Raw genomic sequence first — 51,200 nt, forward strand, 5'->3', positions numbered from 1 at the left:
ATTCTCTAAATGTTTATAATAATCCAATCTGGGTACTCATTGGCAAAACAAAGGAAAAACAGTGCGTCAGGATCGTGTGATCCTGACCGGTGTCGTCTTGTTCTCCGAACTAGTCTCTCAACTGTATCGTCACTCACCACCACCCTTAAAGGGCCATTACAAAATCTTGTTTAAAAATAAATCTGCCTATCGATGATGTCACTGTTGGACTGGTTTCTGAACTGCCCACAGCCCTCCTATGAGACACAGACTGGTTTCTGAACTGCCCACAGCCCTCCTATGAGACACAGACTGGTTTCTGAACTGCCCACAGACACAGACTGGTTTCTGAACTGTCCACAGCCCTCCTATGAGACACAGACAGGTTTCTGAACTGCCCACAGCCCTCCTATGAGACACAGACTGGTTTCTGAACTGCCCACAGCCCTCCTATGAGACACAGACTGGTTTCTGAACTGCCCACAGCCCTCCTATGAGACACAGACTGGTTTCTGAACTGCCCACAGCCCTCCTATGAGACACAGACTGGTTTCTGAACTGCCCACAGCCCTCCTATGAGACACAGACTGAGTAGAAAAAAAATACACATCGAGGGTCTACCAAGTCCACAATACTGTGGTGATATAGAAACCTGCAGTTATGTATTTAATAGAAAACCACAAAATATTTACCATAACTTCTTTTGTTTAAGTCTTCAAATGCTTTGTGCTGGTAAGAAACTGAAAATCCACTCAGTGATGGAAGTCACTTTGAGATTAACAAAGCAGTCTAAACTACCTGACAGGTGTGTGTGTGTGTGTGTGTGTGTGCGTGCGTGTGTGCGTGCATGTCTATTTCAAGGGTAACTGTAGTGTGTGTGTGTGTGTGTGTGTGTGTGTGTGTGTGTGTGTGTGTGTGCGGCGTGCACGCATGTGCGTGTGCGTGTGCGTGCATGCATCTCATAGAGGGTCTTCTCACAATTGTCAGCCAGCGGAGGCAAGAAGGCAGGCAGGCTGGCTAGCAGCTGTGGTTGTAAGTCACACACACACACACACACACACACACACACACACACACACACACACACACACACACACACACACACACACACAAGCTGTTGTTGCTTAACGACTGGGTCGCTCCAGAGCACATCTGCACTCTGCATTATCATTAGCTCCTCTCCCGCATCCCCAGGATCGCTGACAAAGTGAACAATACCGACAATAACCCCCATCAGCTGTGGCCATATGGGCGCCATCCATAGACCACAGCCCCCCCCCCCCCCCTTCCCCCCACACCCCTGGGTGGTGGGGGGTGGTGTGGGTATAGGTGGGTGGGTGGTTGGGGGGGGGGGGGGGGGGGGGGGGGAGCTGTCCGCGGCGGCAATTCTACCAGCATCTGTTTGGCACTCGCACGCTCGCGCCATTTTTCAAGATGAAGCTGCTGCTCACTCTGCCCGCCGATGAAAAAAGTTTCCTTTTGTGTATTACCCTCTTCATCATCATCATCATCATCGTCATCGTAGTTGCTGTCATCTCCTCCCTTGGCTTTGTTACTTTTGCCTTTTTTCCCTTTTCAATAATCTCCCTGCGCTCCCCATTTCCCCACGCTGTATACTTTACACCCCCCCCCCCCCCTCTCTCTCTCCCCCCTCTCTCTTGATATCCCTCCCTGTCCCTCCATCCTTGGACAGTTAAATGTATTGCCAGGTACACTCCTGTCGGCTGCGCCTTGTAATTGCCACCACCTTAATCCTCCATCCTAATGGGCTGGGAGGAGGTGTGTGTGTGTGTGTGTGTGTGTGTGTGTGTGTGTGTGTGTGTGTGTGTGTGTGTGTGTGTGTGTGTGTGTGTGTGTGTGTGTGTGTGTGTGTGTGTGTGTGTGTGTGTGTGTGTGTGTGTGTGTGTACGTGTGTACGTGTGTATGTGTGTGTGTGTGTGTGTGTGTGCGTGTGCGGGGGGTGTAGGGGGGGTGTTCGGCCCAGATGGCACAACAAGGTGCGTTGTGCTCCTCTCGTCTATTGCCTCCACCAAATCATACTCACTTCCTCTGGCCCTCTATCCTATGTTCTCTCTCTCTCTTTCTCTCTCTCTCTCTGTCCCTCTTTTTCTCTCCTTTCTTCCTTTCCCTCCTGGTCTTTGAACCCAGCTGGCGGAGGTGTTTTTTCGGGGATCAGCAGCAGAATTCCTCACTGCTGTTCTAATTATCTTTCAACTCCAAAGCCCAACTGTATATCATTCTTTTATAGCCACACACACACACATACACACTCTCTCTCTGCATCCCCAGCTCCCTCCCTCCCTCGCTCTGTCGTTCTCTCTGATGGATCACAGGCAGAGCCTCAGTCACTCCTCAGAGCTTTCAGAGAAACAAGGAAGTTGAGCGTGTTGTGTCACCTTGAGACTTGTCTGTATGGGTGCGTGTGTCTGTTTATGTTGTGTGCAGTGTGTGTGTGTGTGTGTGTGTGTGTGTGCGTGTGCGTGCGGTTGTCTATTGTTGTTGCTGCAGGTACAACACAAAGTATGAAAACGTTAGCGACAGATGTAACCATTATTCAAGATCCACTTTTAAGATGTTTGCCTATGTGGTTCATTTAGACTATAAAACTATATGGTTAAATATGGAAATACACGCATGATTGCAAAATTAAGGTAAATGCTCATGACAAGTTATCTGAACTCAAACATATTGAAATTGCTTAATGTGTTTTAATGAGCAGTCAAAAACGTACCTTTTCATTTTGCAATATAAAACAAAGAGTTGTAAATGATACATATACAGAAATATTGGTTGAATAATTGTTTCACCCACACAGTAACATCAGCGTTAATTTGTCTATTTGTAAGTCTGTCTGAGAGTGCACAGAGACGTCCATTTGTACTCTCTCAGAGTTAAATGAACAGTGAGGAGTTGGCTGTTTATCTATCAGCAGATAAAAGCAGACAATGAAACGTATACAGTATTATAGGCAGCATGGCAGGATGGCGTAGGAGGCGCTTCAGTCTCAATCCATTTATCCTGTTGAAGCAACGATGAGCCAGACTAAATCTACTGCTCACTCAGAGTCATTATAAATGGTTCGAAATGAGGACGTCAGCGAAATCCCTGAAATATGAATGTGTTACTTTATGAAGCTGATGAATGACAACAGGAACTGGGCCACCTCATTGAAAACATGTTCTGTCCCATCTGAAGTGAAAGTGACTGTAACTGACCCCCACCCCCCTCCCTTCCCCCCTTTTCCATGCAGGCATGCAAATCAATTATCTCTGCTTTGCCCCTTTCTTAAAAACACAAGCCTTTAGTGAGCCTATAAACTAATTGCTGTAATCAGTAAAGTATGTTCTCATCATTTATACTTTGTTAATACAAAAAGACCCTAATTTATTTGTAGGCCTATCAATTAATTAAATAATTGTTTATTCATTCATTTTACTTTTGCATTTTCTTTCTTTTTTCCCCTCGTGATTTCCGGTTCTACTGGTGAAGAGGGTGTGATGATTTATACTTAGTTGCACGCCTGTGTCTCATACGGACAATAGCAGATCTACAACCTCACAACGCATTGCAGTGCGTCCGTGTTGTGTGCTTGTAGATCTTCTGCTATCTTCTGCACACCAGCAGAAGCAGCAGCAGCAGAAGCACGCACCAGTAAATCAGTCTCCCAGTTGTCATTGTCTCCATCAGAGGCCATATGTGTGTCCCCTTGCAGGGTGTCTGCTGTGATTCTTACATTCCCATGATGAGGCTATGCATACCAAGCCCTAAACTGCAGCCCAAACAGGTGTGTGTGTGTGTGTGTGTGTGTGTGTGTGTGTGTGTGTGTGTGTGTGTGTGTGTGTGTGTGTGTGTGTGTGTGTGTGTGTGTGTGTGTGTGTGTGTGTGTGTGTGTGTGTGTGTGTGTGTGTGTGTGTGTGTGTGTGTGTGTGTGTGTGTGTGTGTGTGTGTGTGTGTGTGTGTGTGTGTGTGTGTGTGTGCGTGCGTGCGTGCGTGCGTGCGTGCGTGCGTGCGTGCGTGCGTGCGTGCGTGCGTGCGTGCGTGCGTGCGTGCGTGCGTGCGTGCGTGCGTGCGTGCGTGCGTGCGTGCGTGCGTGCGTGCGTGCGTGCGTGCGTGCGTGCGTGCGTGCGTGCGTGCGTGCGTGCGCGTGCACGGGTGGGTGGGTGCGTGCGTGCGTGCGTGCCGTAATGTATGACTATGGGAACACACACAGTAAAATCAACAATCAATCAATCAAGTCTTCCCATTAAAGGGTTACATTACGTTCACATTTTTGGACATAAAGCTGTAGGAAATAGTTGCCATTAATATAGTCAATGCAATGTCAATGTCAATTGATTGCCTGAGTCCCGTGGTGGGAGTTCTGGTCTGGGTTTGGTAAATATTAAGTAGTCTTTTGCTGAGGGGCACTGGGGGCCACACATTAATGGCAAGTATTTCCTACAGCTTTAAATCCAAAAATCTGAAATAACCCTTTAATGCTGCGAGCGAGTGTACAAATGGATACATTAACATTACATGAATGTGTGCTCATGTTTCTGTATGTGTTGTTTGTGTCAAATCGCTGTAGTCTAAAGGTAGATATAGAGATAGAATAAATAGATGGACAAACAGTATGGTTTGTCAATGATTCTTAAAGTGGGGTCCGGTGACCCCCAAGGAATCTCCAACGAAATGACTTAATAATATAGCATCAAAATGAGTTTAACCACTTTAACCCTAAATGGAGAACGAGCTGGAATCTTTTTGGAAAAAACTGTAATGCAAATTTTCTCCTTTCAAATGGGCGTCGAAATACGTACGTATGTATTTGGGTGTCCTTGACATGAAAATGTTTGAAGACCACTGCCGTATGTGCGTGTGGGTGTATAGGTGTGAGTGCATGGGTGTGGGTGTGTGTGTGCGCGTGACCGCGGCGTGTGAGTGACATTACAAGCCACCAAACCATTCTTCAACCCCACCCTTGCCCAAACAGAGCGAGGAGCGCCTCCTGGGCAAATATTTAAAGTCAAAACAGTCCAGGCCCATAAAGAGCTGGGTGGTGGTGTTGGTGGTGGTGGTGGTGGTGGAGGGGAGGGGTGGCGGTGGTGTGGCTACATCTGTCAGGGGGAGAGGAGGAGGGGGGCGAGAGATGAGAGAAGAGGAATGGGAGGGGAGAGGCAGCAGCTGCCGAAACGAGTCTGGACACTGTTGACGCCAACACCTGTCTGTACTGGAGACACACACACAGCAAATGTCCAGCCAGCCAGCCGCAGTACACACACACACACACACACACACACACACACACACACACACACACACACGCACACGCACACACACACAGATATACGCTCATAGATACTACTTAGGTTATATTTGTACATTCAAGAGTTGAAATGGATAAAGGAACTTTATTGTGTACATGCATATATTTTGGTTTGGCTTGTACCACATACAGTAGTGTAAAATATGGTCCCTGACCCTGACTGACAGATAGCTGTGTGTGTGTGTGTGTGTGTGTGTGTGTGTGTGTGTGTGTGTGTGTGTGTGTGTGTGTGTGTGTGTGTGTGTGTGTGTGTGTGTCTGTGTGTCTGTGTGTGTGTGTGTGTGTCTAAATATCATGCTATTATCAATTTTATGTAGCAATAGAATTCATTATTCACACACATAAAAGACACGCAGACACAAAGGCAGAAACGTGTGCACGCGTGTGCGCGCACACACACACACACACACACACACACACACACACACACACACACACACACACACACACACACACACACACACACACACACACACACACACACACACCTAGCCCAGTGTAGTCTACCACACCCCTCTCCTCTGGCTGACCCCCATCTGCTGCCTCCCTGGGGAGTGTGTGTGTGTGTGTGTGTGTGTGTGTGTGTGTGTGTGTGTGTGTGTGTGTGTGTGTGTGTGTGTGTGTGTGTGTGTGTGTGTGTGTGTGTGTGTGTGTGTGTGTGTGTGTGTGTGTGTGTGTGTGTGTGTGTGTGTGATGGTGGGAGGTCAGGGGAGGGGGCAAGCAGGCGTTGGCTCAGGCCGGCCCTCGGTCAACAGCTGCTAGGCTTCTCATGCTGTGGTCCTGGCCGCGGCAGGGCAGAGGGGTATAGAGGCCAGCAGCTGGGCTGGGAACAAGGCAAAAGGCTAAGGGCCAGAGAGGATAGGACCCGTTGGAGGAGGATGGGGGATCCAAGTTCTGGCCAAGCTCGGGACTGAGTCAACGGGGTAGAATTTGGGGCTTGAGCCGGAATAAAGGCCAGACATACACTTGTCTGTCTGGCTTTGGAGGATGAGAGAGAGGAAAGGGTAGCAGCAGGTGACAGGGTGACGATGGGGCCGGAGATCAGAGTTGGTACGGGTTAGAGCCAGACTGATGCCAGGACTCATTAGAGTCCTATAGCCCAACAATTACAGATGTTTTGACCAGCATTTGGTCCAAAAATGCCTAATCAATTTGAAAAACGTATAATCAATTTGAAAAACGTATAATAAATTCTATGGATGTCCCGATATACTTTTTTCGCTTCCGATCCGATCCGATACCTCAATTTGTGTGTTAGCCGATACCGAATACCGATACCAGTGTCGTGATCTCATGTTGTGTTTATAGCTATCTAGCTATATATCTCGTGTTGTGTTTATAGCTATCTAGCTATATATCTCGTGTTGTGTTTATAGCTATCTAGCTATATATCCCGTGTTGTGTTTATAGCAGACTCCTCACTCAAATGTGCACTTGCAGTTTGGGCAACTCCAAAGCAAACTCCACATGCCCCAACATTTTATTTACCTGCCATAGTGTCAACCCCTTACCCCTGTGTCGGATCGGTGGTTAGACTGGCATATTCGCCGATACCGATATGACCCAATATGACAAATAAGGGCCGATCCGACTTTTCCCGATACAGTATCGGGACATCTCTAATAAATTCTAAAATACCTAAATACAAGCTCACAATGTGCCGCAAAGCGAACCATTGTGAGCTTATTGGTCTATAGATGTATTTATAATAGATATACTATCTATATATACTATACCCAAAATAGGGACGCCTGGTTGACCGTTGTTAAAAATCAGAACATGTCAACTGCATAATTGCTAATACAGATGTCGTCAAGTCAAATAACGACCATTATAGTCCTGGGCTAGGCTTGGCCCATAGTCTGGCTTCTAGCACAGGATTACAATAGGGATGTATTTTCAACTTCTTTTCTGTGTTTGTTTATGCATTTTCATGATAAAGTTGCTCAGGATGCAGATTGTGGCCCCTGGAAACTCAAATGACAGCATTTTGAATCACGGAGAACTGCATTGGTTATGTTTGGCCATTGACAGTTCCCTTGCTGACTTCTGGAGATGAGATGACACATGTATAGTATACTAGAATTTCGCTGGCCTTCGGCCCGCTCATCCTAGCGCCATGCGATACGCAATTGGGAAGAAGGCAATGGCAACCCATGATGTTTTCATTTATGCATTTGCTTGGAAAGTGCAAAGTTGCCAAGCTGGCTGAGTGGCCTTGTTTGGTTTTGTGTATTTGCGTATGAAAGCGAGCATGGCAAGGCGCAGGAACAGTATACTGTACTGTGCTGTACTGTAAGTCTTTGTACTGTACTGTACTCATGTGTACTGTACTGTTCTCTGTACTGTTGTTATTAGTGTTGTGTTCTTATTTTTTATTATTATTATTACATGGAGTAATATTCTGATGTACTGTACTCTGTACTGTTGATATTATAGTTGTTATTAGTGTTGTGTTCTTATTTTTTATTATTATTATTATTACATGGATTAATATTCTGATGTGAGCTTTCTTTCTGTACTGTACTCATGTCTCATGTGTACTGTACTGTTCTCTGTACTGTTGATGTTTGTTGTTATTAGTGTAGTGTTCTTATTTTGTATTATTATTAGCGTTGTGTGGCGTGTGTGTGTGTGTGTGTGCCATTTGAGCTGCATCGCAAGGCGATCCAAACCCCCCCCGCACGCACGCACACACACGTGTCTGCAGTGATACTGCGTTGTACGTAGCTGTTTTGTGTTGCAGCGCGTTGTTGCAGCGCGCGCGTGTGCGTGTAGTGTTGGTGTTCTTATCCATATATGCGCCTCGGTTCGTCCCGTTTGTTCCACGCCAGGTGTCGTTCGCGCAATTTTTGTGTTTGCATTATTTTAACTGTGTATGTAATCGCGGCGCTCTCCATCCAAGTTAAAATCAGTGTGTGTGGTGTGTTGTTGTTGTTCTTCTTCTTCTACTTTTGTTTTCCGGCAGGCTGTACAGTGTGTGTGTGTGTGTGGCTGGCAAGCGTGTGTGTGTGTGTGTGTGTGTGTGTGTGTGTGTGTGTGTGTGTGGCTGTTTGTGTGTGGCTGGCAAGCGTTCGTCTTGTTGTTATCCTAATGTGTGTGTGTGTAGTGTGTAACGTCCGGTGGTGCATCCGGATGTGAGATACGTATCATCAGCGTATCATAAAAACTCGTGGGTCACGTGGTGGGCTTTGAGCAAATGGGAGAGGGAATATAGTGTTGCCAGGTCCGCGTATTGTAAGCGAGTGGTAGTGTGTGTAAGTAGCGTGTTGAATGGCATTTTTTCTGTGCTTGTTTTCATAGACGTGGCAACAAATTAGCAACAGTAGCCAATGGGAAAAAAGGATGCAGTGTTGCCAGGTCCGCGAGTTTTAAGCGTGTTGTAGCGTGTTGTAGTGTGTGTGAGACTGTGAGTAGCGTGTTGTATGGCATTTTTTCTGGGCTTGTTTGCATAGACCTGGCAACAGTGTTCCGTGGCCCGTGTGTGAGTGTGTGCGCGCGGGGGTGTCGGTGCTTGTGGCGTTTTTGTGTTTATTATTGATATTGATATTATTTGTGAGTGTGGAAGGCTGCCGGCTTTAGTGGCAGTGCAATGACAGTTGTTCCGGGGGTGGTGTTGAGTGTCAGTGTGCTGCGCGACATGAGGAGATAGCCGTGGATCGACGCGGAGGGTAAGTCTGTGACGTCACTGTCGTGTGAGTGTAGCGTGTTGCAGTGTGTCAGTGACGTGTCGCAGTGTGTGACTTTGGGTCCCTTTTCCTGGGTTGGGTACACCTTTTCGTTACACCTTTTCAATTGTATAATAGATACCACTAGTTCTCAAAGTGGGGTCCGGGGATCCCCAGGGGTCCTTCAGTCGAGTCTTGGTGGTCCCCAGAGTACCACTCTTGAAAGTAAACACAGGACAAACAGGCATATATACACAGGGAACAATTAGACACAGGTGAAACGGAAAGACAATCAACACAGGAATTGGCTGGGGCAAACGGGACACAGGTAATTCAAATTAACAAATTTATAAAAACAGGAAACACAAGGGATATTAATTCAAAATAAAAGGAATGCAGCAGCAAAGTACACCACAGGAAAAAAGGAACAATACAATTCTACTACAAAATACAACAGGGAGATCAGATCCTTACACACTAGGCCTATTTTATTTTTTGGCTGTTCAAATACATAATTTGGGGGTCCTTGACATGTCATGGAAATGACATGAAAATGCTTGCAAACCACTGGTTTATTACATGTGAGGTAGGTAGTGCGGGTAATCTGTGGGGAGGCTGTAGGCTAGTGTGTGTGTGTGTGTGCGTGTGCGGGGGGTGGGGGGTTGGGGGTCTGACATGTGAGGAGGGTTGTAGGGTGAGACAGCTGTTAACAGCCTCAGCAGTCACACAACAACAGCAGCAGCATTCACACATCTGCTGCACCCAGCCCTGTTTTACTGGCTGCCAGGCCACCGCTTCAGGGCGGGGGGTGAGGGGGAAGGAAATAGGAGGAGGGAAGAGCTGTGTATGCGTGTGTGTGTGTGTGTGTGTGTGTGTGTGTGTGTGTGTGTGTGTGTGTGTGTGTGTGTGTGTGTCAGAGAGAGAGTGAATAGAGGTTGGGGTGGGTGAGCAAGTGAGCAAAATCAACTTTATTGTCTGTCACAGAGAGAGACACATGACACCTGTGACTCATGCATTCCCTGGGGGAAGTTGGAGTGAAGGGTCAACTGGAACACACCAGGAAGGTGTCACCTTGCTCAAGAACACTTTGGCAGCTCTGTGGCGGGGAGTATATTATGAACTGTTGGTTATCCAGCATTCACTAAGACCTATTTGTCAACAGCTAAAGTTTAAAATAACGGTAAAAGTGATTAAAAGCCATACAGGTGTTGCAGGTCTTAATGGCTTCAGGACGGGAACCCCTTTTGGGGTTCTTGTTGCCATCTACAATATAAGCAAAAATGGGCCTCAGTCCTAAATGGGTTAACCACTTGAGTCCCATTTCATAATATCTAACTATAAATACGCAGATTCTCTGCGTGAACCGGGCCTTGTGATTTCGGTACTATGACCTCACATTGATGGCAAGGGACAGAGACACAGAGATCTCCATCCATATATGGGCGTTAAAGGGACACAGACAATGGGTACAACAGGTGAGGTACAACGGGTATTGCATAACCGGAGGGGCATGTGTTCCCAACGGCCATCGGCCTAGTTCACAAATTTCACAAATCACAAAAATAATTTAGTTAAACAAGGTCATATTGTGCATCATAAATGTAAAGATAATTATATATATTTTTTGTATAGTTGTTGCGGCCGCAGGTCGCAGTTAACTATGGAATCTAGCATTTCCCGTCGGTGTGTGTGTGTGTGTGTTGGTTGGTTGGTCACCCCAGGCAAGCCCCCATAGGCCTATATGGTGCCCAGGCCATCGTGACATCACGTGACGTGAGCCCACATATGGTGCCCAGGCCATCGTGACATCACGTGACGTGAGCCCACATATGGTGCCCAGGTCATCGTGACATCAGGGATGGATATCCCTAATGTCATAGTAAATGCGACCTGTTGTCTCAGTTAAGCCCATATATGTAGATCCCTGCATGATGTCATTAATATTGGCCAGCAACTCTACATCTGACCTCAAACCTTAAACCCTTAGATCTCCATATATGGATATATGTCAGAACTTCTTCTGACATTCCATATGTTGATCCTTCCCCATCCATCCTTCCTCTTCGATGTCTCCCTTTTGACTGATACCTGTCCATTCAAACTCTAGACGGGCCAAAGTTATTAGTGCAGCCGCACCCGGCAGCCGGCGAAAACTAGAGTTCTCAACAGGCCCGGAAATTAAGACCCGGCCCTACCTGGGCCCTCATCAAACCCTGTACACTCAAGAGAATGTCCCCGCTACCAGATCTCCATATACTGTATGGAGCTGACCGGTTCTGCCATTCCATATGTTGATCTGACCTCATCAAACCCTGTACACTCAAGACATGCTCCTTATGGCCAGTACAGAATTCATTCCATGTTGGTCTGACCCCCCCCCCCAATGCCAAAGCGCCAGCGCTCGCCCAGCAGTCTGCCGTCAACGAGGCGGATGCGTGCACGCACCCTCGCCCCTTTAGGGCAAGGTCGCTTCTCGCCCTCAGGCGTCTTACGGGTTTATATTGCAATAATAATGTGGTTACATCTTAAGTGCACAAAGTGAAAGTGCACAGTGATTTTAACCAGCCTATATAAATGCCAACATCGATAACTGGATGTTTGGGGATGTGACTGCTGGCACATTATTTATTTATTTTATGAGGAAACCCTCTCCTCTGACACACTCTAGTCTAAACCCAAGTCACCCCGTGACTAACCAAACACGAAGAAAGAAAGAGAGACATTTTGCACAGTGAAGATAGAAAGCCTACAAAGTGGGATGCCAACAACACACAGCAAGCAGGCCTGTATGCGTCTTAACCCCTTTATGCCTGACGTCGAAATAAAAACAAGTCTTCTGAAAGAATATATATATTCAAAGATTTCCACGAAAGCATTTTCACGATTTTTCAAAAATAGCAGACCTGTGGCACGCTACGAGCTTGTAGGTCTGCTATTTTTCAATAGCTAAAGTATAACATAATGCTTAGTTAAAACACCAAAAGGGGTTCCCGACTCACGCCACAGAGAAATAAACAAGCTCTACTATGCAACTACATCTATTACATTGTAAAATCCTGAGTAACTCTGAGTGTACAAAGTGGAACCAAATACAATTTGGTTCCACTTGTACACACTCAGAGTTAGGCGCAAACCACACCAACGATGTATAGTTGCATGCAACCATTATCCCCAATGGCAATTGCAAGGAGTTGCATTGGTGTGGTTTGGGCCGCCTTAAATAGACACACAGGACAGTTTAATACACTGCAGCGAACAAGCATGCAACAGCTACAGTACAGTAGCATGGATGATGTCTACAGGTTTTCTACAGCGTGCACTGTAACCATATCATGTAATCACGCTAAAGCAGTTTCTGAATACAAAAGATGGGAAGCAAGGACATTGAGAGATGAATGTACAGTACATGTTGGAGTGTTGGACTAATGCAGTCACACAACATGTACTCTAAATTGTCCAATTGGTTAGATCTGTAGAATTACAAATACTGAGAGGATTTGACTGTGTGGCTTATGTTCTATTGTCATGTCATGGCCTTTGTGTCCGAGGTGTCTGCTGTCCTGGGCACACAAAAGGAACACTGCTTTGTATAAGAATAGACATAGAGAAGTCATGCAGAAAAGAGACAGTTTGTGGGGCATCTCTGTGCATGTGGGTGCCAGCATGCGTCTACCAGGGCTGGGCGATATGGACCAAATCCACTATATCTTTGAGCAAATATTGATAATACAAAAGAAATCTCTGAAATGTTTAAGAATAAAACAAAGCTTAATTGATTTAAACCAGGAAAAGACAACACCTCTACCATATCGTATCATGATATTATGAATCCCAGACCATCTAGTCTACTCCAAATCACCATATCGATATAACCACTTAAACCCTAGCATCCGTAGGCTATTCTGTGGGATACTTTCGCAGAAAATAGCAGATCTCATTTTCAAGATATTTATTGTAGAGCAAAAACAGAAGAGACACCAGTATACACTCAACAACATATATCTATATATTGTATTGCCCAACCCTATGGTCTCCTCTGTCGACTGCAGTCGGCTTAAGGGTAATCGGAATGCCTGCAACAAAGTGGTTCTTGTATTCTTTTATTTGTGGTATTTGAAGTTAAGGTTAGGAATAAGTTTAAGGTTAGGCATAGTTTTACTGAGGTTAGGTTTTGGAATAAGGTTCAAGGTTATTTTATTTTGCTCCCAGGGGAGAAATTTGTCTTGGACACAAAGACCCGCAGCATACATAAATACAATACATTACAATACAAATACAAAACAATAAGGTACACAGTGACTCGTAAGGCATATAAATAATAAATAAAACACCCAAGCCGTGAAGGGTAAGTTTAGGCATAGCTTTTCTGAGGTGACTTAGGAAGAAGGTTAGGGTTAGGCATAGTTTTATTGAGCTTACGTTTAGTAATGACCCAGCTAGGGCGAGCATACTTTGGGGCGAGCGATCTTGTATTCGGCTGAAGGATGAATGTCATTTGGTTGCCCATTAACTCTGTTTCCTCCGCCAGAACAATGCCGAGGCAGGACAAAGAGCCTTCACTGTGCGATTCAAATGTGACAGGGGGGAGCGGGGGCAGGTAGAGGTGAATCGGAGAGGCGAGTTCTTGTTGAAGGGACATCACGTGAGTTGGATGATGAGGGGTGAGGCCTGTGTGTTACAATGCCGCCGCGACTCGACCCAAATCGCCAGGCCCCCCGACCACAGGGCAGGGCAGCGGTGCCCACAGGCCTGCTGAGGCGGGCACTAACCACTCATCAGCATAGTCACACAGTTCTGAGGAAGTCTAGGCCCGGTGCCAGCTGCCACTGTGTGTGTGTATGTGTGTGTGTTGCATCGACAGTGTTGAATGGTTTACACCGACCTGGGGCACATGCCCGTGTGTGTGTGTGTGTGTGTGTGTGTGTATTTGTGTGTGTCTGTGTTTCAAGGTGAAACAATCTATTCAACAGGATGACCTTAATTCTGGATTGGCGTGAAGTTCGGCCAAGGGGTTTGTACACAGGGCCCCCACCCCGCCCCCCGAAGGTCCGGTTTCACAGCCGTCATTCTTTATTTCAGCCCTATCGTTGTTTTCCACCCTCTTTTCACGTCCTATAGGGCCTCTAGAATAGCTGTGCGTGTGTGTGTGCTTATGTGCGTGCGTGCGTGCGCGTGTTTGAGAGAGAGAGAGAGAGAGAGTGAGTGAGATGTCTTTAGATGTTGTGGGTGCATTCAGATGTAGGCAAATGTGAGAGGAAGCTGAGGCATGGAAATGAGCTCCAGGTGAGGCTGCGGTTTAGGTCTACTACATGTGGTCATGGAGAATATTAATAGAACACACTAAAACACACAAGGTCAAGGACACTCAACAGGTGTGTGTGTGTGTGTGTGTGTGTGTGTGTGTGTGGCGGGGGGGGGGGGGGGGGGCAAAAGTTCTGTTCCAGTCTTTCTAGAGCTAGTAGGTAACCGGAACGCTCGCCCCCATTTTCTTTCTTTCTTCGCAGACCACCCTATGGCTCGCCACCCAGTGGCTTTTGTATTCTTGTTTGTTTTACTGAGGTTACGTTCAGGAATACTGGGTGAGGCGACCGTTCCGAGGTGTATTTATATAGAATACTGTAATTTACATACATATTATAGGCCTACATATATTTATCAAATAATGATTTATTTATATTATATGCAGGCAATATACATTTTATTTGATTAGACTCACAATAATGTTGCACTATTCTAGCCATATAAATTCTGTATTACTGTATGTTGTTCTCACTTGCCATGGCTAAATAGTATTTTTTTCTATAGGTTTCATTTTAAATAGAGTAATTTGTAGGCTACTGTCTGATAGACACGTGAACCATGACAAATGGTTGGTGAGAAAAATATCTTGCTTTATTATTTCCTAAATGTATTCTCCTTCTCAGATTCCATTCCTGTGGACAGACCGAATCTGCTACTTTGTGTTATCTGGCCAGTCACAGAGACTGACTTTCAACGCTCATTCACAGCTAAATGACTCCCTCTAGTGCTTGTGTAAGGAACTACGTAAGCCGGTACTAGTACAGGCAAAGGAAAAGATGCCAGAGCAAACTAAGAGTAAAAGCTTCCCTCGGTTTATTTTGATTGATTTGAAATCATGGTTCAGGTGTGAATATTGCCCGTTGATTGGTAGTAGAATTACTCCTGTAATTGCAAAAGGTAGGCCTACTGACTGTACAAACATGTTGAATAATCATGAACACGCACAGACACACGCCAATGCACAATATATTATGCACATTCTCACACGCACATGTACGTATACACTCATAATGTCAAAGCATACGGAAGTGCACACCATATTTGTTTACTAAGGGCTACAATAACAGCAGTAATAACTAATAAGGTACCACAGTACATCTATTTACATGTACAGACCAAAACACGTACAGTGCAGAACTTAGTACACAAAACCCAGAGGAAGAGAGACATATTTGTGCAAATATGCTGTTGTTACCATGATCGGCACTAATAGCTACAATCAGTTGGATGGATGGAAGTTGGGAGAGGTTTAGTCATGTGGGTTGGAGTCTGGTTATTGGATCTGTGTGAACAGCACCCTGTTGATAACATTGATCCTCTGGTTTGTTTGAATGGCCCGGCATACAAATATGTATGAAATCTCATATTGGCCCTCACAAAATAATAATAATCCTAACTGCACAATAACATGTTTCTTCATGCAAAACATTCTTGTATTACTGACCATATGGTATCCCCGAGGTACACATTTAATATGGTAATTCAGGACACGTTAAATCACAATAATATCTTGACACCACACATTTGGAAATTAGCTTTTCTAACTCTTGCAGGCCACAGCTTTTCAGCTAGAGCCGTCATTTTCAGAGTTCAATGTCAGCAGAATTAACCATTTTCCTAAAATTATCATGGCCACAAATATTAATATTATATCATCATGAAGTGATAAATATGAAACTGTATTCACACTGTATGTTACAGGTTTTATGACCTTTCAGACACGGTCTATGAGTCAGTCTGTTCAAGCAACTCAGTCTGTGTTAAAAGCCATACAATTTGAATCAATAAAGACAATATGCAGTTGAAAGCCCAGTGTCAATCTTTGTTAACCATCCCCAAAATAATTGTCGTGCCAACAACATGGCTGACAAACAAGATAAGCTATTTCAACTAACTAACTAAGTAGAGTGTCTTATCACTCTCCTTCCAACTTCACCCAAACAAATTTCATACACAATTCTTTAACACACCTAAAACCTCCTTAACATGCAAATGCACCTGAATTTGGCTTCGTTTTTGTGTAGTCTTGTAAAGGGATCGCATACTGGCAATATTTTAAAAGGTGCCATTAATTAATGAGATTACACAGAAGCCACACAACATAAAACCACCCTACACACATCTCTCACGTTTAATTAAGTGTGTGTGTGTGTGTGTGTGTGTGTCTCTTTACTTGCACATTGGCCCAATCTGCTATGTTTGTGTGGCGTGTGTAGTGAGTCTATGTACACATTCATTAGTCTTCTTAACCGGGTGCCAAGGCAAAGTCTGCCCTGAAGACTCAGGACAATAGCATGAGAGAGAGAAATGAGGATAGAGCAGGGAAGAATGAGGAAACCCACTCAAACTTTTCTCATCAACTTAACAGTTTCCAAAAACAAAAAATAGACCTTGTACAGGGATTCAATCTTCCACCAGCTTATTTTAAGACAACTTTGCAGGGAGGGGGAGGGGGGGGGGGGGGGGGGTACATGGTTTACAGGCAACAGAAACTGGGTAACAAGCAGCATAATTATGAAGATTTTAAAATCCCTTTCGTTCCATATCCAGTGCAAACATTTTCTACCAGACAGTATTCTGGTACTAAATATGCAAGGCAAACATAAGACATGGATTGAATATAATTTGATATTCCTTACGTTGTGCAATTTGTTAAAGGTTCTACACCATGAAATTGCTTAACGTTTACCCAGCAATCAAAAACTTAAACTTTGCTTTTCAAAATAGGTAAGCATTCATGTAATGTAAATAGCCCATATTGGAATTTTTGCTAAACTGATTAGTTGATTTCAAACATTTGATTATTGATCTCCTGTTGATTGTTTAATCAATTATTCTTTTCATTATTTCACCCGATAAAGAATTAAGTTTGGGTATTTTTTTGTCCCCCAAAAGCATTGACACACACACACACACACACACACACACACACACACACACACACACACACACACACACACACACACACAGGTACTGCACACACCCAATATTAATAGGCTTAATATTATGTAACATAAAATACATGTTTGGCTAATGATTCTGTGAACTCTGCCCTGAGAATGGCACTTCAAAATGTTCACAATTTGAATTAGTGTCGGCCTAAAATATTACAAATATCTACTTAAAATGGCACTGAGATACATTCCAGTTCTCTCTGTTAAGGACCAAGTCGTACAATGGAGCCTTTTGAATAGAGATTGTGGATGAAAAATGTAGCATATCCCTGTCAAAAATCTGTATTAATAAGAATAAATCACAACAAACTGCCCAAGGGACAGCTGGGGTCATTTGGGCTTGGGACAGCACAAACATCACTGTAATATCTTTCTCATGGAATATATTGATCCTAGTGTCCTAGCTCTCCTTCTAGAAATTAATCTTCCTGTTTTTAGCCCTCAATCTTCCTCCAAAACCGCATACGGGTTGTGGTTTTAAATGGTATGACAGCGACGGCTATGGCAGCATAGAAGGTCGATATAAAGTGAGAATATCACAGGGGATAACCCTACGTCACTTTTAGCCAATTACCTTTTCAAGAGGAGCTTATAAATGTATTCAGGTTGACATCAGAAAACATTTAACAGCTTTAAAAACTTTGTTCATCGTCCTGGGACACTAGAATGATGTAAAACATCAGTAAAACATCTATGATCGGAAAAGCCCTAATATTGACTCTCACCTATGTATAATGTATACCCCCCACTCCTCTGATATTCAAGCCAGTTGTCTATAGGTGTTCACCATTAATTAACAGCACAAGGGATACCTCAGACCCTGTATATTGGTAATTGAGAATCTCAGTTGTTGGCACAACAGATATTGTTGACAAAGTTTTAGTCCAGATTTTTCTTCATTATGGGGAGAACGGGAGATGTCTGAAGTTTATGTACTCATAAATAGCTTGCCAGCACTGGTGGCTTTCTTCATTGAAACCAATGTGTATTGCTAGGTGCAAAACATTAGGCTAATTTTCAGATTAACTCAATTGCCAATACAGGTATAACTTAACTTTATCCCCACATTGTGACAAGTGCCTGGACACATAACTATTTAAAATATCAAGTGACCAGCTGTGCTAAGCAGAACAGGACAAACCCTGGTTTCTCATAAGCACCTATAGCGCAAAGACCATTTCCATTTTATATGTCAACAGAGTGGCACAGCGTGGTTTCCAACATCACAGCAAAGTTTAACACAAATACACTTGGAGCAACAGCCGACAACCAACCCTCGTTCCGTGGGCAGTTTCTTCAGGGAAGCAATCCTCTGTGTGTGAGTGTGCGGTGTAGTGGAGTCGTTCCTTTGAAGTCCTTGATGGTTTAGTGGCATGTGTACGTCTGTGCGCGAGGGCACTGAATGGCTATGACATGCACAGGGGTGAATAAAAGACAAAGGCAATGATCCGAGGGTGCGCGATAGAAAGTGTAAGATGACGTCCTCTTAGGGCTTCGACGGAATCCGTTCGAGAGACACAAGCAGCTGTTGGTTACATGAATGTCAGTCTGATGGACTATAATCTGGTAGGGTCACAAGCAGACTAGCAGTCCGACTTAGTGGCGCAACAGTAATAGTGGATGTGAGTTGTGAAGGCCGTATCCCTGGCCTCTGGTGTAGAGCTGAGAAAGGCGAGGCTGGCCGCGTATAGGGAGCGTTACGTAGCACGCGGTTTGTTCTTCGCTGCATGTCCCCTTCTGTTTATGTCCCGCCTAAAACGCCTGGATCATGGATTCCCTGGACTTCCCCACTCCAATCCATTTCACTGCGGAAAACAGAGCCAACATGTACACACAGGTTACGCTTCATTCCCGGACATGTACCTTAACATTGCATAGAAAGGGCTTGTGCACGCGTGTTATTTGATCAAATATTCTTTCTTTTTAGACAGAAAATTCAAACATTTCTAATGGGGCATTATGATTCTTCCGACAATATTGTACAGTATAAAAAGAACATGGTTGTTTTTGCATACATTTGCAAGTGTGTGTGTGTTTGTGTATTTGTGTACCTGGCACTCCCACGTGTTCCTCGATGTAGTTGATGTATTTCTGGGCGTTTTCAGGCAGATCCTCAAAGTTCCTGGTGGCCGACGTGTCGCTCTTCCAGCCGGGCAGCGTCTCATACTGGACCTCCACGCGTTGCAACACCTCCTGGTTGGCTAGAATGGGAATAACATTATCTTCTCACCGCTTGGAATGTCACACAAAGAAATCAAGTCACTGAAACGGCAGCAGAACCGTTTAGCAATTTGCTAGTAGAGCCCACTTCCAAGCTGGCGTCCCTATTTTGGGCATGCCATTATAGGCGAAAGGACAGAATTGTAAAATTCTCCGCCCCCTTTACCTAATTTTCTGTGTTGAGAGCCAAGCAGGGTTTTGTTGTAAAATGTATTACATAGGGCTCCGCTCCGCCTGTATTTCAGGTGGAGCGGAGCCCTATGTAATTCATTTTACAACAAATAACAAAAATAGCCAATCACAACGCGTTCAATTGTCTGTTTTAGCTGTTTTTGACCCATTTGGACTGACTGTAGCGGCAGCGTGACTTTATCTCTGGAGGCAGCTGCCGCGGCCTCGTCTCCTTCTAGTTTTGTAGTCTTTTTCGTTATTATTACGGATTTCCGGGTTCAATTCTGTGAAGTTTCTCAGAAAGGCCTCAGGTTTTAGGGTGTCTTTCATAAAACTGCCGTAGGTTTTAGAAGGCCTTTTCAGGTCTAAATGGGTTAGAGAGTCACCTCCGTAGATTACGTAACTCCTTCATTCTCTTTTATGGAATTAATTTGCACAGCTGCCATGTATAAATGCTGTGTAAACAACAGGGTTTAAAACTCTTTAGTCCTATAGTATACTCATTACTCACCTGGGAAGTGAGGTATAATTTGGTCGTCCACTTTATAAGCAATGCCCACTTTGATCTCAGAGAATATGTCAAGGATGTCCAGTTTAGTGACTGCAAGCCTGGAGGACAAGAGTGACATGAAGGTCAAACACGCACGCACACAGTACTGTATACACAGTTACTAACCCTAATTCTAACACTAAACCTAAAATAGCCCCTCATAAAGAAATACAATGGAATAACACACAAATACTTTATGAATAACACAAATGCACACATCAGGACCAAAAAAAAACCCCACTACAAAAATGCATGGACAGGGGACTCACGCGGTGAAGCCGTTAATCATGTGGGCGTATTTGATGAGCACCAGATCAAGCCAACCACATCTCCTCTTCCTGCCTGTGGTCACGCCCACCTCCTTCCCCGTGGTCTGAAGTAGCTCTCCAATCTCCTACAGAACACCACAGGACAAAAGGTTTGGACTGCTGAAGTCTTTGTGGTACCTTACCTTTACCCACTGACCAGTCTGTTGATTTTACACAATGGAGTGTTTGTTGTTCATTCCGAAACACTAATGTTGTTGGATCAAACCAGATTAATTTAGAAATGATCTAAAGAAATTGTCATGCCACAATAGAACAAACAAGTAGTGCCTGGCTATGAATCACCAGTGAGATACAGTATGAACATGTAAAGTTGTAAACTTTACAGCTTCTTCCATGCCCTTTCGGACGTGGGTTATGGGTTATTCCCTCAAGTAACGTCTGCAACAATGCGGACATCAATTGTGCATATAGGGCACACAAAGTCTGTCCTCTGCATTTAGCCCATCCTAAGTATTAGGAGCAGTGGAAGGCCCAGGGACCAGCTGAAGCTTCAAGGCAAGTGCCTTGGTCAAGGACAATTCCTACTTCCTAACATGCATAATGTATATCTTTTAGTATGAAACTCCTGTGAATACAGGGAGATATCAGGAAGACCGCAGTGGGGTTCGGAACCAAGTCCATTGCATGTACGACCATATGTACTTAACAAATTTCACTAGTAAATGTTACTACATCTGTTGACTGATGGCAGTCAGTCCAGTAGATGGTGCTGTTTTAAAACAAACTTATGTTTGGCTACTTCAGGGAACTCCTGGATTCACATTGTGAATTCAATCTTCCTTTGAGCATGGAAAATATCAGGGTAAGACCTCTTGATGAAAAATATTATATATTACAAATTCATATATTTACAATTTTTTTTAAATGAAATATGAGAGGAGATACTGCCCAACAACAGCAACAACAATAGGTGTCGGCGTATGCATGTGTGTGCACTCCCTTACATTGCACTGCTCTGAGGGAAACGCTCCGACGCCCACCCTGGTGGTGTAGGCCTTGACCACCCCGTAGACCTCGCCCACGTTCTGAGGGGGCATGCCCAGGCCCGTGCACACGCCGCCTACCGTGCAGTTAGATGACGTCACAAACGGGTATGTGCCTGCAAAGAAAAACAGAGAGGTCAAACACTGGAGGGAGGAGCTGTTGATGTGTACGTTGTCATGTGACGGTGCATGTCGCACCTTCTACCAGCTCAGACGCAATGCTTTGTGAGCTTGTTATTTTTGACTGACATACGATGGAATATAAAATAAGCAGTAATATTCTTCCCAAATATAACGAGGGCTAGTGAGAGAGATATAAAACACAATGAATAAACTGAACACAACACTTCTTTTACTAAGTTCCAGGGCGCATGGTCTAGAAAAGTTGTTTTAAAGTTAGAGCAATTACCAGCACACACATTGTCCTTCAGATACCTTTTTATACTCACATATATCTACATTTCTGCACAAAGCCTGTTATACAATAATGAGATTATAGAGCACTGAAGAGGGCCTTGTGCTTCAAAAACAAACAAAACAAACTGGCTCTCCATGCCAGATTTTCATCATTGCACAACACAACACAAATTTCAAGACTGAGATATGCAGAATATCCATTTGTGACATGAACTGGTGGAGTGTTGCGTGCTTGTGTTCCATGAACTGGTGGAGTGTTGCGTGCTTGTGTTCCATGAACTGGTGGAGTGTTGCGTGCTTGTGTTCCATGAACTGGTGGCGTGTTGCGTGCTTGTGTTCCATGAACTGGTGGCGTGTTGCGTGCTTGTGTTCCATGAACTGGTGGCGTGTTGCGTGCTTGTGTTCCATGAACTGGTGGCGTGTTGCGTGCTTGTGTTCCATGAACTGGTGGAGTGTTGCGTGCTTGTGTTCCATGAACTGGTGGCGTGTTGCGTGCTTGTGTTCCATGAACTGGTGGAGTGTTGCGTGCTTGTGTTCCATGAACTGGTGGAGTGTTGCGTGCTTGTGTTCCATGAACTGGTGGCGTGTTGCGTGCTTGTGTTCCATGAACTGGTGGAGTGTTGCGTGCTTGTGTTCCATGAACTGGTGGCGTGTTGCGTGCTTGTGTTCCATGAACTGGTGGCGTGTTGCGTGCTTGTGTTCCATGAACTGGTGGAGTGTTGCGTGCTTGTGTTCCATGAACTGGTGGCGTGTTGCGTGCTTGTGTTCCATGAACTGGTGGCGTGTTGCGTGCTTGTGTTCCATGAACTGGTGGCGTGTTGCGTGCTTGTGTTCCATGCAAGAGGATTTCGTTTCTCACTGGGCATTTTCATAAACGCAAGGCGTGAGCAGAGAACTTGGGGAGGTGGCGACTCGAGGTCGTTTCCATGCAAAGCCTTGTGTTGACATTGCAGAATGATTCCATTGTGTGCCTGTCCAGACTTGTCTGTCCGACTGGCCTAATCCGTATCCATCTCCCGCCACTGTCAATTTGTCAAGGACACATGCCAGTCAGAACTGCTTTAACAGGCTTCAAATTGTTATATAACTCAACCTTAATATCCAGTTTGCAGAATAGAACCAGTCAAGCTTGATGAGCGAAACTTTGTGTTGGCAGACACTTGCGGAGCTTGCCTGGGTTAATTGGCCTGTGAACGTAATTTGAGTCTGGTTTCATTGTCTGTACAACTGGATTGGAAGGTGTGCCTCAGGTCACCTAATGGATGCGCTGCTACAGTGAAAACAGTTTTGCCATGGGCGTATCAAAAATGTATTGCATAGGTGTGGTGTTGTACTTTTGCCATGGGCGTATCAAAAATGTATTGCATAGGTGTGGTGTTGTACTGTAAACCATGCCAGAGACTCATTTCATTATATAATATATTACATAATATATGTACTAACAATGTACTAAAATAATAATAATAAAAAACATATATTACTAGAGGCAGATTTCAGAATAAAAAAATGAATAGTCGATCAAGCTCCTAAGTCCTAAGGTATTTTGATGATTGATGATTTTGAGCCTGATAGCTCTTCCTCAGACCAGGCATGAAATATTGTATAAAAAGAAAACAAGAAACAAAAAAGTTGTAAATGTAAAAAACACTGTAGGTTGACCCAGTATATGCAGACACTATAGAGGCCTTATCCCTAAACTTCTTTGCATTTTTTACTTTTTTTTTTTTTTTTTTAATAGTTCAAATAGCCAATCTACTTGCTCACAACGTGGCGATGTAGATCGGCTAGTTGAACAATTTTTAAATGTTTTTCCTAATAGTATAAAAAGGCAAAGAAGTTTAGGTATAAGGGGTAAGGAATTGGCAGAAATAAGGCCCTAATACTTTTTATTTTATATTTTTTATAGAGGGACAGACAGTAGGCTGACAGGAAATGGGGGAGAGAGATGGGGGAGTGACATGCAGTAAAGGCCGTCGGGATCGGGAGTCGAACCCGCGGCACACTGCCAGACTCGGACTACCGGCCAAGGTGCCTGGACCGCTGAGTCACGGCCCAGGCCGGCCCTAATACTTTTTAATGTTTGTTTCTGCCCAGCACCTTGTATTTTAAAGCTTCGATGTGTGTGCTTTATTTACTTGTTTGTTTGACTTCTGAGCAACACATGATCAAGAGGCCACAGAGGAATAGAGTGGAGATCACTTTGGTGACTTTGTCTGTAACACTATTGTAAGACTGATGCAAGGCCGTTTGCATAATACTGTGACTCTTAATCACAGGATATGCCCTGGCAGAATGCTAAGAGCAACGTACTGTACTGTATGTGTGCTGTTATGACAATGACTGTGTCAGACCTTGACTGTAATTTAATCTGCTCAATGCCTTCAGGCTTCTGGATAAAAACATGCCTGCTTTCAAACATACTGTAATGTCTGGGAGGCTTGTATACAATGCTATGTGGAGGCTGATAACATAACATTCGGATGAAAGAAAGGATTACGTTTTTTTTCCTTTCTTTTTTTAACAAAGCAAGTGTCAGATTTGAAAATGTGGGTGCGCTGTATGTGTTTTATTGAAACATCTACTGTACAAAACAGAGGGTTTCCCGCTGACTTGTTTAACGGACCAACACACCGACATTTGCACAGTACAAGTTGATGTCTTAAAGGGAGCATGCATGTCAACTGTGGACACCACATCACTGTAGTAGCTGTTATGTCAACTCACCATCTCTATTAGTTCCAACTTCCAAGCCGGCTTTTTAGAAGCGCATCACGTAACGTAAGTGTTATTGTAAGTATAGATTTTTTATCAGGTGGATCCCTTTGGGTCATTTGGTTCCATTTGTACACTCTTAGAGATAAATTAACACTGAGAATCTTCCAGTGTTGTGCGCGGTCACACGGAGTACTGACCGAAGTCGATGTCTAGCAGAGCTGCATTGGCCCCTTCCACCAGGATCTTCTTAGGGGGGCCGTGAAGAGCCTCGTACATGTAGTACACGCCATCTCTCACCATGGGCTCAATCTTCTCCACATAGTCCTGCATTACACAAACACAGAAGGTTATTCCAAGGAGAGTAGGTGTTGTTTCGTTTCATTCAAAGAAAGCTGTTGTGGATTTGATCACCGTTACCTTTAGTCTGAGTAGCTCTCCCTCTATGTCGATCTCCAACGTGGGGTACATGGCCTTGTACTGCGAGGCCAGGATCTTATACCTGCAACACAAGGCATGATAATCAATAACTTAAGCCATTTAGACCTGAGGCCGATTCTAAAACCTAACCTAAGGTTTTCTGAAAACCTTCAAATTCTTATTCAAAAACGTTAAAAAAAAATTAATAATCTGTTGCTATATGAGACACAGAACAGAGGTGTATGTGACACAGAGGTGCATTCGGCATGAAAGGTAAAACAACGTATAGGTTACACCAGGTCTGTTCTGTGCGTTTCTCTCTCATTCACACTGAGATTCACACAATTTGGGATTGCCAGCACAATTCAAGGACTTTAAACCATAATAAAGTATCACTTCAAACTGCAATTTACTTGGGTTCAAAAACACAAACAGTAGAGTGTATGCTAGGTGCACATGTAGCAAAAGTTATGACTTCCAGTGAAAACATATGAGAGTGGATGTGGCTTAAAAGGTGCAGAACAGCTTTAACCCATTAAAACCGGGAAAGCGTCAGTCATTTTCGATTTTTGCGTAGGCTATTCAAAATAAATAGCAGATATACAAGCGCACACATGCAAGCTTGTACATCTGCTACTTTTTAACATTTTTGAAAAACATATGAGAACTATTGATTTAGAATAGAAGGCATTTGTAGAATCGGCATCAGGTCATCATGGGTTAAAGCCAGATATTTGACTGTGCTCTTGTGTCCTGAGATCAGAGATGGATGTAGCTGTGCTTGTACGCTTTGGGAACTGAGATGTGCTAGTGCTCTTGTGCTGTGGGACAGACCTTTGGGAACTGAGATGTGCTAGTGCTCTTGTGCTGTGGGACAGACCTTTGGGAACTGAGATGTGCTAGTGCTCTTGTGCTGTGGGACAGACCTTTGGGAACTGAGATGTGCTAGTGCTCTTGTGCTGTGGGACAGACCTTTGGGAACTGAGATGTGCTAGTGCTCTTGTGCTGTGGGACAGACCTTTGGGAGCTGAGATGTGCTAGTGCTCTTGTGCTGTGGGACAGACCTTTGGGAACTGAGATGTGCTAGTGCTCTGTGGGACAGACCTTTCCGAGAACTGATCAAAGTCAGCCAGCAGGTCACATATCCTGAGGCCACTTCGCGCCGCCTTGGCAGAGTACACTGGACCAATCCCCTTCTTTGTTGTTCCCAGGCTGAATGGGGCAGAGAGAATCATTAATTCATAAACAAACAAACAAACAAACAAACAAGCAGCCAGTTAAACCTTCAATTAAATTAATAATTAGCCCTTCGCTAAGTCTCTCCCCAACGCTTCTCCATATAAATAATGGATAATTTCGGTAGCAAATCCTTCAAAATGTCTCCTAAATCTGTTCAACCAGTCCTGCAGTAGGCCGCTATGCACATAGCATAGACATTATTTAAATAAACTAGAAATACGTGGAAATGACAGAGGGAGAAATCAACTTTTAACGACCACCCAACCAGAGTTTTCATGTTGCACGGTAAGACTACGGTCATTAGTATCATTGCCATCACCTGGGTGGGTCAGTCGTGTAACTTTCTCGACGTTAAGCTGTGTATGTGTTCAACAGCACAGCCATGCAAAATAACACTGACAGCTATGAGGTGCATGGCGAAAGCTTGACCTGCATAGCAACAGTTGCTAAACTATTTGGATTGGCATTGGACAATCGCTTTTTGGGGTGGGATTTAGTGAAGGACTAATTTAACATTGCAAGAATTTGCAACTGTCCTTGTGTGACACACTCCCCTTTCCCACCTATATCTTTCCAATATATCACTAGGCAGAAATCTAGTATCTCCAACTTTTTATGTTGTTTTATTAGCTTACTGCCCTACTTCATCATACAACAGTTTCACGCAAATGTAATAAAAATGCGATGCAAAAATGTTATGCAACACGTTTTTTGTGTGAAAATGATTACATCTGTCTGACAATTTTAGAAATATTTATCCTATTCAAACGAATAAAAAGAGTTTGTGACTAAATAATACCTACATCGAATCCATTGGAACACAGGTTCTATTTTCCGTTTTTATGTCTTGCATACAAGGTTTATGCACGACAGCAACAATATAGAACCTCCTCCAAAGAGCGTGAAACTAAAACAACTTTGGTCTTATAATCGTAATGCTGCAACCGTTTCCAGAATGAACCATTCATTACAAGTGAAACGCAAGGTGAATTGCCTCGTTTAATAGTGGCTCTCTATGTTTCTATTTCAGTATTTCTTTGTCCCATGAATCAAAGGCCCTCCGTACACATACACCCCTCCCTGCGATGCTGCAACAGTGAACTCCTTTCCTTATATGATGTACTGTGGACTGTGTAGGAGTGTTTTATCTCCTTATCCTCCTTTCTGCTGGCTCCATCTCATCCAGCTTTCTGCTGTCTCACCTCTAGGTCAGGGGTTCTCAACCCGTGGGTCGCGACCCCTCGGGGGGTCGCCAAAATATTTTAGGGGGTCCCCAAATTATTTAAAAAAAAAGAAAGAAAAAAAAGTTTTTTTTTAAATTTTATTTTCACGATTTTTCAAAAATAGCAGACCTACAAGCTCGTAGCGCGCCACTCGGTGGCGCGCTATGAGCTTGTAGATCTGCTATTTTTCAATAGCTAAATTATAACAATGCTTAAAACACCAAAAGGGGTTCCCGCCCAAAATGGTTTAAGGTTATTGTAGCAGTCAATTTATATTGGGGGTCGGGAGGCAGTGGGGCGGGGGTCCCGAGACATTGCCAAAGCATTTCCAGGGGTCCCCGGCCAAAAACGTTGAGAACCCCTGCTCTAGGTGGCTACTAGTAGTCACTAATATGCCTGGTACTCAGCCCGCCAATTATCAGTAAGACACACGCACACATGCACACACGCGCGCGCACACACACAGTAGCTGGCTGGATGTGTGGGGCTTTGGCTATTGAGCCAGCAAAGACCACACAGCTCAAGCCAGGAATGCTCTGGGTCCTCTTGGCTTATTGCTCCATACAAGGGGGGCTTAACATTCCCCACATATGTGCTTACAGTTCACTGTCTAATACATGCATTTCTTAGTGTGTTACAACAGAATAAACACTGACACATTGTGATTACATACTGCAGAACTAGCCATGAGATTAACAGCATGATATTGTCGCATATTTTGCCATTAATTTATAATAAGACAGAAACTGCATCCATACATTACATATCATCTCATATGACTCGCGCACTCCCTAACTGCTAGGAGTTACCGGCCGGACCATTGCAGAATATCATCCCCCGGCCCCCTACTCTCTCCACTGTCACGGTCAATGAAGGTAAAAGTCTTGTAACATACACATCTTAAGGTGCAGGGTTGCAAACATATCAAAAAAGTTAAAAAGCTTCTGGCAACTGGGGCCTTCATCAGGGCTCAAATACAAAAAAAAAGTTGGCCGTACTGTTGCAAGACAACTTGGGTAGGTGCGGTCACAGCTTCCCAATGTTTAATTGCCACACTATTGGCTATAGGCTTACTGTATGAGTCCAACTAAATATTTCTTGAGGAAATGCAAACATTGAAGTGTCTCATAAGGGTGTAGATGTTAGTAAAGGTTTCTGTGCATTATGTACAGTACATGTGTACAATGAATGAATTGGTGAAATAACTAGCAGCTAATTATGCACTCTGCTCCAGGATGCGTCATCACACTCACAGAGAGAATACATGGAAGAATGAGTCAACCATTTCCTGGCTTTTTGGAGACAAACAGGAAGATGAGAAAACGTGTTAAGTTTCCCTGCGGTGATTAAACAATCGTGTACAATTTTTAGCCCAATGAGTGTTTTTGTGCAAAACTAATGCTTGGAATGGATTCAGAATCATGAAAACCCCCTAGTTTGACATGTCACATGCTACTTAAAGCATAAGGAAAGATTGACATTTTTGCCTTATATTGGATGTTAATGGTAGGGTCACAAGAAAACCCTGTGAAAACAATTGCTCAATACTGACAGCCGGTCAGCAAGTGGATCCATGAATGTATGTACTGTATATAGACAATATTTTAGGCCAATAAAAAAAGACTATATACCAAATTTCCCACCCCACAATTTGGTGCTATACCCTGGATTTCTTCGTTATTTTGATAGGACAGTGAACAAAGAGACAGAAAAAGCTGGAGTGATATGGAATAAAGTGCCTTGGGTCGCATTCAAAACTATAGCCATATACGGACCTCCTTAGACTAACCACAGACTTCCATTATCAAAGCCTAGCCAAACAGAGGCTTACCAGGACATGTTGACTTGTGATTCAGACCCACCGTCGCTGGATTTGATGACGTGAGACAGTGGGTCTGACCACGTAAAAACAGTTTCAGCACAAATGCTGCCATAAGCCAACCCAGAAGTGCATTCAAGAACACGGTTTGCCGCAATCGATTGCAATAAACACTATTTACTTTCAACGTTGTTGAGTAAATGTACCAAATGTTAGATTTTGTTCAGCTGATATATCATTCATAACCTACTCTGGACTCTGCAGTGGCTGTGGGGATTTGCATTTGCCACCACATTTCCTTACCACTTGCTACCATTTGCAAATGTTTAATCTCTAAAACATAAACAGAGACATTTTCCAAAATGCTCGCGAGCATACAGTATGCAAATGTTGCACAATAGCTTGTTGAACACACCTCACAACATATTTCACAATTTGCTGCTGTGGGTGTGTTATGTACAAGTATGCATGCCTGGGCAGCTCCTGACACCCATCCCTATGAAGAGTTAACCAGTGACATTTTGATAGGACAGGAGCTCGCAGATAGGAAAACAGACAGCAAACAGGCTTGCTTCTAGGACAAGGCTAAAAAACACAGACTAAACCTTATAACAGAGATGCTTATTGACCCACAGGCTTTCAGAGTGGGGTGAAGTTTACCCCAGGGTGGCCACTAGGGGGCGTCATTGGAAAGGAGAGTAAATTGAAAAGGGGAGTTTGTTTTTAATTTAAAATCAAATTAAATTCATACGATTATTATAACACTTTCAACCTTTTGTCCCTATTGCATCCCTATAGTATGTCACCGAGGGGAGACCAACAATATGTCATTGAGGGGAGCCGCAGCCAAAGGCTATTTGGGGGTCCTTGTCATGGAAATGCTTGGGAACCCCTGCACAGCCTCTAGAGTCCAAATTCCATGTCTTGTGTCAGATGTGGCAATCATTAGCGATGGCAGGTTTCTTACTTCTTGCCTGCTTGCTCTTGTCTCTGTTGCTCCTGAACGCCATCAACCGCTTGGTGGAAGTCAAACACTGGAGGAGGCAGAGAGAGGACACTCACACTCACACACCGCAGAGAAGACAGCGCACAGCTGCACACTCACACACTGTGCCTACACTCTCAACAAACCGACACACACAAAAAAAGTCTTGAACAAGACCTTGTGGAACTTACCGATATGGGCTCTATCAGAGATGATTAACCTTTTCGCCCAGCCTTCAAGACCTATATACACACACACACACACACACACACACACACACACACACACACACACACACACACACACACACGGTCAAACTCTGTGACAGAAAAGTGAGAAAACTGTCATGTTTTATTTTATGTCATCTGGTTTTGTCGCAAAACATGTATGCCACCCACCTTTCCCTTTTTTTTCATTCTTCGCTGCCTCTTCAAACAGGCCTGGGAGATGGATCACTACCCCGTTACCTGAAATCACAAAGTTTTGAGTCTCTGATTATTCAGAAGTATAGTGAAGTCGGTTCTATGTTATGTACAGTAGCTATCCTACAATACAAGGATTAGATCAATTCCCAGCAAGCCAAATAACGTCATGATAACGTTATGATGACGTCCTCCAGTGACTCCGGTGACGTTCAGGACTAGGCCAGATCACAGCCCATATGGGGATGATCTTTACGTTCAGGACTAGGCCAGATCACAGCCCATATGGGGATGATCTTTACGTTCAGGACTAGGCCAGATCACAGCCCATATGGGGATGATCTTTACGTCATTTCCAGGACGTCTTCACCAGTTTAAATAATATCTTATTCTGGGCCAGATCTGACTAGTTATGATATGACTTAAGTTGATTTGGCCTCGATCAGTCTCTCTCTGATTCATCCAGGGACGTCCGTCTTAGTGGGTAAAATTTATGTTGGTTGAAATCAGGTGATATTCTGGGCCAGATCTGACTAGTCTTGCTTTGACTTGATCTGGCCACAATCGAGACGTCACGGCCTGGGCCGTGGCTCAGTGGTCCAGGCACCTTGGCTGGTAATCCAGTCTAGCAGTGTGCTGCGGGTTCAATTCCCGATCCCGACGGCCTTTACTGCATGTCTTCCCCCCATCTCTCTCCCCATTTCCTGTCAGCCTACTGTCTGTCCCTCCATAAAAAAATCGAGACGTCACTAATTCGTCCAGGTCCTGACCGTGCTTGCTGGATTAGTGTGAACTGTTTTAATGACACTTTCTATTTATCTGTTTATATCTATCTACTATATGTCTCTCTGCCAACAAATTGGTCCTCCAGAAGTTGCTTGACTATAAACTTTTTTTTACATTTTATTTCCTCCACTAAGCAGTAATCAAGAACAACCGAATGAAGGAGAGACTAAAAGACAGATGATCAAGGCTAAAGGAGGTGGGGGCAAGTGAGTCATTCTCTGATGAATGACTTTTTCCTTCAAAGGGCAAATGGTACAAAATGGCACAATTTAAAGTATAGGAATCTGGCCAATTCAGACAGTCAAACTCAGGTTTTAGTATGAGGCAAGGAAGCAACCAGGCGCTCAGGAGGTGTGCAGGTATACAAAATGTGAAAATAGTAAAAAGGTGCTGGGATCAATCATCTATAGAACAAAGCGGAGATCCGGGCACACTTAAAGGTTAAAAAGGAGGAAAGCTTTATTCAACCGACATGTTTCGACCTATACGGTCTTCATCAGGTTTTAGTATAACAGAATGACAGCAACAGGTGTGAAAGATTCAGGAATCTCGAGAAAATTAAATACGATCTACGTTGCTCTCCAGGAGGATTCGCCTCCTCCTGGGGTCCGACAATAACCTATCTCGAGAATCTGTCAAGTCTTCCGAACACCCCATAGGCCATTTGTTATAAACCATGATGTTCCCCTCCTACTCTGCACACCAACCTCATTCCCCTCTTAACCCTTTCATTCCTTTCTTCTCCTACTTTCTTTCTTTCTTCCTATCTACTTCCAAAATAAACAGCAGTACCCCTTATCTCTTTCAGCCACTCTCTCCTACAACATCATGGAGTCCTTATCTCACTATTCACTTCTGTCTATTTCTCTCTCTTTTCTACTTCTCCTTGCTGGCTATTGCTACTATTTACTTTATAAAAAGAAAAAAGAAAACCTATAAGGTGAAAGGAGAAGGTGTCAAAGTTCCAAGTGGGAGGGTGGGGGGTTGTTTTCGTCTCGTTTTGTTTTGTTTTGTTTTGTTTTGTTTTATAAAAGAAAAAGAAGCATAACATATCACATGTACTGCATTTTTCCCTGTCCAAACCCCTCTACTATGCTTAATAAAAAACCTTAAAATTGAACAGGTGTGAAAGAGTTTACTGTAGCTCTATTATTTCTAGTCATCCATAAAGAGCTTGCTGAGTAGCAGCTGGACCCACAGTAATTATAGCCATCAATTAGCTGAGCTGTCATTTTCAGCTCAGCTAAAAAGAAAAAAAAACATTTTCATAATAATTTATCTCCCCATTGGAACACATTGAAGCTCTCCATTGTTACTGATAGACAATAACACTTGGCTACTACACTGGTTTTTGATTGGTGACAATCCTCCAGCTTACATAACAAGCTGTGTTATGTAAGCTATAATATACGCAAGGCCATGATATATTGTATTAGGCCTATATCACACATGTTTCAGGCACTTTGCATTTAGCCAACAACACCCATAGCATAATATAATCACGATATAACCATGTATTATTCATTACTAAATCATCAAATATCATCAATATCACATATCGTTTCCTTTGCTTGATGTTCTGTGTAAAGCACATTGAATTTAGCCTGGTGAAACCACTCCCCCTGCTGGACAACATTTGCATTCTGCCAGCAGGGAGAGTCTGGGAACTCTCGGGCAGAGATGATGTACTCCGGTCCAATTCTGTCCGGAGCAATATGCGGCTGTATGAGGCCGCTAGAGGCGGGATCAACGCGAGACTTATGACATATTGAAGCGCTGCCACAGCGCAAATGTAAACACAACCTAACAAGACTACAACTCGAAATTATTATGGAGATATCAAATGTTTGTCCCGCTGCTTCTGGGTTCATCGTTTCTGCTTGAGAGATCCCAGATGCAGGCAGGAGGAGGGAACTGGTGAACTCAATACTGCCGCAATCTGGCGAAGTCAGGTTACATTGAATTGCCTTCTTGTTAAAATGTGCTATCCAAATAAAACTATACGAAAACGTCCTTCTGCACACCTACAAAGGACAGGTGCGTCGGATAACAGGAAACTGATAGGTAGAAAAAAGAGAATCCCGCACACTGTCTTCACTTAGGTTGGTTTTTATTGCAACGTTTCGGTCAATAAAAACCAACCTAAGTGAAGACAGTGTGCGGGATTCTCTTTTTTCTATCCAAATAAAACTGCCTTGCCTTGCCCTTAAGGTTTCACTAGAAGTAGGAGCAGCGTATGCCCTTATGGTAATATAGGCATAGGCGTTACATGTTCTCTAAATGGCATGTGTTACAAATTACAATCAATCGTATGTGCCAAGATAATGGAGAACCACTTGATAAAATGCTGACTCACTATTCAGCTATACTGTATATGTAAGAATTGGCAACTACGCTATGCGTCTATAGTATAATGTGCATGGTAAACTGCAGATGCGAGGATGGCTCGAGGCCAGCGAAAGAAAACAACTTTGACAGAAAGAAACCATTAGCTAATTAAGTTACTGCAGATGAGTGGACCTGTGTACGCTGCAGGCTGACTCTGTCGAGAATGATGCTTACTCTTATGGTAGCAATGCCTAAAATGGAGCCTGCACTTTAGCAACGCTGACATTGCACGGCAGCAGGTTGACTTGAGTATGAGTACAACCTGAACCTGAACCTGAATGCATAACTGGTTGTGTGGGCACTGTGGGGAATGCCTGAGAGTCAATGCATGCACAAATATAATACTTCTGTGGGTGTGGTACACACCAATGAATCCAGTGACCTTGGGGTTGATGATTCCGCTGGGTAGGAGGTGGAAGTCATACTCCACTGAATCAACCACCACGGTATGCCCTGCATTGTTACCGCCCTGCACAGAGAGAGAGAGACAAATAGAGGGACAGGGAGAGAAACAAAAAGAGGGAGTTAATGGGATTTCTGACAGTTTATTTAGATTAACTTGAAAGGCAGGCTTACTGTATAGTGTAGTAGTGCACTACACTGTGGCCTGCAATGTCCTAATTTCTGAGCACAGGACAACCACGGTATCGTGCTCAAACTGTGAATACTAGGCCTAATATTTACATCCACAAAACCATAGAGCCCTAACCCTAACCCTATTTTACGTTGTTTTGTTCTATACTTTGGTAAAAAGGCAATAGAAACATGTAGTGAGTAATTTGTATGTCATGTAATTAGTCCAGGTTTACTATTAGCCATCATTGAGAGCATTCTTTTGCACTAAATCCATACCAGTCTGGTGTGGACAGTAGCATGGTCAGTCACACATGCAAACAACTGCATTACTTAATAGTTAGCAAGTCATCATCAGTTGAATCTCTATGATCACAAAGGCATAATCACTATACTAGGGCAGGTAAAGTAATCTCTGACACCTCTCAGTCTCACCCTGCCCACCGTAACCAACTGACACCCACTGGTAGGCATTACAGGTCTCTGTCCACCAAATAAACCCACTGCATTAAGGACTCTGAACACCACTACGGATGTACAATCTTGGACATTCTTGTCTTTGAACTTTGACTTGTGACAGTCTGTGTGTGTTGTGCTGTGCTAGTTTAAAGTGATATTGATAATTGCCTATGCCTATACTGTATACATAATGGTTGATGTTGCTGAGATGAGTTAACCAGTCATCCTTCCCCCTCCACAAAGACAGAGTAGGCAATATTGTTTTACTGCCTACTGCCCCCCCCCCCCCCCCCCCCACAAACACACACAATTCAATTCAATTCACACATTTGCCATTGCCACTGCTATTGTACCCTATTGACTCACCTGCCAGTGGGGGCCCCCCACTGGGAGATGTAGTTTTCTCCTTTTCAACACCCCCCGCTGACAGGTGCTGCCCAAGCCTGTAGGAGTCTCTAGTACAGCGACAAAACTCACCAGAGGCTAAATCCCTAGAAGTCTGTCAGACAACTGGGCCAATAGGCACACACAATTAGGTTCTGCCTCTCTCGTCTGTATAGGCCATACAATCTGGAAGTGTAGCATTGATTGGAAACATCATGACAGCTCATGTTGCACAAGTGGCTTCAGAATCTGATCAAAACAAGACTTGCAACAGTGGCACTGGCGGTTGTGAAATAATAGTGTGACAGCGGAAACATTGAGTTGTGCGTAGGACAGGAATGCAACAACAAACCCGATGTCCACTGTTCGTTCTGTACTAAAAGTCAAGGGTCATGACAAACACTCATTATTGTTCCCTTGGAACTTTGACCTCTGCATTGAACCCATCCTAAGTACAGTAGCAGTGAGCAGCCACCGTGCAGCACTTGGTGAGAGAACCCATCATCATGACATCATCATCGTTGCCCAAACGTATTCAACCAAGAGCCAGTGTATCAGCTACGGTGAATGCCTGGAACACTCTGCATAACTCTGGGCTGTAATTTAACGAATATACAGTTATGTAAATAGGTTTTCAATGTAATGAGTCCCGGGATGCAGGGATGGTCTTTTAGATGAGTCCCAGGGACATTTTATGAGTCCCACTTCAACGACGTTAGGAGTCATATTTTGCCATTTTTACAAATTGCAGCATTTAACTCCAATTTCATTTTATATTGTTATAATGTGGTTATATTCATGTAGAAAATAACTAAAGCTAGCAAAATAAACTAGAATAAAAAAACAGTAGGCTACAGTAGTACAGTAGTGCATCCCGTGGATGCAGAGGTCGTTGTTTTATTGCGTCCCTTAACTATAAACTGCATTTTAATCTCTGAATATACTGTAAAGTAAACAAACATGCTGTACGCATAAAATGGTGTGTTATAAACCCATAAGGGATGGGCACTTGGCAGGACGGGAAAATAAAATAATCAATCAATCAATCAATAAATATACTTTGTTCATCAAATACCTATAGACGTATTTACTCAAAGAGACATGGAGTTAATCATTGATCAACAGAGCCACCGCGGTAGCCATGTCTTGACATACTGTATCAGCAGTGAAGTCACTCACAGTGACTTGTGTTAGCAGGCTTAGGGCTGATAGTGATATTAGTTGTCTCCACCAGGCCGAAGGCATGGGGAGAGAGTATGTTTTGCACTCCGTCCGTGTGTCCGTCCATGTGTCCGTCCGTGTGTGTGTCCTTCCGTCCGTCCGTTACCAGCTAATCTCTGGCACCGTTAACCCGGTCGATGCCAAACTTTGCACATACACTCCCTGGATGCCAACGATGAACCTCTGCCCCACATTTTCCAGAACGGCCTGTTATAGCGCCACCATGAGGCAGCTTTTCACATGTTTTACCTAAAACTGCACCGATCTGCGTGAGACGTTGCATGCACACTCCCTAGAGGCCAAGGACAAACCTTTGACCTGCATTTTCCGCATCTGCCTTTTATAGCGCCACCAGGAGGCCGACTTTTGTAAAACACATTTTTGGATATTACTCCTCCAGATTCTGTCCAAAAATCTCACAAATCGTTACAGAGTATCTCTATGGTCATGTGCTCAAGTCGGATCTGTCCCATATTTCATATTCCATCCTAATTGGCTATAATTGGCTTTCACAGTTTGCAAGATTGCCCCCTTTTGAACAAAAGCCTCAAATCATGAACGCAGCATGCAATTTACGTGAAATCTTTCACACATTTTCCTACTAGGCTGAGGAATATATCCCACCCTTTTCACATTGGCCTGTTATAGCGCCACCAACAGGTTGATTTTTGCAAAACACATTTTTGGAACAAAATGCCTCAAATCATCAAAGGCAAACATGTTTATATTACTCCTAAACATGTTGCCAAACATCTCACACAGTCCTATCCTCCTGGTGGAGACCTGTGCCCAGAAGGGCACTTTTTCTAGTTATATCATACTTCTGCTTTGGGCCATGCACTCTGTGTACTTTGTGAACATTTACTGTAGATTAGCAATGTAAACATTCACAAGATACAAATCTTTTTGACATTTGTTTTTGCCACCTTGCCCCGTAAGTCAATACAAGCTATCATTTTTCTCTGTATTGTGCAGCCCTACCACCACAGTAGTGTCTATTGCCTCGGTCACTCACTTTCACCACAATCACTTTGAGGTTCCATTCGGTTCGGATAGCAGAATTACCTAATTTAAATCACACATTAAGACAGTCATTCTTTATCCCTACAGCTGGGTCACACTTTCCCACTTCTGACAACAGGCAAGCTGTAGTGGATACATTCATTCACTTGCTGCCCACCTGCTCATCACCCCTAGGTGTCCAGTCAGCCAGCCTGAGCCTGCCCGATCTTGTGACCACCATGTGCTTCTTCCACTGTAACCTGTGGCTGTAAATCAAGCCATGGGTGTCACTGTGTGTCCTGGGGGGTTATTCCTGGCCACGGCAGTACTGTGTGTCCTGGGGGGTTATTCCTGGCCACGGCAGTACTCTGAGGCGACACAGGTTGGAGGAGCGAGGGCAGATGCCTCTCCGTTTTAGATACTTTTACTATGTGTCGATCAAAGCACCACCCCCAGAGGACCCATGCCTGGCCATACCCTGTCCCCAATGTGGGAGTGGGACAGCTACACTTCACCTGCTGCTACAGTGGCTTCATACATGCACTGTAGGCCTACATTGTGTTAGAGGATTATGCTAAAAAGATCTGAACATTTTCAAATCACCCAGTAAGCTCATCTAGTGGAGACTCTGGTTTGCAACTATTTAAACCAAACAAAACAAGATTCCTTTGCTGTACTACTCTTTGTATGCCATATATTCTTGTGTAAGGTGTTTGTTTATGTGTTTGTTCAATCAGCACTCTATACAATGCAACAGCATGTGACTGACAAATAACCGTATTACCATAATCACTGTATACTATATAATATATATATATATAAATATAATCACTGTATAATATATAATATATATATATATATATACAATCACTGATTATGTAACAAGTATGTTCAATTTAGTATAGATAATTACACAAAATGTGTCACAACTTTTATCTGACTGTTTAGGTATGCAACAGTTAATCAAAGTAATCAATGTAATCAATTATTATTTAAATAAAAAAAATCACACCCGTGTGAACTGAGTGGTGTAAGGTCTTATATAGCCTATCTGACGCAATGAAATCATGTCTGACGTAATGAAATCACACCCGGGTGAACAGGGTGAACATAGCAACCATGCTCATTTCTTCTGCACAGACTAACAAAGCCAGTTGTAGGAGTGGTTTACACCACTCAAAAATATATATAAATATAATATTGAATATAATTCAATCAAGACAAAGAGAGAATCAACCAGGTGCTCGATGGAGGTGCAAAAAAGTTGAAAAATAGAATATATATAGAAAATATTCAAAGATCAGTGGGACTGGATTGGAATACTGAAGAAAAGCACTCAAAATGTTACAAAAATGAGGAGGTGGAAATAAAATCAAGGTACTTTATTAAAGCCAACATGTTTTTCGACTCACATAGGAGTCTTCATTATGAATTGATTCATGAATTTTATTTCCACCCTCTCCTCATTTTAATAACATTTTGAGTGCACGGATCGCCGCCTTTTCTTCAAATCCAATTAAACTTTAGATGTCTCTTTTGGAGCGAGGAGTTGATGCACATGCTGACCTGGAGACAGCTTTTGTTTTATTTGCATGTCAGAGATATATATAGAGAGAAAATAAAGATCAATTTACAATGTAGGCATTTAGCAGACGCTATTAATCCAGAAGGGCAAGTGCTACGGAAAGTGCTATGGGCTAAGATGGAGTCTGACTCTGATCACGGATCAACTACTCCAAAGAGAGAAATCCTGGCTGAGTTATTCCATTCTTCAGGATACACAACGCAAAGCTACACCATTTACGCTTGCATGACACAGAATAACAGAGTTACAGAGACAGAAGGCTAGGTATAAGAGGGTATGTGCACTGTCTCTGAATGTCTATATCTTCAGAGATGCCTTCATAAAGCTGATACACCGATGATTAAAATCATGTTGAGTAAAATACCAGCATAGCATGGTCAGAAAGCAAACTCTCTGAGACCTCAATAGCATCAATTAAATGATGTTCTAAATTTAGACGTCAGTCTGGAGCATTATTATAAGAGCCATATTGATTTGTCAACAAATCATACGGGGAAGGAAGTGGTGACATATAGCAGGAGTACAGCTTAAGCAGGGGATAACAGAGTGGAGAAAGCCTTTTTAGCCACAAAGGTGCTGACAGGTCATAGGGCACAGTGCAGAGCAGCTGGTTGTGACCCTCTCCTCCAGGGATGGTTACGGGGCATGACCTAAATTACACTGAAACAACAATGTCCCTCACTATTAGGGAGACTGTATGAAACTGTTACTGCAATGCATACAATGGAGGGCTGGAACGGACTCGGAGCAATGGACACTATAGAGGGTATGCGCGTGACATCATCGTACCTGGAAGTTATGCGGGAACGCCCACTGAGTGGCAAAAAACTACTTTCTGGCCTTGACAGCCCATTCATCCAAACAGAAAAGTCCTGTCTGATTGCATTAAACAATGTTCTCTCTTTTCAAAATCTTTTTATTTTCGTAAGTAACCTGTGACTTGAGTATGGGTGTCAAGTCACAGGTTCATAGAAAAAAATAAAAATAAAATATCAGATTTTAGTATCAGTGACTGAGGTAAACAAACGTAGCCTACTGTATGAATCAGATCGTGGGCAGACATAATGAAAAGACTGTTATTGTGCAAAACATGCCCCTTCAAGACAAAAGAAAAACATTTTCTCCCCTTCAAGTCCCAATTTTGTAAAGCCAATTCCCAATTCCCCAGCCTCTCTACAAGTACTCCATCTCTGCTAACCCCCACAATCAGTCATTGGGAGGGTGAAGAAAGCCTCGGGTCTCCTCCGATACCCGGGCCATCAAGCCAAGGGTATTAAACAATGTTAAACTCACCAACATTGCAGCTGTACGAAAAGCTTGAATTATCCGCAAATTATTATCTGCAAAGTTTTTGTTTCATGAAAATCCACCATAGAAACATTATGAGCTACTTTCTGTCAAGAAATGCCCTGCATTTGATTATTTTTGTCAGAGTTTGGAAGTGCTTGTTTTCAATAACACATTTTGCTGCCTCCTGCATTATGTGACATTTAGAAACAGGTGATACGCAGGACGGTTGAGTGATTTCCAACAAGATTTCCAAACTCCAACACTCCATGCTGCTCAATGTTTTGCCACTCAGTCTAGTGGGAAAATCATGCATGTGCATACTCTATTGTGTTCGCGATCGCACGTGGGAAGCCGGTTTGGGAGGGTGATCTCTGTCACTGCACTCACTGTCTGGCAACTCCTACAGGTTGGTCTGTGCGCCTTGTTCATCAGGGAGCAGAACTAGGTCAGATAGCGTGTTCCTCCAAATGCACTACAGTGACTACACCCTCCCGGTGAAACTCCTCAGTGTCAGGTGAAGTGGCTGGCGACTGTGTATCAGAGGGGACTTGAATGTCTACTCCCAATTTCCCAAAGACAATGATGTAGGGGTTAGAAGTGACAGACAGGGACTGTACACATGGGATGGTAGTGGTGGGAGGGGGGTGGCATAACAACTAATGAAACAACAAAAAAAAAGAAAGAAAGAAAGCTTTTTCGACACTCTAACACACATGTGTGGTCACTGTGGTGAAGCAGGTACACCACTGAATAAGAGTGTATCTTTCCAAACATGTATTGGGCTTTGGGCACATAGTACATTTTGTGCATTATTGAATTCATGCGTGCAGTATAATAGCACACACTCCCTCCATTTATCTCATTAAAGAAGCATGGAACCAAATGCAGTTTAGCCAACGCCCACTGACTAACAATAACCAACTCCCAAAGTGCAAGATGAGTGCTATCTCAATAATGCTACTGCCAGCTAACCTTCAATGCCCCCCTCGCTTCGACCTAAACCCTCCACGTGCACTCAAGAGTTCTTAGAGAGGTGTTTTCTGTAAGGAACACCCAGTTGGAAGTGCTGGCGAAGCTTGTTTTATAAAAAGATGAACACAATCTCATCCAACGTGCAAGCTATTGCTCCCTCACCCGTCAAGCCCACCGACTTCCTGCAACACATTATACCCCCCCCCCCCACACACATACCATGACAGAGAAGGGGTGTGTGAGCTGTGCAGCAATGCTGCCAGTAAGTGGTTTATTTTTACATGCCTCCATCCCTGGCGAGCCCAGCAGCAGTGACAGCTCCTTGGCTGTAGAGAATCTTTGCTATGTCAACCTGTTGTCAATGCCATGCATAGTGTCAAAGCAGAGGGAAGACTGCTGAGACTTGTTAAGCTGCAAGAGGTTAAAATCGAACCAGTAAAGTAAGTAAACTAGCACGGTCTCTCTTGGGAGCGGGTTTCCATTCCCCGTTGCCGGCCTGAACCCATAGAGTAATAAAAGGATAGAGGCCGAACCGGAGCGACAGCCCCGCCCCCCTGCTATTCATTTCAGTGGAAGTTGCTCAGTGGAGTCTACTTCCGCATTTTTCCGATTTGGTGCCCAAAATGCGGAAGTACAAACGGGCGCTCAATGTTAAACTCCAGCAGCACTGGTTTTCCTCGTCATAACTCCACAGGTCCGCCTGCAGTCCCACCTCTGACCAGTAGGGCCGAGTGCTTCAACGTTGGAGAGCCTCACTGAGTCACTGGGGGCTTGCCTGAACCCAAGCAAACCTCAAACGCTTCTAAGGTATCTCAATTTCCCAGATAAGGTTTTATTCATTCATTAGGCAAACTGATATAGTATTTATAAGGCCTTTGCCGTTATTAGGGCTTGACTATTAATCTCTCAAGATGTTCAATTTGCAATGACGAATGGATTCCCAGATTGGGGATGGACTAGCCTTGGAGACCACAGGGCCGTTTGTCATCGACTGACTGCAATGCCTCCTCCACACTAACACCTACAGTACTCCTGTATATCATACAGTATATCCCATCCAGCTCCACAGGAGTTGTGTTCTTCTGTTTTCTACATGAATATTAACTACATTCTACATTATAACCATATAAAATGAAATGGGAGTTAAATGCTGCAATTTGCAAAATATGACTCCTAACGTTGTTGAAGTGGGACTCATAAAATGTCCCTGGGACTCATCTAAAAGACCATCCCTGCATCCCAGGACTCATTACATTGAAAACCTATTTACATCAGGTTTACATGACCATTGAATGGTCATGTAAAACAAACGGTGAAAAACACAAACATTAAACGCCATTAACAATAAAGAGACAATATGAGGCAAACGACACTATGACTTAAATTCTCCATTCATTGTCAATGGGAATTTAAGTTTGTGTAGGACGGAAATCTAGCTGAATATAGGATGGGCTAGCGCCCCTCAAAAATAGATTATTCAAGCAGGTACTAAGTGGATAAATGGACGAGTGGATATAGATGGGAATTACAATTTGTTACTTACAAAACAAACTCTCCCCTCTCCTGACCCCACCCCCTACGCTGTAAGAGAAAAATTACGGCCATGTGAATATGGTAAATTCCTTGTCTATCAAAACCATTGTAAATAAATTATAATCACATAATCACAGGGACTACAGATGAAAATTAGCTTATGGCTAACTCTGGCACATTTACATGGAAGTGAAAACTGAAATGTTGATTAATGAGCATTGTCCCTGTCAAATAAATAAATAAATAAATTCACCCAATAGACTATACTGCAGGCAAAACAAGACATCTTAATAAATAAGGGCATTCTGGTTCATGTCAAGTGAAGAGGTTGGTAGTTTAAAATATATCCATCGACTAGTAAATACGCAAGCTATTTATTTTACGAGGAATGAGGATCATGTCGATGTAACGGCAGGGCATTCAGCCATTATTAGAAGAGATCTTGCTCTGGAAAATCTGTAAAGACACAGCAAGGGGAAGCATGGCTATGGGGCTGAGCAGAGTGTGCCAAGGTATTTCATCAACCCAGTCCCTGGCATGAGCTCAAAGAGGGGAGCCCGAAATCTTAGAAGATGTTTAAGCTGGGCTGGAAAACATATACGGTACACAAATATACTACACATGTTATTTTCAGGCCTTATGACTCTCAATACTATCACACATGAATCACTGTCACTGTGTACAACTTGATGCCAATGAGAGATTATAAAGTTAATTTTCTTCCGTAATATAATTCAAAAAGTGAAACTTCCATATATTCTCAATTCATTGTGCATAAAGTGAAGTATTTAAAACCTTTTTTTGTTTTAATTTTGATGATTATGGCATACTAATAGCTCATGAAAATCAAAAGAACTGTGAAAATTTAACAATGGTTTCAACACAGCCATCTTTTTAGAGTACATTGTGCTTCAGTATGTTGACAAGCTTCATGGAGATGCTAATTTTCCTTTCCAGCTCGATTTGGCACCTGCCCACAGTGCCAAAACTACTAGTAACGTACTACTGACCATGGTATAACTGACCAGCCAACTGGCCTGACCTGGCCTGACCCCACAGAGAATCTAGGTTGTATTGTCAAGCGGAAGGTGTGAGACATAAGACTCAACAATACAAATGCATACACGGCTGTTATCAAAGCAAACCTGGGCTTCCATATAACACCTCAACAGTGACAAAGGCTGATCACCTCCATGCCAAGCTGAAATAATTTGTTCAAAAGTAGCCCAGACCAAGTATTGACTGGCTGCATACATTAATATACTTTTCAGATGGTCGACATTTCTTGTTTAAAAGATCATCTTTTTAGTGGTCTGAGATAGGATTTCTTTTATTTTCATGAGCTGTACGCCATAATCATCAAGATTAAAACCAAAAAACGTGTTCACAATTAATTGAGAATATATGAAAGTTTCACTTTTTGAATTATATTAGGGGAAGAAATTAACTTTTACACAATATTCTAATTCATTGAGATGGAGCTGTATATAACAGAGTTACCCCAGCAGTACTGACCAGATAACATTTTAATAACCATGTAAGCTATTGCAATTCTTAACTTGTGACTCGTGTGTCACATTATAACAATCCTGACCACACAAACAGTTTTTTGTGTTGCTTTTCCCTGTTCTCTGAAACAAACCCAAACTTAACATCTCTTCATGGTCACAGATTAAGTATTTTTATTTTCTAGTTTGTTGGTGTGAAAAAAAGCTTGTCTTTTGAGGTGCTGCAGTGCTGGTAGTGAATGGAAGACATTGTTGTCTTAGTTGTGTGTAACGACAGTTGACAAGGCACACATCGGATTCAGAATGAGTTTTGGGTTACAGTGTGCTGCCAATGATGTAAATGGGTATATTAACTTATCACATGTTTTACATTACGTCAGCCCCTCCCAACCAGGCTCTGTCTGCAGTGATATGATAAGCATGATTATTTATAATGCTTCGTACGATGATGTGCCACAAATAGTAGATATACAAGCTCATGTAGGGCTCCCACAGTTCACTGGAAGCATGGGGTAAAACCAGTGAAAGCAAACCAGCAAAATGTGTTTAACACACACGGATAAACTCAAGACTAAATATGATCCATACCATAGCACGAATAAAATTAAAACAACTTCTGCAACATTTCCTGGATTTTGGCTTCATTGCTTCCTCTGAGCATGTTACACCAAAATTGGTAACATATAACAAATTCTGTGCGGGGTCCAAATTCATGCTTTACTGTGTGTGCGCACAAAGGTGGGAAGGTGGAGTTTGACTCAACTCAACAAGCCTGTGAGGCTTGTTTAGTTTAGTTCCAGTCAAATCATATTACATCATGATTGTATTTTTGCTTTGCTTTTGTCAGGTTACAAAAAGGCTGAAAATGTCTATTATTACCATTTGAGTTTCAACAAGTCTGACTTTTTCTTTCAAAAGTCAGACAGACTGGGTTTCGCTTTTACCTGGGTTTCGTAAGTTTGCCTCATTCGGCATTAGTCATTACCACCAGTGCCAACATTGGACTGCATTTAACAGAGTAGATGTAAAATGTCCTGTGTTCTGGTGAATTCAGGGAGTATGATACTTTTATCAGGCTTTACTAACATTGGAAAATGATGGGCACACTAAAGTTTCAGCCATTAAAACGCAAAATGTAGGCATACAGAAATTGATTTGATGACTGAAGCAATGTAAGACCCATCTTTAATAAACCATTCATTATTTAAGTGACATCTCTGTATGATTGCATGCACTGCCCAGGCGCGGCCAGGCCAGGGTCTGGGGGTCCTCCGTGTTCTGGTGAATTTGGGGATTTTGACACCAAATCCAGGAGAAATCCAGGCGAAATGACAATTTCCAGGGGTGTTGACAAATGACAGCCCTGCTGCTCACTATCGGATGAATTACAATAAGATAAACACAGAGTCGAGATACATACTGTACATTAACTGTATGTTAATGTCATCCTCGCTAACGCTCACTCACGTCCGGACAGCGAGCAGTTCTGTAGCAAAGCCCTGAACAGACTGTTACTTGTCACAGTTTTAGACAGGTCGCCAATTTCGGTGTAACTCAACTGCCATCAACAAAACATGTCTATCTGATTCACCTCCTGGACCACTTCAGTTGCATGGCTGACGTTTTACCGTGAGAACCACACACAGCACGGCAGCAGATATGTTTAAGGATGTGTAAAGACACAACACAATATATCACAACCTAATGACAGCAGTCTGTGGAGCAAAATGAAGCTAGCAAAGGATTCAAGGTGACATTAGCAAAAGATACATGGCAACATAAATGCGGGATAGGAGCGAATTCACCTCCAGCGCCAGCCTTGGCTGGGAGTTGAGCTCAGATCAGTCCTGTAAAACGGCGGCAGAGGACAGCAGATACCTGCCGGATGTAAAACACAGTAAGCCCGGGACAGCGCGTACTGTACTAAGAACCTACCTGACATCTGCACACTATGTCCGCGTCCTGTGACAGGAGATCCACGACTTTCCCTTTCCCCTCGTCGCCCCACTGAGCCCCCAGCACCACGGTCACTTTGTTGCCGACGCTCGGCCTGCGGGGTCCGTCTTTCTCCGTGGTGCTGCCGTTCTGGGCCCCCGCGGCTCCCTCACACCCACTTTCCGACATGTCTTTACTCTTTACGGTGTCCGTGACTGACTGACTGCTGCTGCGCTCGCTGTTGTCTCCCCTCTCTCTCTCTCTCTCTCTCTCTCTCTCTCTGTTTCCCTCTAGAGCTGTGGGTCTGTGGCTATGCTCACTGTACACGACTGACACGCCCACTACCGGGATGCGTTCAGTGTGCTGCTACACTGTAAAATTCGACAAGGCCCTGCCTGACTGCAGTCAGTGTGCACGAACAATCGAACTGCATACTCACTGCATACTGCAATAATGTAACCAAGAGTTACATTATTGTTAAACATCAGAATGACTTACCAATTTACAAGAAGTCGTCCACTATTACACTTAAGTAAGTTATTACACTATTACACTAGTACACTTATTACCCTATTACACTACACTTATTACACTATTACACTACTACACTATTACACTTGGTTGAGGGAACATAGGGCTGAGGGAACATAAGGCTGAGGGAGTAAGGGACACAATTAGAGAGATTAGAGAATGTAGAAGAATTGTTGTTTTTGAATGATTAACGTTTGCCTGTTCTCTCTCCTATGCTATGGTACCACGCTCCTGAATCTCCAAGAGAGAACTTTAAGGTCTGGTCCACGTTTCAGGTTTGGTCCAGGAGGCACTGAGGCAGACACCCTAAGTTTAAGAGCAGGCTTAAAACTTGCCAGACTGCCAGTGTGCCAAATGCTACTTTTCATTTTATGCTAGATTTTTTGTTTTAGTTTAGTTTAGTTTAGTTTATTTCGAACCTTTCACATGTATAACAATACATAATACTTTATACACTTGAGTGGCCCGAAAAGGTGTAGGCTGAAGCTAAAAGCTTATAATTGCCTACCCTATTGGTTTACAGAACCAAATAAAAAATAAATAATAATAATAATAAAGCTGACAAAACTGTCATTAAACTAAGAAAATAACATAATAATAATAATAATAATATTATTATTATTATATTGAATTATATTTAATGGACAATAAAGGTTTCTTTATCTTTAACAACAACACCCTCATCATCCATAGTCTCTAATATCATCATAGCCAGTGTAGTGCCACGTTTTATTACCTCATTAACAAATTACATGACCTGCCTGCATGGTGAGACATGTTCAACTAGAAAAAGTGCCCTTCTGGGCACAGGTCTCCACCAGGAGGATAGGAGTGTGTGTTGATGTTTGGCAAAATGTTTAGGAGTAATATAAACATGCAGAGCCAGATTACTCATAGCATCTCTGAGGATAGAATTCTGGATGAGCAGGACATGTGCAGCATTTTGTACAAAACGGGCTACTCCTGAAAACTTTGGAAGGCAATCTTAGCTAATCAGTGTAGAATCTGAGAAATCCAACAGGCTTGTCTTGATCACATGACTACAGAGATCATGTGTACCGATTTGCGTGAGATTTGGATGAAATCTGTGCGACTAACATAAACAATGTGTTTTGCAGAAATCGGCCTCATGGTGGCGCTATAACCGGCAGATGTGGAGGGATGCAGGGAAAATGTTTTTCCATGGCCTCTAGGGAGTGCGCATACATAAGTTGTATACAGATCGATGCCGTTATAGGTAAAAACAGGAATTGGCCTTTTATAGCGCCACCGTGAGGCTGATTTTGGAGGAAAGAAATTGTGGCATGTCGTCCTCAGCCTAGTGGAAATGTGTGTGTATAATTTCATGGAAATTGGACACTGTGTTTGTGATTTGTGGCATTTTGTTCGAAACGGACCAATCATGTGAGTTTGGAAGCCAATATTAGCCAATCAGGATGGAAGATGGGAAATTGTGCAGATCCGTGTTGATCACATGACTATGGAGATAGTGTATACCGAATTGTGTGATGTATGGATAAAATGTGTACGAGTTATCTACAGAAATATGTTTTGCCTAAATTGGCCTCATGGTGGCGCTATAACAGGCCGTTGAGGAATATTTGGGGCAGAGGTTTGTCGTTGGCATCCAGGGAGTGTGTGTGCACAATTTGGCATGGATCGGTGCCGGAGATTAGCTGATAACGGACGGACGGAAGGACGGACGGAATGAAGGACGGACGGACGGACACACGGACGGAGTGCAAAACATACTCTCTCCCCATGCCTTCGGCCTGGTGGAGACAAAAAACAACTCTTTTGAAGTAATTAGGCTATACATTTTCTCTAGTTGGAGAAAACACACCATTGGGGAGGTTTAAGGATTTTTTGACAGTAAGGAAATGGAGGGATGAAGGAAGGAGTTCGGGTGTGGTTCCAGGGGGGGTCGCCGACTCTGGAGTCTTTGGGGAGGAGGTCTATGGCGTTCGTCGTATGGCGTTCGTCGTAAAGCGTTCGTCTTACGTGCGCATCCACATGGACGATCACCCCCCAGCAGGAACCTGAGGAGGAGAGAGAGTTTTGTTTTAACCGTTTGTTCCACTTTGGCGAAGTGAATGCAGTATTCCTAGTGCCGATAAGTTCCTTTGAGGGGAGCGGGGGAAGGAGCTACTATGGAGGTGAAGGGGGTGGGGGTGGGATGCGAGAAACATGAAGGATTCTGGGTGGTACTGGGCAGGTATAAAAGGGGACAAGTACGTTGGCGTGGAGGGCGGAGAGTGACGTGAAGGACAGGGTCACTGTGTGTTTCTCCGCCTCCTGAACATCTGTTGTTCCAACTCCATTCATTATAACACTTCTCCCAGAGAGAACTCACAAAGTGCATAAAAACAGAAACAAAACATAGCATGAAACATTCAAATGATTAAAAACAACAAAACCACAAAAAGCAAACAAATCAACTAGACATTCCACATGCTTGTTTAAACAGTAGTGTTGAACTGGTTCTTAAAAATCGTCCACGGATGCTGCAGCTCTCAAGACCTGTGAAAGGGCATTCCATGACCTTTTTTCATCCTGCGGGGAACTTCAAACAGTTTTCAGCCCACAGAGGATTGCGAAGGACGGAGCAGTTAGGGGTTAAATGTTTTGCTCAGGGGGAAAAATGAGGCCGAGCTTGTTTTAAGGCGAATCGATCATTCCAGATACCGTCTACAGAAATGTGGAAAAGGTGATAACACATTTTTATGTTAAGATGAGTCATCTTTCACCATATTCTGTGTGAAGTGAAGTGGGTGAGTGTATCATGTGTCAGTGTGGCATACACATGATTTTGGTTGACCACCCATGTGGCCCCTTAAGAGTTTCCATCTAACTAGGGTGGTGAGTGATGTTTCAGTTGAGTCACATGCACGCAGAGCAAAATGACACCAGACAGTATCACATGGCAAGTTCTAATGTTTATTACACACAAAGAGAATACAGAATTGGACATACGTGACCAAAGATATGACAACAACAGAATTAATTTCAGGGGTATCAATAGATAAAGGTCAAATTTCTTAACACCAATTATTTAAGAGAACAGTACAGGCCTGAATAAATAAATAATCGAAATGGTGTAACAGCATGTAACAATATTTGTGTATGTTGAAAACATACTGTAAATGGTATGGACAGGCCAACAGCTGAATGTCACACGTGTGTAAGTGAGTGGGGTAGTGAGATCACATTGTGTGTCCAAGCCAGGACAGCAGCTGTAACAGTCTACAGAGGAGAAGGCGATGATGAGCACCACATTCCCCACTTGCCTGAAGGTCTGCCTTAACCAGCAGGTTGCTAGTAACCTTCTGGAGACCACAGTAAGAGTGGTTGATATTAGTTGATCTTCATAAAAATGGCTAATCAAGAATGTTAAGAAAGTCAATCAAAAGATTTGTAGGCAGGATTTCCTCTTTTGTCAACAAAGTCACTCTCAAGACTCGAACTGGAGCCCTCATTCAATGCCATTTTGATTATGCTTGCACCTCTTGGTACTCCAACATCTCAATGTCACTAGGAAAAACATCCCAAAACAAACTGATACGACTATTTCTCTGCCTTAAGCCCATGACCCACCTAATTCCAACACACTTTAGGAATGGCTCAGGGTAGAAGACAGAGAATGCTCTGATGAAGGCTTATAGTGTATTTGTTTATTGGTGTGCCATGCCAATAATAAAAAGTGTAAATGTCCCCCTTTGATTTGAAATTTTGGATATGCTACCTTTTTGGGATTTTTTTAATTCCTACTTTTGATAGATAGAAGCAAATATCACTGGGATTGGTATTTTGATAGTCAAAGAGACAGTGACCTCGATAGTCGATGCCCTTGGGTACCTGTCAAACTACTTCCCCAGTAGTAAGTGACAGCCACAGCCACAACACTAGAGGGTAATAGGGAGCTAGCAACCATGATCTGATTAGCCTGGCTAATAAGCCAGACCGAATCAGCCGTTGGCAAAAAGAAAATTGCCTGCCACGACAGTGTGATTTGAGTCTGGCTTATTAGCCAGGCTATGATCTGATAGCACCCAAACTTAGAACAAACATGGGAAAGTTCTCTTCCATCCATGGACACCATCCATTAAAGGATGTGTAACAAAATTGGCCTGAAAAAACATCTACCAGGATCCAAACAAACAAACAAACAGCAGCAGCAATACAAGGCCAAAACAAATATCACAGCATTAAAGTTGATATACTTTAATGTTCACTTTAATCTGTTTTTAATGTGTAATTAGTGAGACTAAAATGTAAATTTCCCATCTCTTTTGTACATACTGTATAGTGTTTGTATTTGTTGATGACATGTATTATT

The 51,200-nt window shown here is 43.3% G+C and overlaps 1 protein-coding gene across 1 annotated transcript; it reads right to left on the reverse strand.

Annotated features, from left to right (window-relative positions):
- Positions 1 to 15,704: 15,704 nt before the first annotated feature.
- adss2 (adenylosuccinate synthase 2) lies at positions 15,705 to 46,598 on the reverse strand. Its single transcript, XM_079513154.1, has 13 exons — positions 46,334 to 46,598; positions 34,238 to 34,340; positions 30,674 to 30,742; positions 30,467 to 30,517; positions 30,258 to 30,324; positions 26,114 to 26,221; positions 25,010 to 25,091; positions 24,790 to 24,916; positions 21,422 to 21,576; positions 20,418 to 20,542; positions 20,110 to 20,207; positions 19,259 to 19,408; positions 15,705 to 19,012 (listed from the first exon to the last, which is right to left on the reverse strand). Exons 1-13 carry the CDS (start codon positions 46,520 to 46,522, stop codon positions 18,960 to 18,962), a joined length of 1,377 nt encoding a protein of 458 aa, XP_079369280.1. The 5' UTR covers positions 46,523 to 46,598; the 3' UTR covers positions 15,705 to 18,959.
- Between the last annotated feature and the right edge of the window lie 4,602 nt (positions 46,599 to 51,200).

The sequence above is a fragment of the Electrona antarctica genome (genome assembly GCF_951216825.1).
Source record: "Electrona antarctica genome assembly, chromosome: 10".
In the NCBI taxonomy this organism is placed as follows: domain Eukaryota; kingdom Metazoa; phylum Chordata; class Actinopteri; order Myctophiformes; family Myctophidae; genus Electrona; species Electrona antarctica.

Excerpts from the sequence above, each read along its gene's own strand:
- adss2 (XM_079513154.1), bottom strand. The coding sequence starts at position 46,522 with ATGTCGGAAAGTGGGTGTGAGGGAGCCGCGGGGGCCCAGAACGGCAGC. Across the intron at positions 24,917-25,009 it reads GAGAGCTACTCAGACTAAAG|GACTATGTGGAGAAGATTGA; the intron begins GTAACGGTGATC and ends TGTGTAATGCAG. Across the intron at positions 20,543-21,421 it reads TTCCCTCAGAGCAGTGCAAT|GAGATTGGAGAGCTACTTCA; the intron begins GTAAGGGAGTGC and ends GGTGTTCTGTAG.